This window comes from Strix uralensis, chromosome 4 (assembly GCF_047716275.1).
Source record: "Strix uralensis isolate ZFMK-TIS-50842 chromosome 4, bStrUra1, whole genome shotgun sequence".
Taxonomy (NCBI): Eukaryota; Metazoa; Chordata; class Aves; order Strigiformes; family Strigidae; genus Strix; species Strix uralensis.
In genome coordinates, this window is record NC_133975.1 from 114,075,991 (window position 1) to 114,130,179 (window position 54,189).

General features: G+C 38.1%; 1 protein-coding gene and 1 non-coding gene across 3 annotated transcripts; one reads left to right on the top strand and one right to left on the bottom strand.

The window, feature by feature from the left end:
- Positions 1-1,034: 1,034 nt before the first annotated feature.
- On the top strand, positions 1,035-52,461 carry TDP1 (tyrosyl-DNA phosphodiesterase 1). 2 transcript variants are annotated; one of them, XM_074868578.1, is made up of 16 exons: positions 1,035-1,137; positions 1,904-2,454; positions 3,960-4,003; positions 4,678-4,733; positions 5,771-5,867; positions 8,013-8,047; positions 10,321-10,413; positions 12,061-12,231; positions 13,825-13,903; positions 15,605-15,790; positions 16,587-16,635; positions 19,646-19,712; positions 26,093-26,200; positions 27,671-27,773; positions 40,396-40,510; positions 51,971-52,461. In XM_074868578.1, exons 2-16 carry the CDS (start codon positions 1,908-1,910, stop codon positions 52,042-52,044), a joined length of 1,824 nt encoding a protein of 607 aa, XP_074724679.1. In that variant the 5' UTR covers positions 1,035-1,137; positions 1,904-1,907; the 3' UTR covers positions 52,045-52,461. The 2 variants fall into 2 exon arrangements, with proteins under 2 accessions (XP_074724679.1, XP_074724680.1); XM_074868579.1 differs by lacking the exon at positions 3,960-4,003 and having other exon boundaries at positions 4,694-4,733.
- On the bottom strand, positions 34,625-34,706 carry TRNAL-AAG (transfer RNA leucine (anticodon AAG)). Its single transcript has one exon. It is a non-coding gene; the product is annotated as a tRNA-Leu (tRNA).
- Positions 52,462-54,189: the final 1,728 nt, after the last annotated feature.

The window sequence follows — 54,189 nt, forward strand, 5'->3', positions numbered from 1 at the left end:
TGGAACACAAGCATAGTCAGAAGCCATCAAATTTTCCGAAGTACTTTTAGAAAACACATACTGTTTCCAGAGTCTATACTTAGGCAACAGATTATGCACACAACATACAAAACCATGCAACTTTCCTAAGAGATTTTCCCACAGAAGATCATCAGCAAGGGTTGATAATAAAACATTTAATCGCATAGTACTGAAGAGTGTATCCACAGATTGTTTCAGGAAGAAGCATTACATGCAACTCTGTAGGAAAATACTCATAAAATTACACAAACAAGTTGAAATTTCATTGTTTTTCTAGGTGTAGCTTGCCGATTTTATTGCATGCTGATATATGACACTAACATTTTTTGTTAACTGCAGTCACAAGCCTGTAATAAATTAGAGTAATGAGAACCAAACGCTAAGACAGTTCATTTTGGTCGATAGAGCAAGCTTTGATGTAGTCCATGCTCTTACTTTGATGAATTTTACACCTGTTTCCCTCCCATTCTCTTCTTGAAGTCGTCACGCAGTTATCTCATTAGCGGGGCACTTCAGACACAGTAATTAACACTGAGCTGGATGAACGATTATGCAAATATTGCACCTGCCCTAAACTAATAATAAGGTCAAATAAAGGTTTATTAGATTAATTCAGGTCACTAAGACGTGACTGTTTTGCCGGTTTAGCAGCCCTGAGAGAGATGCCAGAGCCGCTTCAGCGCCTCTCCAAGCCCGTGCGCCCCTGGCAGGCCGGGAAAGCCCTTCGGGCATCACCGGGCACCGATGGGACGGACCCATGACCCCTCCGGTTCCTCACCCGCCCGGCTGCGGAGGGGGAGGCTCCCCTCAGGCGGCGGCCGCGGCTGCCGCGCCCCGCGCCAGGGGACCCCAGGGGCGCGCAGCGCGGCCCCCGGCGGCGGCAGGCCCCGCGCTGCCTAGCAACCCACGCGCCGCCGCCAAACCCCGCGGAGCAGGAGCGGCGCCGGCGCCGATTGGCTCAAATCAGAAGCGCGCCATTGGCTCGGGAGGTGGGGCGGGGCGGGGCCGTGATGCGTGTGGTACCCGCGGGCCTCCGTCTCGGCCTTGGCCTTCTCCTCTTCCTCTCGGGCTCGGGGCGCGCAGCCCGGGTGTGAGCCCCAGAGGCGAGCCCCAGAGGTGAGCCGCTGCCCTGCCGGGCCGGGGGGGGCGGGCGCTGGCGGCCGGGGCGAGCGGCGTCCCGGCACGGGCGGGAGCGGCCACGGGGGCCGTTGGCGCCGTAGCCCGCGCGCTGGTTCGCGCCCCTTGGAGCCGGTGGCGGCCGCGGGCTGGCGGGCTGGCGGCGGCTGCCGCGCGCTGCCGCTGGCCCCGCCCCGCCGCGGTGCCTCTGGCCGGCGGCGGCGGCGCTGCCTTCCTCGCGGGGCGGTGCCCGCATGGCCCTCGGCGGTCGCGGCGACCAGCCTCCCGCCGCCCGCGGCGGAGGGCCTCGCCTGGGACGTGGGGGGCGGCGGATGGGAGCTGCGGGCCTCCAGAGGCGGCCGGAAAGGGTGGCCCTGTTTCGAGTCCCCGCTTCTGTGTCCCCTCAGCAGAGCGCGCTAGACCCCTAAACGTTAGGATCGGGACGAGAAATATCTGTGATGCAAATTATTATTTTGACTCTAGAAAGGATTTTCTCTGCGTGCCCCTATCGTGGCCCCTTTTCCGTGTGCAGATTTCCACCTTAGCGGTTTCCCAGCTGATGGCTGCTCCCGTTGCACGTGTTTCTTTGTTTCCTGGGCACAGAAACAAATAAGCTTTGTGCGCGGGGAAACTTTTCCGAGTCGGGAAGTTGCATGGAGATTCTGCCAGATACGAAAAACAAAGCTCCCTGGTAATAAGCAAATGGAAAGTAGGAAGGGAGGAAGACTTGAGTGTAGCAAAAATGGTGTTGTTTTTTAATCCCTAGGAACATGCTTCAGGAAGGTGCACATGGAAAATGGACAGTATCTAGCAGTGATGAAAGTACAGAGGAGAATTCTGATAGTGAAAAACCCTCTACATCTTCACTATTGGATGCTGCACGTGGCAGAACAAGTGGGCCACAATATCCATGCTCTGAAGCTAGGAAAGCTGCTCACAAGAGAAAAGCTTCTCCTCTGAAGCTCGGTGATAAAAGTTTTTCTACAGAAACACCTCCAGCAGGAAAACAGAGAGCTAGCCAGGAAGGCTTAGGCTGGTGTCTTTCTAGTAGTGATGAAGAGCCTGAAGATCAGGAAAAGCATGCCCACAAAGAAACACAGAAAGAAGAAAAATGTGATGCACCGAAAGAACACGCTCTGAATCTTTCCGGAGATGATGAACTCTCAGAGAATCAGCAAGCAGAGGACTATAATGAAACACTCAGTGAAGCCCAAGATACCTGGGATCTGTTGAATGGCGGGAACCCTTTCAGGTTTTTTCTCACTAAAGTCACAGGCATTGAACAGAGCTATAATTCTGGAGCCCTGCACATAAAAGGTGAACAAGTGGCTTCTACAGAAGTGGGCTTTTGGGAGACCTGTTTGCAAAAGAATGCTTATATTTAGTTTGTGGGTATTTTTAAATGCATATATTCTTTGGGCTAGCTGGGGCTTCATATTCTAAATGTGCAAATTGTAGGAATGGGTTCTGTTATCTTTGCCTTTCTCTTTTAGAAGTGTATAAAGCATTACTTTGCTGATACTGATTCTGTTGTAACTTCTGAGTTATGCTGCACAAATCTAATGTTTATCTAATCATTTAGCCAGGGCAAATCAATACGGTGCTTCTTATTGCTGCTTTCCCTGGGAGTTAATCTGGGGAAAACTGCTTGCCTTCATGGCGCTTAAAGGACTGCTTTTCTGGGGTGCCTGACCATTCTCCCTGAGTTTGCACTTGTCTTAATGCTGCTGAGTGGTTTGGACCTAGTAATTCACTACTGATGCAGTGCAAGATAGTACCGTGGCTTGGATTCGAGGGCCCATTTCAGTTCTATTAGAAATGAGTGCAAGTCAAGATGGAACGACTTTTTTGGTGTACAGTACCAATGCTTCAGGAATGCTGTGTAGTTGTAGTTTGACGTAAGGGGGAACAGCTCTGTGCACCTGTAAACATCCCCTCATGCAGAAATGGAATCTCATACATTACAAGGCAGAATCAGAAACAGATTAATAACAGATTTATGCACAGAAATACAATAAAATGAGGCAGAAAAATATTGTAGTTCTTTGAAGGAGAACGAATGATGGAAGACCTATACAATTAGCTTGTAACTTTTCCTCAACCTCATGTGCTCCCTATGAGCAGTGATTATTGATGGCAGCCTGGTGTCAGAGACCTCAGTTGCTTTACTGCTGTATCTTTATCTGCTTTGTGAATTCATTGTGGCTTTTGGCCTGTCCTCTCTTAGGAGTAGTTGTTCTGCTAGGTGTTAGTTGAGCTGGTGGAGGGTCTGAATTCTTGTTTGTTTAACCTGAAAAAACACATTTCTGTAGAGATAGGGCATGAAATATTTTGTCAATCCTAGAAGATATTTGTAGGATATGTTTTCAAGTTGCTGTCATTCAGTTATTGAGGGTATAAATTCTCAGTCAGCTCAGTTTTCTCTCTTACTGTGAATGAACTGAAGATACATGTACCTGTTACAGATTGAGTCTTTAAGCATTAACTATGTCCTTACTGCTTATACCCTGCCACAGTTCTTCAAGCTCTATCGGGGAGATGTTTCTTTCTCCATATGATCTTGGTCTTTCTCCTAATGAGTTAAAAATTTGTTTTCTACTTTGAGAGGATTAATGTTTTTTATAAACATAAGACCATAAGGGTTTCACAGGAGAAACAGTGACTTGAATATTCAGAACAGTAAACTTGAATGTGAATGTCTGTTACACCAAGTCTGTGAACAATCTGGCATTTGTGCTGTGGTAGTTACCAAACTGTTCAAGATGTGAAATGTTTACTTGAACCTTTTTTTTTACTCAATTATGCTTTAATGTTTTTAATAGATATTTTGTCTCCTCTTTTTGGGACTCTCATGTCTTCTGCCCAGGTGAGTTTTCTGTTTGCCAGATTGATTTCACTTGCTTATTTCCCTTTAACTGTAAACTAGAAATGCATGTTTGTGCCATGTAGCTGATATCAGCAGGGAACTTTGTTAAAATACAGAGGAAATTCTGTAAATGTTTTCAACTGTACAACAATTTGGTGAAATGTAAATATCATCCCATGGTCTGTTTAAATTCAGGCAATTATAAGACTGCTTTGTCTACTGTTTTTGGGGAATGTGCAACTGAAAAATGTGTATTTCTGTGTGTGTAAATTATTTTTTTTGAAAGAAAAAAGCTTTGCAATCTAGGAATGATACTTTTGTTATTCCATAGGGCTTTTGCTATCATTCCTGGTATAAGCACATGGCAGAGATGGTTCTTGAGCCAAAGCTTTTACATTATGTGTATGTGATTCTTTTTTTTTTAATTTCTGCATGCTAAATTTTATGACCACTAATATATGCTTTTGAATAACTTAAATTCATTCCTGAATTAGTAAGAGACACGAAAGAAACCATGTGAAATTCAAAAATACACCTGTCTTTAAAACATGCTTTGAATGATGTAAGTGGTTTTGAGTGCTGACTTTATGTAAGAAACTTTTTTGCTGTTCATCATTCTGACAAACTCTGTTTTTTCTTGTTAATGAGTCAGTTTTCTTTTTCTTATGTACAAGTTTAACTACTGTATAGATGTGGGATGGCTTGTAAGACAGTATCCACAGGAATTCAGGTATGTTTATCTTACAAAGATGAAATGATACAGTTTCCAAATCATTCTGTTCATTGCAAGTTCCTGTTACAAGTGGATGGTAAACACTTGTTTGCGGTTGCAGCTTACTGTTACCAATTGTATGCATAGACTCTTGGTTTTCCTTGTATGCTTATTCCACAGTGGTGGTTCTCTATTGATTTCTTGCCTCTTTTCAAGACTTAAATGGTCAGAGTTCAGTATGGCTGGTTTCTGATTTTTATTAATTAACACTTAGGAGGTCCCAGTGTGGGCTATGATGACAATGCAGTAGATGACCGATAAAGATGGAACAGGAAGCTTTTTGCCATACAGTTTACTGAGCCAAGAGGAAGGAGGGAATGTAGGAAGGGCACAAGAAAACTATGCGAAAACGATCATGATGATATGTCAATGGATATGGTATGGTTGTGGTTGCTGGACATTGTCATGAAAGCAGTTCTTACATTTGCTTGAAATTACTTCTTGATAATTGCAGCCTACTGCAGATGAAGTGAGTGTATGATGTACAGTTTTCTCTCGTTTTTTTGCTTTTTACTAGAAAGGCAGTAGAACAGAGTATTAGGAAGTGAAACTACTGCCAGAATAGACTTAGCCCCCTCCTTTTCCCTCTCATTCTTCCTATCTTCTCTGTAAGGTAACAATGATTAAATTGTCTTAGATCCACAATGTATATATCAATACTTCTGAGAGGTTTTATTTGTCTGTTTCCAGCTATACACACAAGAGTTCCTTACAAGATCTTGTATTATTAGTTTTTGTTTTGGTGTTTGATTTACTCTGCCCTTTCTGTTTCCTTTTTTTTTTTTTTCCATTAAAGTTTTCTAGTGTCTTTCTCTTAGAGGTTCTATTGTAGTTACTGCTTTTTTGAGTTAGGTAGTAAGGCATATAGCCCAGCAGGAAGATGGCACTAAAATCTATCAGATTTAGGGGTCAAAAGTCATAACTACAGGAAGAAATAGTTTAGACTTGATTACTAATTCACTTGATGTTTTAATAGTAATCTCCTTTTATTTAAGGAAGAAGCCATTGTTAATAGTTCATGGCGAAAAGAGAGAATCCAAAGCTGAACTGCTTGCACAAGCACGCCCTTATGAGAACATCAGCTTTTGTCAGGTAATTAACATGTGTATTACCCTCTGGTTGAAATTAAGCCATCTGTTGCACTCCAAATCTTGTTGTGAATGAAAAGAGACACACCTTATATGGGAAGGCAAGAATTTACTATTATGCTTGAAGGAATATACTTACCAGGACCATAGGAACATGGTTCCTGGTCTTTTGTGATTATGGTAGACTGTCACCCACAAAAGGTTTGCATGGAACAGCTGCCCAGAGAAGTGCCATGGAGCTCACAGAAAGAGCTGCACACCTTCTCCACTAACATGTTACACTCAAATTCATGTAATGACTGAAAAGGAAGCACCTTTTGTGTAAAGTGCAGGACTTAGTCCCAGTCACACTGTAATCTTAAGTCTCATCAGAGAATTATTATTCATCCAAGTATGTTTTACACAAAATGCTGTTACACATAGTTGCCATAATATTGTTAAAATTGCTATAAGCACACTTCCTGGCACATGCCATTTTCTCTCTGATGTTATGCTTACATGTTATGCTTGCTGTCCCTGAGTTGTAAAGTTACTGGCTTCAGCACTGAGGGAGTGATGTGGTTATGGCAACTTGCCAGTATTTCAGTATTTTTCTGGGTGGAATATATGATAGATCATGGGGATATCTTACTCTTTGTTAGGAGGAGGATAATCTTGGAATTTTCTTCCTTCTTGGGCAGTCTGGTAAACCTGAGCTTCCTAGAAATCGCTGTATTAATGCCAGACATAGTGAGTGCTTGAGGCCAGGATTTCTGGGCTGCTATGTGCTGTGATAATCAGGAGTTAGCACTAAGTTGTGGAGTAGCAACAATTTTTAGATTAAGATTTCAAGTAAACTAGCAATAGATTCATGGTTTTGTGTATAGTGTTTCCTTTTCACACACAACAAGAATTTGAGTGTAATATGTCCCATATGAGAAACTTGTCAGTGCAGTTAATAGTAAGTAGCAGGGGAAAATGTCATTTGTGATGGTTTTCCTATTTGAGTATACTGCTTCAGATTCTTCTGGTAGTCTACATGCTAGTCTGCTATGTTAGCACCCCAAAATGAAATGTGTTTTCATCTTCTCCTCCATGCCCGTATTAACTAGGCACAATGTTGGAGCCATCACTGGCTAAAAATATTTTCTTAACACCTGTAACTAGCATTTCATTCTCTCCCTAAAAATTGTGCTGTAAATACTCTTTAATAAGAGCAAAGCACTGATAAAAAAGCATTTCTGTTTGGCTTCTGTCCTTTTCTTTCCAATGTTAGCCATTAAGCTGCTTGTAACAGTCATTGTATACTTCAGAATCACAGAATTGTTGAGATTGGAAGGGACCTCTGGAGGTCATCTAGTCCAACTCTCCTGCTCAAGCAGGGTCACTTAGAGCCAGTCGTCCAGGACAATGTCCAGATAGGTTTTGAATGTCTACAAGGATGGAGACTCCATAACCTCGTATGGCAATCCATGCCGGTGCTCAGTCACCCTCACAGTAAAAAAAGTGTGTCCTGATGTTCAGAGGGAACCTCCTGTGTTTTGGTTTGTGGCCATTGCCTCTGGTCCTGCCACTGGGCACCACTGAAAAGAGCCTGGCTCCCCCTTCTTTGTACCTTCCCTTCAGGTATTTATACACCATGATCAGATCCCCTCTGAGCCTTATCTTCTCCAGGCTGAATAGTGCCAGATCTCTTAGCCTTTCTCATAGGTCTCTTAATGATCTTAGTGGCCCTTTGTTGCACTTTGCAGTATGGCCATGTCTCTCCTGTACTGGGCAGCCCAGAACTGGACCCAGTACTGCATGTGTGGCCTCACCAGTGCTGAATAGAGGCGAAGGATCACCTCCTTTGACCTACTGGCAACACTCCTCCTGATGCAGCCCAGGACACTGTTAGTGGTGCAAGGGCACATTGCTGGCTCCTGTTCAACTTGAAATTCTGCTGGAACAGTTCCAGCAAAGAGTTGTATTGCTGTTGCAAGTCTATCTTCTAGAAGAAATTAGAGAGCACATTTAAAGGTGTTGAGGGGAAAAAGAATGTATTTTGTGATCTGTCCACTAGAGAGCAGTGAAATGAAACAAAATTAAGAAGCATCTCTCTTTCTTCAACATTCTTGCATATAGGAATGCACAATAGGAATTTTTAATGATCAACTTTTTAATTTTATAGGCTAAACTGGATATTGCATTTGGAACTCACCATACGTAAGTAACAGCTATGAAACAGAAAGCTCCACTTCTAAAGATGACCACAGTGTTGGTACATGCAGTTAACATGATTGAACTGCTAAGTAGTGTCTAGTATCTTTATAGGATAGGAAAACAGATTATTACTGCTTGTGAAAACATAATTCTGAAGGCCTAATGTGTATTGATGAAAATCTAAAGTAGTATCTTTCATATTCTATGTGTATGTTTCATTTATCTGCAAGTTATTTTAAAGCCATGAAATAATTTCATAGAAAATGCTGAGGCTTAAAGAAAAATTTCCTTAATTATTTTGTATTTATAGATGATAGGATTGTTCCAGTTTAAGGAAATGAATCAACTATTAAGTAGATATCAGGTGTGCAAGTTAGACAATTGACATCAGTGAACTGCAGGTCCTGGCTCTTAACTCATGCCTTAATACCAAAAGTGTAATGCAGACTTGATCAGTCAGTGGCAAGTCAGACACAACACTGATTTACTGCTTGGTTTTTGCAGTTAACTTGGAGGATCTGGATATAATTACTGAATTTTGGGGTCTTTTCAAATAAAATACTTAATTTGATATTATAGAAGTGTCACAAAGGGCATTTTGTCTACTGCAAGATACAAATAACAGATTTATGTCTTGTAGCAAAGATCTTTGGTTTCAGGGCACTGCAGTATTTTTTAATCAATTGTTTCGTATAACTTGTTCTATAAAACATGACATTACATTAAAACGTTGTAAAACAACATTAAAGCATACTGACCTCTTTATTGCCTGTTTGGAGAAGAATATGCAAATAAAAGAAAGAAATCAGCATTTTAAAATTTAGTCTTGCTTTTCCCTCAGGTTTAGTGAGGGACATAAAAGGAATTGAGGTTGTTTTTCAAATTGATCATTTTTAAAGCTTTAGCTTATTTTCACTTAAGCAGTTCAAGCAGAAGCACTCATTCGCTGTATGCTCAACTTCAAATTTTTTTTTTTTCTTCCACCACACTTTGGGATAAATAAGTGATAGTGATGTTAAATGCTGCAGTTCTTTAACCATATATTTTAAAGAGTTGTTCCGAGTAGTGTATTTCTGAATATATCCGCTGCAGATAGAACACAAGTGAGTATCAGACCAGTAAATCAGATCTTAGTGGGTAATGAAACAATTTTGTTCCAAAAGAAACTTAACAGATTTTATCCCATCAAATATAAAGACTTAAATTCATGTTACTCCTGTTGTATGATGTAAAACTTAAATTGCACATCAGTGATTTCTTTTTTTTTTTGAAGTAGTGATGTTTTGGTCAGTTATCACTTCTGTATACCTTAATCTTGCACCTTATTTTGCTGTAAAATACTTATTTTACTGTTGACTCAATTTGTGCCTAGATTGAGGCATAACACAGATGGGGGGACTGTTTAATAGTTAGGGAGTCTTGCATATTGCATAAACTATGCAGTAAGCACAGGAGGGCATGTACAGGTACTTTAACATTAGTTTGCTGAACTCTAGCATTAAAAGCGGAAATTACTGAATAAACCATTGTCTAAATTTGAGCCTGAGATGACTTGCGTAGCATTATCTTGCCATGGGACAGCGATGAAGATAAACATGTTTTTCTTTACAGCTTTCATTCTTGAGCATTGGTTTCTGTGGAAACCATTTCATCCTTCAGGGTCATATGGATATGCTGTCTTTACACAACTACTGAAAACTTGTATATGAAATTCTGAGCACTTATGTTACAAAAAATACAGTCATTTTTAACTCAGTTACTAGTTTTAAAACTCCTTTGTGCTGTATCTTGAGTTTATGGTAGATAAATATGGTTTTTGCCATCTCGATGGTTAGTTACCTACATACTACCTTCTATTTTAAAAATTGTCTGTTAAAAGAACTAGGTTTTAATTAATTCAGCTATAAGCAAAGGCCTTTTAGTGTTCCTTATTTCTTTTTCTTACTATCTGCAAAGGAATAAGTTTGTCTGAAAAACATAGCAAATATAGAAAATGTTCTGCAAGTATTCATTTTTGCATTGGGAAATCAGTTACATGGGATGTTAAACTGTACTCTGGAATATATTGTATGATGCTACTGACAAAATACGTAGGGATAGTCTAATGACTGCCATGTGAGTTTGGCATGCCCATGAATTGAAGTCTAAGTGTACTATGCAGAACAAATCTTTTGAAAAATAATTATCTTGGAGCATTTTAATGAATTGTTAATTTATCTCCTGCTCTCAGTGTACTTGAAATAGATTAAATTATATGTATGGGGTTTTTTTTTAAGGAAAATGATGTTGTTGTTATACGAAGAAGGTCTTCGAGTTGTGATACATACATCCAATCTTATTGCTGAAGATTGGCACCAGAAAACTCAGGGGTAAGCAACAATCTCTAGCAGGTGTGTGTTCACTTTAATACTTTCCATAGGTATCTGCTACTGCTGGAGACAGGATACTAGGTCAGATGATCTGGTGCTACAAGTCTTACCCTCCTAAGATAGAGCTATCCTGCAAATAAAAAAATTAAACCTAGAATGGTGCTAACTGTCTAAGCCTGAACTCTGGTTGCTTTCTGCTGTAAATAAAATTATGTCCTGAGCTGGCTGTTAGCCTAAACTCAGTCTGACTAATTTAAGATCTTTTATTATGCCATGCTGTCTCTGTATGAAAAAACTACCTAGCTATAAAGTACTCTATATAAATCTGAAGCAGCTATTTAAAAATTATCTTAATAGTTCACAAATAGTTCACAAATAGTGAACGTGCAAATGTTCTGCTTCTGCTGTGACTGTATCTAGAATGTAACCTGATAAATTCTAGGCACATTGGTTCCTTAATACAGTAGATGGCCCAGTAGCCACCCAGTATCCTTCCCTTGGAACGAATTTACTTCCTGGTTTTTTTGGTAGAAGTTTTTAAACTTAACAGCTAGCTTGGGACATAGTTTTGTTTAGAGCACAAAAAATAGGACAAAGTGACATGTTAATATACAAGGTCCTTCAACCTCTAGTTGTCTTGGCTATTTTTATGGGAGCATTTTTTAGTTAGGTCTCCACAGTAACTCAGGGTGTAAGACTTCTTCATCAAAATAATTGAAAAAGACTTTTCAGAACTTACTGTCACCTCGACATCCATTTTGCTGCCATTAAATATGGCAAGGTTTTGAGGCTTTTCACTTGTCCAAGACAAGCTCTTATAAGGATTTTTGAGTGGCAGAAATACAACCACTGATTTTTTGTCTTTAAATCTTTTACTTAGGGATGGCTTTAGTATCTTTTGTCAGTTAGCTTTTTCAGAAAGCCAAGAATGCAAGAAAATATCTATTTGGGATGCTTAACAAGTTGCCCTATTTGTCAAACATGAAAAACATTTTCCTTTTTAGCATTGCACACCGCAGTAATATGCGGTATCACCCATATGAGGGTTCATGGTTTTCTCTGTTTCGTAGGCTTCTGAATTACAAAGGATCATATCAACACATAAAGTTGATAATGCAGAACCTTTGGTTTCTATGGCTACAATCATGTGTGACTAGAAAGAAATGCTAGATGTTTTCCCTGTGTAGTGCCCACCCTGTTTTATTCTGATGGAAGTTTTGAAGAGCAAGTTGTTGTGGGCTACTCTTCAAGCTATGCAAAACTTTCAGACACTAATTGGTGTTTTTCTCTACCATTACGCAAACCAGTAGCTTAGCAGAACGTGTGGCAGTGTTCTATTCATACAGAAAATCTTGATGAAAGGACTACTGGTTGGTGAGCCTGGCCTGTTTAACAGTGCTGAAAGCTGTAAACATATGCATGGATAAATGTATTGAGATAGTTGTTTTCATTTGAAAGTATTAGTTTTATGGTATTGAGTATAAGACTTGACGATTCTGTAATTGTAAAGTAAAGGCAAGTCACTTTATAGTTAGTATCACAATAAATCTGTCTAGTATTCATTTAGGAGCTTCGGATGTGCTTTAATCACTTACTAAAACCATGTGTTAATGTGTGGTGTCCCTGTTTTTGTGGCTTTGTTTTTAGAATATGGCTAAGCCCTTTATACCCAAGGCTACCTCAGGGAACAACTGGTTCTGCTGGTGAATCTGAAACAAATTTCAAGTCTGACCTAATAAGTTACCTGATGGCTTACAATTCTCCTACACTCAAGGAATGGATAGACCTGATTCAAGAACACGATTTATCAGAGACAAGGTATGTTATCTTGTGTTTATAGTAACTTGCGTGCTTTTTTCCAAAAAATTAAACATCTCTGTTAGGATCTGTTAGACCATGGGTTTGTTTTGTACACTACCTTATTCCAGACTTCAGTGTTCAAACATAAGTCTAACTTTAGGCAGTTTTAAAATCTATTTTATGGAGATTATGTTGAATTAACCAACTTCGAGTTTTATAAACATACATTTTAAAGGAATGAAAAAGGGTGCATCATCAGTAACTTGACAGAAGGTAGCTGTAAGTAATAGGGATTCAGAGTTTCATTTAAGTCAGTCTGTCTTAAATATTTGCTCCAATAAAATTAGCAGTGGAAAAAACTGCATTGTATTGGGTTTGTCATGTAAGAAGGATCATGTAAGCAAAGGTTGTTGTAGTGGGGACTTTGTTAAGAATAGGCTTCTGAATGTGTAAGGCAAAGTTCAATCCATATACATATGTATAGAATTTTGCCTGTTACAGGCACAGATTGTGTCTGGTAGACATTATGTTAATAATATATTTTGTCTTGAAACAGTTCTCTCTAGTATCACATTGCTGATACTGCTTAAAATAATTCAGGATGCTTAACTTCTATTAGATACATCTTGCATTTCCACTGAAATACAGTATTTACTTCAGAAAGTGTAAATCTCCTTGGCTGCTTAATAGCAGTTTTATAAGCTGGCAAAAATTTGTTGCAAAGAAAAGCTGAAAAAGGTCATAAACTGTGGTGGAAATAGACTGAAACCTTGTCTAGTTTAATACATTAAATAAAAAATGTGTTTTTTCTTTACGTGGAGTCTTACAAGATATGAGGGGGTAAAGAAAAAAAGTATGTACCTTATAGTCAGGTGAGCTAACAGCCTGAGCTGCTGTTCTTACTCACTTGGTTGCCTGTGTGAGCTTGGACAGGTTGGTTGAGCCCTAGCTGATGTGAGTTTATGCACGGGTTAGGGAAGAGTCACTTGTTAGGATAAAGATTGGTTCCTTGCCATATAAAATATGTAGGGGACATTCATTCATGGATAAAACTAGGCTTGAGATGCAGTAAGGAACAGCTGCTTAAAGCATCTGTTTGTTGTGACTCTGCATGGGTATCTTCTCTGCTTTCAGGACAAAGTTGAACAGGTTCTAAACCATTATTAGGAAGACAGTTGAAAAAGCTGTACTTTGCATCTGAACTATTAGGTGCGCAAATGAAATCTCATACCTGAATCTGTTGACTTGGATGTAGCAATAGATTGGCTTTACTCAAAATCACGTGCCCAGTTGTGTGCCAAACAAACTATTTGCATTTATTGCTAACAGCGTCTGTCTTTGCATTTTTGTACGCAGAAGTAAATGCAGTTCTTGTCTATACTGTAGAGCAGCTTGGTGGTGCCTGACAGCCATATAGAATGCTAATAATAAATTATGCACCTGAAAATCCGCTCTTCTTTATATTGTAAATTTTACTGAAAGATTAAATATTTCTGATTGCACTTCTGTGTTCAATCTTGCTGATAAGTTTTGCTTAAATACCTAAATACTTTACAAACCAAAACACTCCAGAGCCGCAAATAACTTGGTGTTGTTTTCTTCTTTATGTAGAGTGTATCTGCTTGGTTCTACCCCTGGACGATATCAAGGTAGTGATAAAGAAAAGTGGGGCCATCTTAGGCTCAGAAAGGTACTAAAACTATTAACTTTTTTGTTAATATCCTTTTAACTGTAAATATAATTTTGGAGAGCATTCTTTAGTTCCTTTGATTTTTTTTTCCAGCTATGATCAGCAATCTTTTAATACATTGTTACAGTTTAAGTTAGCAGTAACATAACCTTGAAACCTATGACAGCATAGACTTTGCACATAATATTCCTGGGCGTTACCATGGTCACCTTGTGGTCTGAATTGTTGTGTGCTTACAGATACCTGAGGAGTCACCATCACTCAAATGACTTCCTGTCTGCTGTTGGTGTTTCTAACAAGTGTGACACTATCAAAATCCAGTCTTCTGTGACTGGGAACCAAGTATAACTTCTTTCAAAAGCACTCACTGAGGAAAAATTTGTTGATACAGACTTCCCTGCAGATAGGGAACAGGCTTATTTTATTTCCTTAAACATTAAAGACTATTACAGTTTCTCTTTCCCTAATGACCTGGCAAAAAAACATCAAATTAAAACCAGTTTGCACATAGCTGATGTCATCAATTCAGTCAGGTTTTTAGTTTTGTTTACTACATTTCTAAGATCTTGATTTTCTTCTTGTTATTTTTTAATCAAATAAATAATTAGGAGCATGGATTTTTTTAATTTAGATTATTTAGATAAACCATAATGGTAAATCGTCATACAAGATTGCATATCTCAAGTTTGTAGGGCCCCTTCTTTTTCAGTATTTATTTAGAATCACGTAAGCTATTTCATGTTACCTGTTAAATGTCTGTCATAATTGGGGAGCTTTTAACCTGTATGTCCTGCTGAAGTGGCATTATTTCAAACTCTGTCATGAATTTTACATGGAATTCTAATGCTGTTCATGGCAAACTTCAGTGACATACAAAATGTCTTATCACATTGCTTTCCAACACAGGGTCACTGTTTTAGACCTCCCCTTGCTTGTAAAGAGGTTGCCCTTTCTGATATATGTTGTTTGCACGTTCTTTTGCCTAGTAAGACACTGAATGAAAAAATAAAACAGAAAAAGCCTGTAAAGGATAAAGATGCCCTTGTGGCAAATGTTTCTGTGATTAAAAAGATTAATTTTTTTTTAGTGACAATGCAGATAGACCTGGTGACACTACACAAGCCGTTTAGTTATGTGTCCTCTCTCGAGGGGGGAGAAGGGTAGCCACTACATACAACTTAATATGTGCCTATATCCATCTGGTTTTAATGTGACTTGAAATTCTATTCACAACTAAAGAATTCCTCTAAAAGGATTATTTTAATTTTCTCTTCAATTGTTCTTTTATACCCTCTTATTGTAGGATTCTATTGTAGCTGGGGCTTTAGAATGAGAGGAATTTTATGGCCAACAACCACCAAATATAAAAAGATTTAGTTGTTTAATTTATTGTGACTTCTGAAGCTAATGTTTCATGTTTTTAGGACGAGCTGCTAGCATTCTTTTTATCCATTTTTTAATGGTTGGCTTTGGTGCTTTTGGATAAAACTTGTGATGTTTGATCTTCTCTTGAAGGAACAGTGGGTTTATTTGGAAAGCCTGATGACTTTTTTTTTATTGCAAAGTTAAGTAGATAGTATGAATGCTAATCTCTTCCACTGTCAGAAGTGAATTACAGAGGTATCAGAAGTGATACTGAACCACTAATTAAGATATTCTTTCCCTGTTGAAGTCTAACAGTGTTTCAATTTCTCTCACTAGCTTTTGAAAGAGCACGCTTCGTCAATACCAGCACAGGAATCCTGGCCTGTTGTTGGACAGTTCTCAAGCATTGGTTCACTGGGAGCTGATGGGTCCAAATGGCTGTGCTCAGAGTTCCAGGAGAGCCTGGTGGCTGCAGGCAGCAGCGTGACGTCTCTCCTGAAATGTGATGTTCCAATTCATTTGGTATGTCTTTTAGATGCTAGTGACCATTATTTAACGTTTATTCCTTTGTTGTTTAAATCTCACTCATTGGTTTGCTTTTAACATTAGGAAGATGTTAATGTAGTTTTCATCCTGAAATCATAAGGATGCCACTTAGTGACACTCTTGTATGGTATACTCTGAAAATGTACTATGATCTCCATCTTCATGACATTAGAGTATATATAATTAATCAAAATTATATTCTCATTCTATAGCTTGTCTTCCATTGAGTTTTGTAGATGCAAAATGTAGATGTAGTACATCTGTACTACTGAGATGTAATTGAACCCTGAGTGATTAATGCCTAAACCAAATTATCTTCTAACCTGGTTATTAGCACAATTAAGGGGAGGAGCAGAAACATGTTTATGGCAGGAGCTTGTTAAATCAAGGAGAAAATGTTGTCAAACTATGCCCTTATTGTATACTAATTACCCCTGCATACTCATATTTGAGATATGAGGCTAAAATCTCATAAATTAATGTTAAGAGCTTACTTTGACCACCATGGAAGTGGTTGAAGCAGGATTGTTTGAGTCTTGCTAGCTGAATTTGGTAAGCTCTGCATGAGTACTAAAAATATTAAAGACTTTGTTACTGGCACACAACTAGTTTTAAGCTGCGGTGTAACTTCATTCTGAAAAATGAAGCTTTTAATGTTTTGGTTTTTTTCCTCAAGTAAGTTTTCTTTAAGGTGATTTTTGCTTGAAAATTGACAGGTTCTGTATTTAGTGTGTTATTAAAGTTACTTTTTTTTTTCCCCTCCTCCATGAAGGTTTATCCTACTGTGAGCAATGTGAGGCAGAGTCTGGAAGGCTATCCTGGTAAGCAGATGAACCCCTGTTTATTAGCTTTTTGTGGTCATAATGTCCTGCAAAATGACTTCAGTGGTTGATGTTGAATGAACCTGAAGTTGTCGTCTTGCTGAGAACTTGGTAGAGTAGGTGGCAGTAGAATCCTTTTATTACTGTTACTGGAGCTCTGACTCTAGCTCTCCTATTGTGACTGAATAGAAAAAGCTTTGTGGGCATTGGTATATAATGTTTAAGTCTGTATAGCCACGTTCATATGTTGCTGTATAGGAAAAAATAGCTCTTGCCCACTGTTCTAACTCTAGTCATACTTTAATTTTGGCAGAAAATTCAGGTTTGAGTGTGCCAAGTTCTTGTTTTCTTTGCAGTGTCATCCTGCACATCAGATACAATGGAGAATAAGATGTTTCACTACTCATCAGTCATTTTTTTAATACTGTAATATACAATTGTTCTGTTCAGTCTTTCCATGTTTGTGTTCGTGAAGTCAATCTTATTTGTATAGAAAACATAACCCCAGCCAACCTGAGAGAGGAAGAGGTACCATAGTATTCTGACGCAGTAAATCCATTCTGTTTCTCAAAAGCAAGCACGCAGTGGGTTACACCCATGCATACTGAGGGAGCTGTCTGATGACTGTGAGGCCCTTTTTGATTAGTCTTCAAAAGGACAAGGCAATTGGAAGAGATTGAGCACTGAAAGAAAGAAATTTTCTTCTGTCTTCAGGAAGGATAAGAAGGAGAATAACTATAGGCCTGTCAGTCTCACCTTGATCCCTGGAAGGGTGATGGAGCAAAGAATTGTGGAAACCAAACATAAGGACAAGAAGGTGATTGGGAGTAGTCAGCATGGATTTATAAAGGAGAAATTATGCTTAATTAACGTGATGTCCTTCTACGATGAGATGACTGGCTTGATGAATGAGAAGAGTGCACTGATGTTGTTTATCTTAACTTCAATAAGGCTTTCAACACTGTCTCCTACAACATCATTACCGACAACCTGATGAAGTGCAGACTGGATGAGTGGACAGTGAGGCGGGTTGGAAACTGGCTGAACTGTCAGGACTCAATGGCCATGATCAGTGGCCCGAAGGCCAGCTGGGGGTCAGCCACCAGTGGTGGTGTGTGCCAAGCATCGATACTGGGGCCATGCATTTAATATCTTCATTCATGACCCGGATGGTGGGACAGAGTACACCGTCAGTGAGTTTGCAAATGATACAAACTCAGGAGGAGTGGTTGATGATTGTGCTGCCATTCAGAGGGACTGTAGAGGCTGGAGAAATGGGCTGACAGGAACCTCATGCAGCTCAACAGAGGGCAATGCAAAGTACTGTGTTGGGACAGAAATAATCCCAGGTACCAGTACACCCTGGGAGTTGACTGCAGGAAAGCAGCTTTGCAGAAAAAGACCTGGGAGTGCTGATGGTCACTAAGCTGAAGATGAGCCAGCAATGCATGCTTGTGGCAAGAAGACCAACAGCATCCTGGGCTGCATTAGGAAGCACGTTGCCAGGAGGTGACCAGTCCCCTCTATTTAGTACTGGCAAGACCACATCTGGAGTGCTGTGTCCAGTTGTGGGCTTCCCAGTACAAGACAGACATAGACATACTGAACCAAGTCCAGCAAAAGGCCACAAAGATGAATAAGGGATTGGAGCATCTGTCATACAAGGAGAGGCTGAGAGAGCTGGACAAGAGAACTTTCCTGGGAGATATTATCAATGTGTATAAGTACCTGATAGGAGGATGCGAAGTGAAGGCAGATTCTTTGCATGGTTACCATTGAAAGAACAAGAGGCTATGGACATAAATTGAGATACAGGAGATTCTAGTGTACCCTTACAGCAAAACTGTTTTCTGATGTTTAAATGGAACAGATTGCTCAGAGTTTGTAGAGTCTCCATTCTGGGAGATACTCAAAACCTGACAGGACATGACTGAGCAACATGCTCTGACTCTGCTTTGGGCAGGAAGTTATTCTAGATGATCTCCAGAGGGTTCTTCCAACTTCGATTCAGTGAGTCTTTGACATCTCTGAATCCATAAACATGCGTTCCTGTTCCAAGCCTGATACCTGTGCTCCTATGTAGTATGAAGTAGAGCAGCTGTTGAACTCTTCTAACAGTTGGTGGAATTTGAACACGGGGCTAGCAGGAATGCTTTCAGCTCTCTATCTTCCCTCTGAATTGAGCAGTGCTTGGACATATGTAGAAACTGCAGCTAGTGAGTTTATAGGTATCTATGATATCCCACAAGTAAGTTAGGGTCTCTTAAAATACATCTGGTTGTCTACAGCATCTGTTCAGCAAAGTTGATACTCTTGACAGCCAGAGATGCAATCTGCGCAATGACTCCTCACTCATTTCTCTCATATAATGAAATGACTTGGTGAATTACATAACTCTATATTTGTGCAAATGAACAGCTCTGTGGACTCCTGCAGTTACTGCATTCCTGAGAGTAGTAAAGCTTTTGTAACAGATCTTCTAGGACAGGTTCAATGCAGTGGGTTTTTCATGTTTTCAATACACTACACTACCATAATTCATGCTGATTCTTCTTTGTTAAATCCATTTCAAGAAATCACAACATGCATTAGCCAAAGACCAAATCAATATAAATACAATTTAATCAGAGAAGTTCTTGCTCTTAAAAATAATTCTGTTTGGTTGTCTTTTTTTCTGAAAGTTGCTTGTTTTATTCCCTCCAGATTGTATGGGTAACGATTTTAATCTGTTAATATCAAGCAGTATCATAACAAAAAATTACCCATAAACATCTATCATCTAAGAGGACTTAATTCTATAGCCTGTATACTATTTCTCTTTTTTCCTAGTGTAAATCTGCAACCTAGTGTTTAGGAATTTCTTAAATTATAAGAATGACAAAAAACCCCTATATACCATTTTCTGAAAATAAGTCATGAGGATAGTACAGATAGCTTATTCCCGAAGATGCTTCCTGCTTTTAGAATGTCTTTCAAAAAACAAATATACATGTTCTATTTTTTCCTTAAGCTGGTGGCTCACTTCCGTACAGTATACAGACAGCACAGAAACAGCTGTGGTTGCATTCCTATTTTCAGTAAGTAGAACTCAGTTGTTTTTTCTTAGACTGTGTTTAAACTTACAATGCTGTAATGTTTGAGTGTTAAAACCAAATTAAGGCGAAGTGGTCAGAAGCATGATAGTCTTAAACTCCTTAAAATAAAAGCCTTTGGTTCCTTATCTGCTGGTGTTATTGCTAAAACATAGTCAAAATGTGCTATTTACCTGTAAAGATGATACGGGATACTGCTACTAATGGAGAACACTACCAGACTTTGGATTTTGTAAACTTCTATTTAAGCTTTCCTTTTCTGAACTGGAATAATGTTACTCCTCTTTTTTTCCCTTATTTTTTTTTATTTACAGTTGTATTTCACTTTCCCACTTGTGGTTCAGTATTAACAGGATTTCAGCTGAGCCACAATAGTGTTAGAAAGGCTGGTTTTGTTTGGTTTTTGAGTGAAGCAGTCCTGCTGCAAAAATTCTTGGTCCCTTATGGTAATAACATCTTCTGTGAAAGGTGACTGATGTTTTCCATTAAGAACTTCTATTTTCACGTGCTACTAATTTTGTCAAATTCTAACAGTCTGACACATTCCATACCAGATGTCTCCCTCAGGCTGAATCTTTAAAAACTTAAGCGTGTTTTGAGAACAATGGGAAAAGTTGTTTTGCACAGATCAAAAAAAAAAAAAAAATTAAATCTCATAACCTCTTACAAGACCACAGCACCCCATTCCTGTCACCAGAAACTTTTAACTCCTGCAGGTGGAAGTTGCTCTGGTAAGGTACTTTAGCCATGTCTAAGTAAGAATGTGTAAAGTTGTGTATATATATTCAGAGGGCTGAGAATGCAATTGCTAGTTGCAGAGAGCATCCTCTGTCCTGGAGTGAATTGCTGCTATGAGCCTTGCTGGTCAGTGTCCAAGGCATGGAACTGGAAAAGAAAGCATGTGAGGAGGCTTTGTCTCTCCTGCCTTTGAAGTGTGCCCTCTGAGCACATTCAGCAAAGGAAGAAGGCTAGAAACACCTTCAAGACTTCAAGATTGTTCAGTCATGATTCAAAAAGTGAGGAGATATAGAACTGGGGGTGTCTGTGCAGCCTTAATTCAGTTTCTATAAGCATATACCTCATGAGAATCTTATTGGAAGAAAAATGTAACCTATTTTTGGTTAGTCTCTTTAGTGCACAGAATGTTACTTGATAATGAGATCATTCATTATTTTATTCCTGTTCAATGGAAAAACACCCACATACAGGTCTTGTTGGGCATACTAGGGTCCTGCTCTGGCAATAAAAGGGCTGTTTTCAATTCATCTGTTGAACTGGTTGCAGATGATGAGTGGCCATGCATAATTGCTCTGTGGTGACTCCCCAGATGCAGATTCTTGCCCTGCAGTAACACAAGACACTAGCCCTTGAAGAGAGCCTGCATGAAGCTGTTACCATAAAGCAGGTGACATACAGCAGCTTCTTATCTGTGGTAACCTGAGAGACACAGAAAATGATAGGTCCTATTTCAGTAGAATTAAATATAAGATGAGCTATTTTAAAGATTTGCCATAATGCAAATCTTTGGGCAGTAGAGAGATTAGAGGAATTTGTCTTTACCTCACTGGAAGATAATACAGAACTAGCAAGAAACTAGGGATCCTATCAGAGTTGAAAGATAAATACTTTTATACTTAGAGTAAAAGAGATGGAATAGCTCCTTTTTACAAGTAAGAGATTAATGGGTTTGGAGAATGCTGTCCTATAGTCTCACCCAAAGAGGTAAAACCTCTACCCCACACATACAATTTTTATAATGTCTGTGGGCTGCTTTTCTATCTCTTCTGCCAGTTGAGTGTATTTAACCTATAATGTAGCTCTGAATTTTAATTTCTCAAAGTAATTTTCTCAAGGTGACTATTGATTTCACTTTTCTGATCATAGAGAATGATTACTAGACTGCTTTGTTAGATTAGCTACTGTGCAAATGATGCAATTTGCTGTTTTCTCTCTGGTAGGGTTGCTGGTATTTTCCTTTCAGTATTCAGGATTAATTGATAAGGAGAGATTTGCAATGCTTAATGATTTCTGTTAATTACAACTTTTGAAACAGTTGGTTAGCTTTAACAGTACATAAAACATTGTATTTTAATGCTCATTTTAATTGATTTTTATTACCACATGCCTTGTGTTTGTGCAGTTACATTGTCAGACTTTTATTTTCCAAGAATGAAGAAGTTGGTTTGACAGAGTTTGACTTCTTGTTGACAAGTCGATAATCGTAGCTGTAGTAGAGCTTTGTGTTCTTTAGGCCTGTAGAATTTTGAAGAACATCTTTCTTTTCAGTTCAAAGAATTAAAGTGTTGTTCCCCTAACATCATAAAAGATGGGAGCTATAGAGCATTTGCACAAAGGACCTACTGTTCTCTTAAGGTTGAGACAAATGGTGTGAGTTGTTTTAACTATGTTCAGGCCTTGTTGCCAGTATCTTGAGATGGAAAGCCTGTTCACTATTTGAACTAAGAACTAAATGATGAAAGAGGTGGTATTGTAGAAAATTAGTTATTCCTGGCTCTGTTTATGGGTTGAGTGTGTCTGCACAGATTAATTTTCAGGATGTTAGGATTATTTGGCTTCCCTGTCTCAGTAGTTCCACTTGTAAAGGGGCCTGTGTCAGCTCCTTTACCTTGTTTGTGCCAGAAATATCAGATATCGATGGCAATTGATACTTGGTGTATGTGTTCCAGCTAAATGCGCTGCGATTGCCGTGTAGTCTCCTTTTCAAACTCAAAAATATATTGTGGAATAAAGCAAATATTTATCAAATGTTTAAAAATTTACTTCTGAAGTTCTGCAACTGGTTAAGGACATATAAAAGCAACAGCTTGTAAGCATTCATTTTTGTAGTACAGTGCAAGTGAGTGCAAAGTATTTTCATTGCAAAGTATTTTTAATGCAAAAGATACCTTATTCATGGTAGAGAACATTTTTCCCCTCCTCCTTTCCCAAAAAAGCAAATTATGTGAAACTCAAAAATAGCTATTGGAAAAATAGAGGGATGGGATGGGTAAAAGCTGTTGCAGTTTGAGTTGGAAAGCAGATTACATCTTTAATTCAGTGCACCTAATCATGACATTGGGGGCTGTGTAATTAAAAAGAAAAAAGAAAAGCTGTTGACTGAAATGCCACAAAAGACTGTGAGGGAGGAAGTTGAAGCAAGTTACTGATAAAAATGTCAGGATTAGTGGTCTAAAGTCAGAGGTAAGCTGTATTAGTGATAAGGAGTTCTAGTCCTAGGAGTGTAAAAGAATAAAAACTAGCAAAAAGGCTTTAATGTTTAACTGTTCAAATTCTGATAGTACCTACTCTAAGCTAAAAACTCAAGTGTGGGGTGAGGTAAAGGTATTAGTTTACATGGTACCATGGACTCTTAACTGTCAAAAAAAATTCTGCTTCAGCTGTGGCTTTGTTCCATAAAATTCCTCAAAGCTAGTTTCATTTAACTTACCATATTTATCTCTGAGATTGAATATGCCTGAAGTTTGTGGCAACATGAGATCGGTCCTCTGTACATCCTCTGCCAGCTGCATTCTAATGAGAAGTTTATAGCTTAAAATGTGCTAAGCCAATTTGACTAGAAGTAGCCTGAAATTGTTATATTGACATATGCTGTCATGCTTACTGAGCAAAGTAACTGGTCTTGTATTTTACTTTGGGCTTTTTGTAATCTATTTTGGCTTTTTTTCTGAAATATGCTGGGAAAGTTCCATGGTGAAGTTGAAATTTAGCTGTATTGAGGAGATTAAATGATACATTATACCTGTCTAAAACCCCTTCCAGTTCTTTGAATTTATCATTCCATTATGCAGTCAGGAGATAAATTGAGTTTTAGGCTGAAGAGAAAACACTTCTTAAATACTTCTTTTACTAAAAGCATCTGAGTTTTTCAATGAGGCAATTACTTTAAAAAAAAAACCAACACCACACAACAAAAGCAAACACCCCCCACCCCCCAAAAGAAAAAAACACCCCACCAACCCAAAACCAAACCACAAACAACCAAACCTGACTGGAGAACATAATCACTTTCTTTCCTCTTTTTGTCCTTACATGTTTGTGCTGTCCTACTAAAGAAAATATGGCCAAAATGTATGCTCCCCTTTCTGACTTCAACTTTCTGGAATACCAGTTTCGATCACTTGTAATTGAAGCTAACTACGATTAGATTATTGTAGTTAGTAGATGAAAGAGAAGCGGTAGTACTCTTGCTAAAACACAGTACTTAATTGCATCTGTCAAAGATAAGGAGGCAAAAAGGCAGTAGACTGAGGTAGTATCTCAAATTATTGCAGTTAATAGTGGAGACGTTTGTCCTTGAGTGAGGCAGCAGGATAGATCTAAAGAAAATCTGTGTTCAATTCTCAATTCTGCTATTTTTCCTGGTTTTCATTTCTATAATGTTACTGGAGTTACCAAATTATTGTTGTGCCTTAGACTTAAAGATAATGTTTGCCTAAACATTGAGCCAGCAGTGTGCCCAGGTGGCCAAGAAGGCCAATGGCATCCTGGCTTATATCAGAAATAGCGTGGCCAGCAGGGACAGGGAAGTGATCTTACCCCTGTACTTGGCACTGGTGAGGCCGCACCTTGAACACTGTGTTGACTTTTGGACCCCTCACTACAAGACACATTAGGGTGCTGGAGCGTATCCAAAGAAGAACAGTGAAGCTGGTGCAGGGTCTGGAGCACATGTCGTACGAGGAGCGGCTGAGGGAACTGGGGGTGTTTAGTCTGGAGAAGAGGAGGCTGAGGGGAGACCTCATCGCCCTCTACAACTACCTGAAAGGAGGTTGCAGAGAGCTGGGGATGAGTCTCTTTAACCAAGTAACAAGCGATAGGACAAGAGGGAATGGCCTCAAGTTGCGCCAGGCAAGGTTTAGACTGGATATTAGGAAGCATTTCTTTACAGAACGGGTTGTTAGGCGTTGGAATGGGCTGCCCAGGGAGGTGGTGGAGTCCCCATCCCTGGAGGTGTTTAAGAGTCGGGTCGACATAGTGCTGAGGGATATGGTGTAGTTGGGAGCTGTCAGTGTTAGATTAATGATTGGACTGGATGATCTTCAAGGTCTTTTCCAACTTAGATGATTCTGTGATTCTGTAAACTGTCAGTAGTGAGATAAAAGCGACTAAGAGGATTGTTGAGTTATGGTATAGCCTTACAATCAGTACGTATGGAAAATGTAGAGTTCTGTAGGGGAACACAAGTTTAGTTAGCTGTTTCTGTATTTTATATATATTAGTCTGTTCTTCAGAAACAGACTGCAGTGTGACTTGCATCAAAATATAAAGAGGTCTAGTTTGCTCCAAACACTCATACAGTGCTTCAGCTCTTGCCCTTTAGGAATGCAGGACTGTTCTCAGAAACAGTTTTCTTTCCTTCATTGGAGGATAGGGTTGTTAACTCATGTGAAAGTTAGTTGTGAAAGTCAACTTAGGTAAATTAATTCCAGCCCTTCCACTTCAGTCTTCTTAGGCTTTTAAATGAACACAGTTCACCTAAGCAGTTTTTCAGAGCTGATCGATTCTTTTTGATTTGCCATTTAGAAGAGAATGCTAAATTAGGGAAACAAGACTGTGACAATCAAAACCAGAGCCTATTATATTCCAGACTGAGGAAAGAAAAGTCTCTGGGTGGAAGAAGGTGTATTTGGAGGTCTTCCTGATTTTGATTGAGGACTAACAGCTGTGAGTGGAAAGTGCTTCTAAATACCATGATTACATACCTTCAGTTATGTACATATATTTACTGCTTGCTTACAGTTTAGTTCTGTAACATTCATACTAAATTACCCTAGCAATAGCTTGTTGTTTTAAACTAGTTTTTTTAGATACACACAGATATGACCCCTCTCTTAAGCCCTCAAATTTCTCAGTGGCTTAGGAGAACAGAAGAGGGAAGAGGAAGAGTAGTGTCAACAATTAATCAGTTGCTCCCTGCCTCTACTTCATGCATAATAAATTGTAATAAGCTTGGGGAATTTTGCAAGGTTTAATTTGGTGCCAAGCTCCTTTGCTTAAAGGCATAATCATTGACAGTCTTCAAAAAAAAATGCTGGCTGGAAGTTTGGACTTAGTTTCTTGAGTGCTAGCTAGAGTGGAGGAATGAAAAAACTTGTTAGGAGACCCTCGTACACTGAGGAAAATATGTCTGGTTTGTAAAGGAAAAAATCCTGCCCTTCTAACTTCTACTAAGATTGGATTTCAGGATTAAAAAAATCAGTTAAAGTATTTTCAGCCTTTCTATAGGGGAAATGAGTATTAAATGTGACAAGTATAGGGTAGTAGTATTGAGAACATGGCACTGCAGTATGGTATTTTTTAGACCCCAAAATAAAACTGTATATGAAAATAATTTCTTTTTCTAGCAAATGGTCAGCAGAAGTCTCAGGTCGAAGTCACGCTATACCTCACATTAAGACATACATGAGACCCTCTTCTGACTTCCAGAAGATTGCATGGTTCTTAGTTACAAGGTAAGCAACCATACACATCTTAAAGTCATGTATAAAGTTCTTGTCAGTTGCAGGCCCAGTTGAGTTAATGCCATAATCCTCGTAATACTATAAGTACTGATATGAATTTTTGTCCACATTTAATGTTTCTTCATTGTGTTGCCCCTTTTGGGGCTGCAGATTGAAATTACTTTGTCAGGAACTGTTGGCAGTTGCACCAAAATCTTGTCTGAGCTGTAACTGCCAACTTCAGGGTTCAGCATCAATTGAAGTGATAAGTATTTTTAAACCTTGGGTTAAGTTTTTTTAACGCATGCCGTACATGAATGTGCTAGTTTGTACAAAATAGATATGGGTTAAGCTGAAGTTTATCCTTGTGCTGCTTTATAATAAAACATGCAGATATCTAATATTTGGAATCTGACCTTTTGTCAGATTAAGTTGTTCAGCAGTCTAGCTTGAAGTCTAGCTTTGTATTTCTATTGTTTGTTTTTTAAAGAAGCCAAAAGGGGGAGCAGGAAATTTCTTGACGTAAGGGCAGAATGTCTTATTGTGAATGAAAACTAGATATGTTTGTTTTGCCAAAAATGATTTTCATGCAACCCTATATACTGTAGATTATGATCTTTAATCTTTTTTCCTCTTTCTATTTTGTTTCTTTAAATTTCATCATTTATCAATACTGATGCCTTCAATAGTAGTAAGGATTAAGGTGCTTTTTAAAGGATTCAAGTTGTTCAAATGTGGTGCTGAGTCTACCTAATGCAGAAATTTATAGTTGCTTTTATTTTTTCTCATGTTTCTTCTATTCTACCTTTTGCTACTATCAAAAAGCATCCAGTACGTCTGTCAGTTAAAACATAATGTTTAAGCTTTGTATTTTGCTGTAGTAGTAAGTTTTGACAACAGAATTGCATTTATTCTTTGACTCCTAACTTGATCTACTTCATAGCAGATACTGATGAAGGATTAACTACAACATGGTGCTGAATAGCACATGAAAACAAAAATATCTCTTTGATAAATACTTGTTTTCATAAATATATGTAAGAACAAAATGCCAGGAGCAAAAGATACTGTTTAACACTTGCAAAAGTGCTCAGTACTAAATGTATTATAATGTCACTTGTCATAACTGAGCTAGCCTTTAATCTTCTTAAGCATCACATTGAAGCTCTTTACCAAGTTTCTTTCTGAAATGGGCAGAGAAGATTCAAAAGGCTGAAATTTGTCTTGTAGATCTGTGTGACACAAGTAAGCTTGTATAATTATCTACATGTGTTGTATTGAACGCCCTTCTATATATTGTCTCTGTTTCTCCCACTGTGCTGTAAAAATAGCAGTGAGGAATAACACTCAAATCACTTTTCATAAAAAGACTGTTCTGATTGAAGTTCTCCTGCTAGAAGTGCATTGTTAACAGCTGTGGTACATAAGCATTTTCTGCTGTGAAGATTATGCCTCACTGAAATGCTTTGTTTCTCTTTGCAGTGCCAATCTATCTAAAGCAGCTTGGGGAGCTCTGGAGAAAAATGGCACCCAACTGATGATCCGTTCATATGAACTGGGGGTCCTTTTCATGCCTTCAGCATTTGTAAGTTCATAGTTCAAGTACAAATCCTGGGATATGCAAATATTGATGAATACAAATGTGACTGAATAATCTACTTACTAGGTTCTGTGTTTCCAGGTTAGAAAGCTAATAGCAAGAGGAGTTTATTACAAGGTATTCTTTAAAATAGAAACAGTCTGTTTTCCTATGCAGCAAGTGTGGATTTGGTATTGATGTGACTTTTGTTGTCTTACTGAAAGGCAATAGTATTTTAAAATTGTAACATATACTAAATGTTGCTGGAAAGGATGATCAAATCTCCTCTTTAGTATTTCTTAAAACTAGGCTGTAAGTGCATATTCACATTGAAGTGATGTGTTTATAACTTGAAAATCAGTTCCTAATGTTGCACTGACTGCTGTTCTTGCTCTTTCCCTGAAATGCATTTTCAAATGCAAAATGCATTTGTCTCATCTCAAACTTTCTCCTTTGAGAACAAGTTCTCAAATGCATCTGCTAAAATCTCAGAGCATCTTCATAAAAGACTGTCTAAAAGCTGAAGGATTGTATCTTCCAAACTGATGTGACAGCAGTCTCTGTATGTAGAAGACAAGTTTGACCCAAAATAACTTACTGTTCTGATGTGTGGTGTGGAGGATTGGGAGACACGAAATGTTTTCGTGATAACTAAGGTCTATCTACCTTGTAGCCTTGTCTTTGTGCAGTTGTAGGAGATGCCATGGGGATTAGCACAATAAAGAGTGTGTATGTGATATCTCTTTAGTGTATGTTCCTTATGATTTATTTTAAAGGCTTTCCAGGATGAGAATTGTATCCAGACCATGATGGTTGGTTAGTAGTCACAAATCAGCTTATTCTCTTATCATTCCTAGGTAATGTTTATGGATGTTCACATAATGTTTCATCACTTCTGTTGATTAATAATGTACTCCCAAATGAATATTTACTAATATTATGACATTGTAAAAATGTTTACTGTAACTGTATAATTGTAGTCTTCTAAGATTGCAATATGAAGATTGATAGCTTCTGGCTGTGCCTGACATATATTAAGGAGTTTATGCAGTAGTGTGGTCTCTGATACTGTGAACCGTAGAGACAATCTCAGATGTCATTCTCCAACATGGCTTATGTGGAAGAAAACTTTTAGAGCAAGTGCATTGATCAGACTGAAACAAGAAAAATCATACAACTTCCTATAGTAGGAAGCACTGGGTTTGAGATCACTTCAGTCTTAGAAAAAGCAAACATCACATGCATAAGCAACTATTAATAACAGAATAATGAAGTGTTGGGCAAAAAAATTGTGTAAAAAGATTTGACTTCTAACAGCAACTGACCACAAGGAATAACATAGTATTCTAAGAAATTGGCTACTGTTATCTCCAGATGCTGCCAAGCAAAGAATTTGTCTGATATAATTGTACTTAGTGAATGAAGTTTTTTTTATATGAACGTAACTGTCCACCAGATTGTGCAGTCACTTTAGATAATTTGAATATTCCTGTTCTGCCTCTTTTTCATGCATTGCTAGTTTTGGAAAGCATACTTCAAATGTGTAGGAAATCGGGAATAATTGAGTTAGTCTTTTTGCCAAGAGTGACTATACCTGTTTCAGATCTGAGCAATCTGCAAAATTTTCACTTAAAAACCCAACAAACAAATGAAAAGCAAAACATATTCCCCCCCCTCCCCCAAACCCCTGTGAGAACGTTTGGCTTGCATTTCATCCTGAATCTTGCATTCTACACAGGTTTTCTTGCATGTGGAGTAGGGGAGGGGGGGATCACCAGAACATTTTTCAGATGGCCAAAACTTAAATAAAAATCTTGAATTTTCTTAACCATGCCTAAAATTGTAAGTCTTAATGCCTCTGAACTCATTCTTGTGAGTTGTTCCATAATTTAGTTTCATCCTAAAATAAGACTTCATTTTGATGAACAGAATTATTTGTTCAGGAGCATTTAATTTATCAGAAATATAAAAGATTCTGAAGCACTCCAACCTTAGCAATCTGAAGTTAAAACTTTACCTTCTTTGCAAACTAGTTAGACCTTTCTGCTATTAATGATGTTTTCATCATTCTGGGTGTTTTAGATCAAAATTATTAATGTTTTTGTTTTTGCTTGGAGTCTAGTCTTAGCAGTTGGAGTAAAATCCACTTAGCCATTTAAGAGATTGAATATTATTAAAAATGAAGTGTGTTTTTATTCTTCTGTTGGATCAGAATAACTGGAATTTAAATGCAGTGTCTAAGTTAAGTTTACTGATGATTAATAACACATTGGATAGTTATTAAGCATCTGCTTCATTTAGCAGAAGCCTGCAGGCCTGTTTACACAAGAAAATTTAGAGAGATAGGTTCTGCTCTAAGTCCAATATGAGTACTAGTAATGACAACTGTAAAGAATGGTTTTGGTAAATGCTCTTGGGTAAACAGTTCCTAATGAAGCTCAAGCCTTGTGGTCAAGAGAGGCAAAAAAGACGTTGGCTGGGTCTGCTCTCATGAGAGGAGAGGTTTCACTGAAACTGCAAAAATGTGACCTCTCTTCTCCCTTCTTTGCCGTACTTCTGTTTAGGAAGTAGAGATAATTCTGCTTGGTGTGGGAGGGGTGCAGCATCGGTTTGAATCTTAGAGGCTTTTTAGCAATTTTTGCTGCATTCTACATTCATAGGCACACTCTAAATTTGTTTATGAAATGAACCCCAGAAAACAGTTGATTTTTAAATGTGTAAGAATCCTTGACTTCTGGCATTCTGTTTTTTCTTTTGATCAGCCTTTTGGAAAAGGCAGTCAGGGTGTTCCTGTTCTAATCCCTACTATGTTCAGGAAAAGATCAAATTCACCTATTACTATATAGCTCCATGTTATTTTGTCATTAGTTGAAGCAGAAGCAGTGTGAAAACTTCCTGCAGTTCAGAGGAGTCAATGCTGAAAGCTTGACCATTAAGTAAGAGGCAGAGAAATATTTATTTTGGTTTTAATATATGTGGTAGCAAAACACTTCATACACTGGGAGCAGGAACTGTAATTTTGTACAGTATGCCTGTAATGTAATATCAGGTTAATTAATGAAGTAGGACTTGTCTGCTGCCAGTCTACTCCACTTCTTGCTACTGTCTGATTGTTGTAACTGTCCCCTAGAAAAAGATTTCAGACTTTAAGACTGTAATAGTGTTCTTTTGCTGTCTTATATAACACCTGTGTAACTGTCAACCTTACAGCAGTAATGGAGTTCCAGTTTTCATCTTGGGAGTGTCCACCTAATCTCTTAATAAGGAAAAATTGTAATGGAAAATACAGTTTCTGTGCTGCTTTGTGATTTCTTTTTAAAGTTGAAAATAAACACAACTTACATTTAATATATAGTCAGTGTCAAATGCAAAAGCTAGGGGCCAGTATTTTCAAAACTGAACTTTAATTTGTACCGCTAACATGGTTTTAGAAGTGTAAGCAATCTGCTTGAGGCGGGGGGTAGAGTGGGATTGTTTGGGAACCAAGTGGCTTTTCAGAGAGCGCAGAAGCATACATATTGGGAAGATGAGTCACTACCAACAAGTGAATAAGTACTGCTGGAAACAAATTTAACTGTAGGCATCAAGGATTTAAATGGCTGATGTTTTTTATTGCAGCATAAATTTATCCTTATGATGCATGCATAACGCAATCTTGTATCTGAAAACCAAAAATAGTTTAATGCATGCAAGATGTTTCTTTCTTAAGAATTGCCAGTTGATGGTTATAGTGGTAGAGTTCAGTACAAACTGGCAAAAAGGTCCAAGAACTGGAGCTAATACAGACCATGGTAAGTATCATGTTATAATTGCTGTGCTAGCAGTGTTCACATTGGTTTAAGGCTTCTTCAGGCATATCTGTACAAACTGCTGTCATTAGTTACATGCCTTTCATTAATTAAATACATTTGTAATGTTTTAGTAGACTCTAAAGCTTTTGGCAAAGTTTTTCCTTTATGCAGCTTTAGGAGTCAACACTCAAGAAGATGGTTGCAAATAACTTCAAATGAGATTTAGTTTATCGTCCATAACTTGAAATAACTTGCTGTAAGGCTGTGTTTCAGTCTAATGATACTCTGCAGTAGATTTTCTAGTGGTAGGATCTGACCCCTGGAATTTCAATCTGTCAGAAATAATTTACTTCAAAGGTGTCATTAAACTTTATAGAGATGAGAATTTTGTCTGTTGGGCCATCCTTTGTGATCAAAGTCTATGGAAAGTTTGTAACTATGTTCAGTAAAAAAGCCTTCAGGAGGAATTGAAGTAGTTACTTGTTAGAGTGAATTAATGCAATTTCTATACGTACAGTGGATCAAACCAGTGAAAGTTACTTATGCAAACTTGGTCAAGATATTGATCTCACTAAGTAGTTGTAGGGCAAGTTCAGATTTGCAGAAAGGATGCTGACAGTCTTGGGATTGGGGAAATCATTTTTGTTTGTTCAAGGCCTCTCTTCCTTAAACCTACAACTGCTGCGGACTTACACTCTCGGCCTAGGAAACATAACATATAGTGAAGCTTTGCTGCAACTCAGGATCGTGTTCTGGTGACAAGTAGGTTGCTGTACCTGTCTGACTCAGCAGATCAGCCCGTTAGACCACCTGATAAGATAGGTTGGAATCTGGCTTCTCAAACATGTCAAAGCAATAGATTAGCTTAACATGTGGAACTACATCAGTTGGCCCTACCATGACAGTAGCCTGTCCATGGCTGTCTTCACTCCCTTAGTTGTACTAGCACCGGTGCTTAGTGGATTCCTTGTGCTTTAAACCAGCTCATACTGGCCAAAACCAAATTGCAGAGTTTTTCAGTGTTGTTCCATGAACCAGCTTAACATGATCAGGTGAGTGCTAGTAGAAGGAAGAAGTAGGAAGGGCAAGTTCAAGGGGTCAGAGAGCAGGGATGTGAGCGTAGGATCACATTGAGATAACCTTCTTTTGGCCAGGTTTTGGAACCAGAGCCTGTGGAGAAGGCTGATCAGTGAAGTTTTGGATGAAAATAGGTGTAAATGGCTAGGACCTGACTGAGGAAAATCTATTGTGCACTATAAATAGACAAACCTCAAGATCTTTCCCTTTTTGTCACACTGGTTACTTTAGTCACTGTTGGAGGAGTAGAAGGCTTTACTTTGTCATATCAAAGGAACATCTCAAAACTCTGTGGCCAAAAGCACATGCTTATGGAAAAGTATAATAGTCAGGCATGTATGTAGTAGTTTATCCCTGAAGACTTCTTGACTCAGAGGCTATAGGCTCTTCTGTGAGCATCTTGTCTTTTCTTAAATGCCTATAAGCTTCTAGCATTCACAACCTGCTCTGGCTGAGTTCCACAACTTAACAATGCCACATGAAGCCCAGTGTTATGAAAATGAGTTTCATTTTATGATTTTCCCATCTTGCACTGAAAGATGCAATAACCATGTGATCCCTATTCACCTTTTCCATGCCACTCTTTCTGTAGGCCTTTATCTTTTTCTAGGCTGAAGAGTCAGCCTGCTCAGTTGCTTCTAGGGTGGAGATTGATCATTCTTACTACTTTTCTCTATTTTTTTTTTTCCTTTCATATCATTTGGGTTGGGAGGGACATTGGGGAGTGGAGGGACAAAGGTGCACAAGAGATGCAAGTATAAATCTGGAGAAACAGATTCAGATATAAATTTGTGATACAATGATGTTCTCAAGGTTCTCCCCACTCACCGAGTCTGTTTGACCTGCTGTATTATTTACAAAGTGCTGTATAATATGTTAGCCTCTGATTGTTTTTCAACAAGTGAATGAGGAAGTGTTTATCTGGAATTGACAGAAATGTGTACATATGAGAAACATGATTCTAATATGTCACACTTCATGATAAAGTTTAGTTTGATTTTTGTTGAATAGCATAATTAAAATGTATGCAATATAAAGACACTTAGTGTAAGTACAGTGCTTTCTCTGCAGCCCTCACAACTCTTATTTGTCTTATGTAAATTATAGAGGCATGCAAATATGTGCTCTTACACAGGTGGCTGTACTAAAATCTGCCAGTGTGCATGAGATAGTCTTATGTTTGAGTTTCAGATCTCTCGGAACACAACTTAATTGAAGCTCATCTAAAACTTATAAGACTGTCACACTTAATATGTATTTTGGAAGAGAATACTTGGTTCTCTTCCTCCCAGTTTCCTAAATGTTGATATTTAATTGTGAAGACTGGCAACCAGAAAAAAACAAGTCACCTGTCAGTAGTCACATGATATGGTGTATATGGGAGCAAAGTGGGGAGAGGGACTGCAGCTGTCGTTCCTTCCTTCACTGGGAAGTGCCTGCAAAGACACCTGATAACACAGAGGTAGTCAGAGACAAATATTAATACTTGCCTTATGTACCTGTAGTCATTTGATTTTCAAGTTTCAGTGCTTAGCTTGTGAATCGCTTATGTGTATGCCCTGCAGTTAACTCTGCATAAGAAGTGGTTCTTCAATAACTTAGTCTAGTTGTCAAGACTTCTGTTGTTTCGGTGTGGTTTTAACATACTATGTTCCAGAGTAGTCTTAGGAGGAGATAATGGAGAACTAGGAATAGACTAAATTTTTAGAAAATTGCTTTTCTAAATTTGTTTGCAACTAAAAATATACAGAATACAAACTAGATGAAATGCTTTGAAATACAACTGAGCTTTTTTAGGCCTCAAAAGACTCAGTACACTATAGCTGTTGGAATGCCAATTTCTGATAGCTCTGTTTCTTCAGGTAGTTTCATCTAGTTTGATCACAAAGTTAATGACACTTACTCTGGTAGAAGTTAAGATTGAGAATCATAGAACCATTTAGGTTGGAAAAGACCTTTAATATCAGAGTCCAACTACTAAAACATTCCTGGCAGCGGTGGGATTCGAACCCACGCCCCCGAAGAGACTGGAGCCTTAATCCAGCGCCTTAGACCGCTCGGCCACACTACCCTGGTGGACTTGTGTGGCACATGCTTAGTATTCCTAATCTTAAAAACTCCACTAGCTTGGTGGTTTGTGCCTTCTGTTTTCTGCTGAATCCAAATTTGGAAGTGGATCGTTCCTCACTTGCCATCTGTTGACTGCCAGTTTTTGTCTGGTTTTTAAAATGCTTCCAGAACTTATGCTTCGAGTTTGGGTCTTGGCCTGGTGTGCTAATGCAGACTCTCAGAAATATGTTGAATGGTTGTTCTCAACATTGCAGTGGCTGTCATCATTTACAATTTTAGGGTTTAGGGAAAAATCAGCTGATGCTGACATTAGATCATAAGCTTCTCTTGATTAAAAAAATGTTTATTAAAAAGATCATGTCCTGTGTTTGAACTGCATTTCATTTTCTCTCTCCATTTTTGTTTCTCACCTCCTACATCTTCACTCTCACTTGTGTTCAGCTTGCTCTTTCAGCTGCTGGGGATTCCTTTCCAGAGGCTGAAATAAATTGCATCTTCAACATGTAAAACATGATCAGAGAATCCTATCACCTAACAGTATGGAGTTCTGGGAAGCATGTTGCAGTAATTACTTAGTTTGAAAAATCCTGGAAGTGTGTGATGGAAAGCTTTTCATATAAATAGTTCCTCCTCACCACTTCTGTGTCTGATAAGGTTGTTAAGATAAACTGAGCTTGACCTGTAAAATGGTATAAAAGTTTGTAGAATACTTAAATCTTCTAAAAGGTCTGTTGAAGAATATGGTACTAGGCAGCTAGTTTTCGGAAATACAGACTCAGAAATGTAGTTGCCATTGCCTACCTAGTGCTATCAGATGCTACATTTATATTTAGATAATCAGTCACAGACAACTAACTACAGTATTACAGATTCTGAAATGCTGTATTTGATGGTGAATACTCTCTGGTAATGAGCAAAATACTTTTATAGTTGCCTCTCTGGATGGGTTTGAGCTGAATCTGGATTAGAGAGCAGATAGCCGTTACATCTGTGTGATCATTAGATACGAACTGCTTAAAGTTTCCGCGAGTTCAGACAACTGAAGCAAGCACCTTCAGTCATAGCTCAACTTAGACCAGAACCAAAATAAAGTAGGTTACGCTCTCTGAGTGTAACATTAACTTCCAAAGTAACATAGTACCACTTTGTTCTCTAATTTCCTCTAGTTTCAAATTAAGTCTTCTATCCTGTATGAAATACAGTGGGGGTGGGGAAATAAATACAATGTAGGTAAATTAAGATTTTATATGTGGACTTCAGAATCTTAAACTGTCCTTTTAGTGTTCACAGAACTGCTACAAGGTTTTCAAACTCCGGTGGTAAAGACACCCAGAGACATGTTTTCCAAGCCAAGGAACTTTGGGTTTAGACACCTGAATCTGTTACTGGCTGTTTACCAAAAAAAAAAGTATTCTGATACAGTTGAGTAAAGCTCTGTTTTGAATAAATGCGCCTCAGTATTGAGGAAGGATTTCATTGTGTATTCTTCTGGTCAGAGGATCGTGGTCACTGTAAAGTTTGTGTAGATCCTTAATTCTTTACTGCCCAAACTAGTGAGGTTTTCAAAGTTTTGCCAAAACCCAGGCTTTTTTTCTGTTTATTGGCATGGGAAAGGATAGTCCTGTATTCTAGTGGAATAATCAGCTGTCTCCTGTAGGAGTTACTTCAGTAGTATCAAAATACTGTAGTGATATCAATGTTAATTCCCACTCAAGTAGGGGTAGCAATTCTTACCTCCGTCTTGTGTAATGTTCTTTTGTAGTCTGCAATCTGCCTTGTGTTTGGGGCAAAAAGGGGTGGAAAGTGGAATTTTAAAAGCTGTTCTACTTCCTTTTCCCATTCTTCCTCCCCATGCCTACTTTTACAACATGTGATGCTAAGGCACTAATACCACCCACAATGGCATCTAAAGTTTGATAAGTATAAAAAAAGTATGCTTTCCCACCTGAGAAATGTATTTCTTAACATTTCAAAATGTATTGCTGTGAGCAGCAGTCAACCAAAATATAGCTGCAGAGGGAAAAATTCTGAAAGAATAGAATATGGCTGAAGAAAATTTGCAAGGCAGGCAGAATTTTTTCAGGCAAGATCCTGCTGGTTTGTTTTTTGGAAACAGTGATGAGAACTGTCAACATCCAGGAAATGTTTGAAACAGACAAAATGTGTGGCTTACTTCAATTTCTGTGTGAAGATAGAGACATGAGAGTTAGTATTTCTAAAACCACGTGAATCTCTTCAGAGAGCCTTGTTAAAGAATGTATTCCATAACCTAGACTCTTACTCCAGGATGTTTTGAGGAAAACCAAATATCTTTTCTTAGATTAGCATTTCCTGAATGGAAATGCTACAGGTTAAATTCTGACAAATAAAACAATTTGGGGAGTCTAGCAGGGTTGGAGGTCAGCATCAGAGAAGAAATAAGACTGTCAGAGGAGAGGAAAATATAACTGGTGACTACTGAGAAAGAACAAGGAAGAGGAAAGCAAAGGTGTAGAACAAGTGAAAGAAGCAAAATGCTGGAAAAGAAATACACTGAAGTAATAATGGAGCAAGAAGGCAGAAGAAATGAAGCAGAAACAAAACCAGTACTAGGTTGAGAAAAAGATGGATAACAGGGAAGAAAATGAAATTAAAAATGTCCTACAAGTGGTGCTTTTTTCTTTCATGTTGTGTGAAAAGCATCTACTGCTATGAACTTCAGAGTGAAATACATGTGTTCTTGATGCTTGAGTTAAACTGAGATTACTATGTAGAGGCCTAAGTAGGTGGTGTTCTACACTATGTGCTTTGATGGTAATGGTCATACAAATTTCTAACTCGGATGGTGCCAGGCAACAGCTGTGTAGCTTTGGTGCTCTTGATCAGGCATGCATATGAAGTTCATTGTAGAATAAGAACCAACTCACGATACAGCAGAGAAGCCTTCTCTGCCATTCCACATTTCTCTCATAGCTGCATCTAGAGGATGAGAAAAGCTCCCAGGCACTTGGGCCAATCAAACCTCGTACAAGCCATTTTAGTTTGCAATTTAAATGTCACCTTGTGAGTAGTATCTAGGACTGTACACTACCCAGACCCTCCACCGACTGAAACCTGACCACTGAGTTGTGAAAAACCTCTTACCACCACCACCACCACCATTTACACAGTTCCTGTTCTTTGTAAGATATAGCATCCCTGGCATATTTCATGTTTTTTCCACTACAAACATAAGTATGGTTATTTGCATTTTTGTAAATTTCTATCAATCCCTGAGTGATTCAAGTTCATTAGAAAAGTAAAGGTGTACAACTTGATTGTTGCACTTTTTTCTAAGTAATTATGAATTTTGTATTTTTCTATTCAGTTTCAAACCTTTAGATATTTATGAGCTTTTAAAAATAATCTTACATCTTTACATTGGTTCATTTTGAACATACTGTTTGTTACTTAAAAGCTAAACTCCACTAAATGCTGTAGTCTGATTTTAATGAAGTTTTATCAGAATTCCACTGACTTAAATGGTATAAGAAAAGGAAGTTTAAAATGCACTTTCATTCATGCAGTCCTTTGAAATGTACCTTGCTTGTTTCCGGTGTTATTTCATATAAAAGGCAGTGGCTTTTACCTAGTCCTTGAAATAATACACAGTGTTTCTTATATTGTAACTAGTTACTCTGGGTTACGACACAAAGGAGGCATCTATATTCGAAAGGAGTTTCTTGAACTGGCTTGCTAGAACTGCTATAATACAGCTTGGCATTGTCTTTGACAGTTCTCCATTTTCTCTGTTACTATGCTTCTTCAATAACAAAGGGTGTAAAGCTGCTTTGTATCCCATGCTTTATGTGGTTATATGAATGTTGCTTCTTCCAATGCTAACATTTGATGAAGTAAAACTTCAGTAAAGAACAACTTACAGTATTGTAAAAATACTGTATATAGATGGGACTATGTTTGAATAAAATGGGATTATTTAGTAGTAATTAAGAAGCTTGCTTGTACTATCACAAAACAGTAATCCAGTAGAACTTGGACTGATGGATCCTACAACTTGGATAAAGTATAAGTTAATATTCAGATATGAGCTAGTAGTGTGTGCTCATAGCCCAGAAAGCCAACTGTATCCTGGGCTGCATCAAGAGAAGTGTGGCCAGCAGGTCGAGAGAGATGATTCTCCCCCTCTACTCTGCTCTCGTGAGACCCCTGCAGTGCTGTGTCCAACCTTGGGGCCCCCAACATAAGAAGGACGTGGACCTGTTGGAGCGGGTCCAGAGGAGGCCACAAAGATGATCAGGGGGCTGGAGCACCTCCTTTATGAGGACAGGCTGAGAGAGTTGGGGTTGTTCAGCCTAGAGAAGAGAAGGCTCCAGGGAGGCCTTATAGTGGCTTTCCAGTACTTAAAGGGGGCTTATATGAAAGATGGGGACAGACCTTTTAGTAGGGCCTATAGCGTTAGGACAAAGGGTAATGGCTTTAAACTAAAAGAGAGTAGATTCAGACTAGATGTAAGGAAGAAATTTTTTACAGTGAGGGTGGTGAAACTGGAACAGGTTGCCCAGAGAAGTTGTGGCTGTCCCCTCCCTGGCAGTGTTCCAGGCCAGGTTGGACGGGGCTTTGAGCAACCTGGTCTAGTGGGAGGTGTCCCTGCCTATGGCAGGGGGGTTATGCTAGATGACCTTTAAAGGCCTTTTCCAAACTATTCTATGATTTTAGAAATAAAACTGCAGTTGTTCAGTAATGTCTTAAAAATAAATACTAAAAGCTTAATAGTCTTTAAACTTTTAGTCTATTTTAATCAAATTGTACTTGATTGACAATAGGCTATTGGAAATCTACATATTAGAGATTTGCGTTTGTGTAACTCATTACAATTGATGAATGGGATCCAATTTCTTTGGAGAAGTGGCTAAGCAATATAACCTGCCAAAGTTACTTGAATTGCTTTGAATCTATCTGCCCTTGTATTGCATTATAGTTGTGGGGGTTTTTTGTAGTCCTTATCGTTCTTTGAAATCTATTGTCATTCTAATGAGTGTAGTCTTTGAAACTGTTATGCAAGCAGTTTCAAATTGTCATTACTTTTTTTTTTAGCGTACATGGATGGTGTTACCCAAGATATCTGAAAAAGCATAAGTTTGAAGACTTGTTTCTGTATCACAAGTTGAATTTTAATTAGGTTTGTGAAACACACTGAACACATAACTAATACGGTTAGGATGAAACTAAACAGCAAAGAGAATTTATTTAAAGCTTTTGCTGTTTAATATTTAACTAAAAGGAAGGGTGTTAATATTTTTTTTATAATAAAAGTGTGATTCCGATGTCCATAAGCGTTTATGCAAAAGAAGCAACATCTTGTTGTACTGAGATATGCTGCCTATATGGTACTAGCAAAGACCTTAAACAGTTTGGATAGAATTGCTCACACAAGCAAGGCCACAAGTGTGTTTACCTAGTGAACATAGAAACAGATTGGTATGTGTGTAAGGGACTGAGAAGGTAGAGTGTATCTAATGTGGACCCACCTGTGGGGCCAAGCCAATGAATGTAAAAGAAAGAGAAGAGCCTGAAATAGTACTAATAAGAGAAGCTGAGTTCTTGAGACAGGGAAGTGCTTTAGGAAGTATCTAATCTCAGTAACAGAGGGAAAATGTTTTCTTTTTCCCAAAAAACTAATAAGTTGTCTGTATGTTTCCTTTCCTTCATAGGGATTGGACAAAGGTTACTTTCATGTGAGAGGGAAAATGCTTTCAGAAGGTAATGATTCAGCAACATACTTTCCTGTACCTTATGACCTGCCACCAGAACAGTATGGAAGCAAAGGTAAGGTGTGACTTCAGAAGAAAAGTGGGTGTATTATATATTGAGCAAAGTAATTTGAGTGGCTGAGTCATTCGAATGCTGCTATGTTCCAAAGCTTTATTTTCACATTTTTGTGGCATGACTGCATTTGAGATGATCAGTCCCACATTCTGCTTGCAACTTCAAAGAAAGCACCTATAGAGTCTTTTGATTCTAATTTTTTCTTTATTGTTGTTTAAGTTTTAGATCAACAACCTAAATATTATTTTTTCATTTCCATTCCTCTTCTGCGATTATTGCATGCATTAGGAAAAATAGATATTCTTTATAAAAATGTTTTTCTGCAGAACTAATGGGTGAAGGACTGTTGAAAGAGGAATGTTTGGAAGAGAGCAGGTGTGAGGAAAAAAGAGTCCTCTGGAAGTGGGGTGTGAAGGAAATACCATAGAGCAAATGTGAAGGAATTGCTGTAAATCAGAAGAGAAAAGAGTTGCTTTTGGTCCATTCTGTATTTCATAGTTTCAGACTTCATTTTCTTAAAGATCTGTGCTGGAATCCTCTTTGGAGGGGTGGAAGGGATATATTTCCTAACACTTGGTTGCAATTTTGTAAATCTCTTCTTCTCAGCTTCTGAGACTATCTCTAGAACATGCAGATCAGGAAGGTGATAAGTAAGTACTGCTATGGGGTGATGATGGCTCAAAAACCTAAAAATACATTGAGAATAATGATGTGTATCTGCAATATTTGGGAAGAGTAAGTTTTAAAATTTTTGTTCTTAAAACTAATGCAAAGAAGATTGTAACTAACTTCTTTTTTTGAGAAACCATGATCTACAAAAGGCATTATCTACAGTAAAGCTTGAAATAATAGAGAGTAGCAAAGAGTTCAGGAAAAATAGTAGTGTTTAGAGCAACTCAAATCACTCTGTAGATCTTTTGAACTAACAAACGATGTGGGGAGAAAGAATGTTTAAAAGTTCAGTAAATAGACTTATAGAGTCTTATATAGTAAATAAAAGTAAAGACACATTATTTTGGGGTGAATGAAGTCCCCCAGCAGGATCAGAGCCTGTGAGCATGATGCTTCCTGTAGTTGAAGTAAGAATGCTTTGGCAACATCCTCTTGATCAAGCGGCCTGTAGTAAACACCAACCCTAAGGTTTCCTTTGTTGGCGTGACCTCTGATTTTTGACCCATAAGCTCTCAACCTGTTCATCGCTGTTTTTTAAACACAGCTCTGTGCAGTCAATCCACTTTTTTCTACATAGAGGGCAAACTCCCCCCCCCCCCCCCCCCCCCCCGCTTCTTCCTTGCCTGTGCCTTCTGAACAGTTTATAGCTATCGATCACAATGCTCCAGTCATGTGATTCATCCCACCAAATTTCAGTGATACAGATTAGATAACAGCTTTCTAGCTGTACAGTGGCTTCAAATTCCTGTTTGTTATCCATGCTGTGTGCATTGGTATAGAAGCATTTCAGCTTGGCTGTTGACCGTGTCACCTTTTTAGAGAAATAAGCCCTAATTCCTTTGCAGCACTTCACAAGTGTTTCCTTTTGGTTCCTAATGCATCAACAGCCCCTGGCTCTTCTGTGTTATTCAAAACTCCATCCCATTCTACCAATGAGTCTAGATTAAAGCCCTACTTACAAGTCCAGCCAGCTTGTTTGCAAAGAGCTCCCAACAAAACTGGCTTCTCACAGGTAGATCCATGATCAAAGAAGGCAAAACTTTTGCGTGTGGCATCAGCTACACAGCCAGGCATTCACCTGTTCAATATGATGCATGTTACTTTTATAACTTGCAAAGATGATTTTTCTGCTTTAAGAGCTCACTGCTTACCTAAAAAAATTCTTAAACAGTATTTCAGTTTTCAATGTAGAAATGATAATACAATCTATTACACTGTTTTATTTAGTATAAAACACGCTGTCCTTTTAAGTACTGTTAATGTTGTTTTGGGGAGCAGTGGCAGGGGGTTGTGCCTGAGGTACTAGCCAACTAAAGGGGAAGAATATGCTACCACTGACTGTTGTGCTCTGGGAGAGGTATGCACTGTCTGCTTGTTAACTAACGCTCAAACTGATTTTTTGTTTTTGGAAGGTTTTTCTAAAAAGTCACACTTAAATTTTTGGAAACTTGAAAATGGAGATTAAAAATTAGAATCCATGTGTATTCTCAAACATGTTATATATGCTGTCTTCCTTGTGCAAAAATGTAGTTGCATAATTAATATTGTTCTTGTTTTAATTCCTGCGTTTATCCTACTGTGTCAGTGAGTTTTATGCATATTTCAACTAAATGTAAAGGTTTTTTTCCAAATAACTTTTTTTCACTTTTTGCATGGAAAGCTTATTTCTGTAGAAAACTCATTTGTCAGTAGTCTAGCTTTTGGGTCTAAGCTTTCTCCCGTGACATGAACAGATGTCAGAATTCAAGTTATCTAGGCTTTGGCAATGGAAGCAAAGTCAGCTGCCTGTGCCTTTTCACATCTCTTTCCTGAATATTATGTTTCAGTTCCTCAACCTCCTGGTGGAAAAAATGTTTAAAGAATTCCCATGTTATGGCATGAACTCATAAAATAATCTGTCCTTAACAATACATTTATCAACTCCCAAAGTCTCTGGAGAGTGATATAAATAGATTTATTTTAATAAAGTCTTGAGAAGCACAAATGCAAGTAATTATCCTTTCCCTAAAGAAACCATATTAACTGATCCCTATAATTGAAGGAGAAAAGGCTCTGGGGGATTTTCCACGAACTCAGATTCTCTAACCATGGGAAAACAAAGCACGTATCATATTCATATAATCAGAAAAATCCTATCAGGAGCAGGAAGGAGGAGAAGCAGGCGAAATACTGAACAGATGGTCAGAAGTGGGGCCATACATTTGCCATGTAAAGTTCTAAGTAGAAGATAGGTATACCAAAATACATTGTTTTTTCCTGTACTTATCAGAAATACTTAATGTTACAGAATAGTATTATTATATAATGTAGCAAGGTGAAACAAAAAACATTTCCTTAGTTTGTGGAAATAATTTAATTGCAGAGATTCTTTATTATTCTGTCACAATGGCTGTCATATTAATTGAGGTTTATCAGATGGGACTGGACTTCCAGCGTGAAAACTGTTACAGTGAAGTAAATGCATTTTGAAAAGCAATAAAATACACCTCAGGACATACAATGATAAACTCATCAGTAAATGATGTAAATAATCTGTCTGGTTTCAGCCATAATAATTCATGAGGTTGATCTGCAGTCTTTTGAAGTCCATTAAGTTCAATAGTAATGAAATAATTTGGTCCCTGTGCTACTTTTCTCTAACCCCATATAACAGAGGGGAAAAAAATAAGGAAGACTTGTCCCCCTTTGTGTGGTTTGCCTCATTAGTCGATGGGTTTCATTCTAAAACTGAAGCTTGGGCAAAACAGAAAAATAGGATCTCTTGGAGAAACTTATCATGAAGATTTTCTTCCTCCTCCTCTTCCAAAGATTTCTAAAGAGTATAAATTGAGATCATTGCGAGGCAGATAACTTCTTGGGTTTGCACTGCTTTTTTTTCTCCCAGAGAGATGGATTATCCTTCACTGAAACATAATCATAGGCTGAGCTGTAGTCACTGAAGGACATATTGATGTGCTTTAAGATCTCACTGGTAGGGTAGTTATGATACATCACCTCTATGACACATAACATATTAAAAACTTTCCCTTTGCTTTCATGTAGTTTTCAGCTGTATTTCAAACTTCCACAGAGCCACACTTCACAATACATGAACAGGTAAACTCTAGCTGCTTGTGCCTACCAAAGTAATTTGATCTTCCTGAAGGGAACAAATAATAAAATTTAACTGGGTGTCAAACCATACTGGTAGCAGCATAGACACTTCAAGAGGAGATGAGGAGTTTGTAAGATTTCTTCTATGAGAGAAATAATACCAAAAATATTTTCATGTGAAGTAGCTCATTTTAACCAAAAAACCAACCAAATAAACAAAATAAAAGCCACCAACAAACCACGCTATAATGCTTGGAAAAATTATTTTTCGACCTAAAAATTGTCAGAAGTAATGATTACATGATCAATTAGATGAATCAGTGAATCTATGGTTTACATGTATTGTAAACCATATTGTTGTTGTATTACAGAAAAAAAGCAGATGAAGATTACGTGTCCTTAACTTTCTAGTTACATTTAAGTGTGGTTAGATTTCTGCTTAATTGGCTGTTTTCTGCTTTTTTAGGAGACCTCAGCAGGTGAAACATTTCTGAAACATTTCTCTGCATTATTCTGCCAGATTTCAGATTTATTAATCTCATGCACTTGTTACAGAACTATCTTACAGCTCTACTGAAAAAGGGATGAGCTAAAAATATATTTGTAAGCAGTTCTTTGAGTTGTGACTTGGTTACAAGGCAGGAATTCATATAAGCTTTTTCTGAGCTCTTAGTTCAAAATGCTCTGGAACTACTTAAACCATCTGGAAGAGAACCCCCTAAAGTAAGGGGGTAAGTAATTTCCAATAAACAAGTTACTCCTCATTCAGTTTTTAATTCAGTGTATGTATTTAAATCAAGGAAAGAAACTGGCTGTTATAGTATACAGAAAATATATCTATATACAAGAAAATAAGACAGGTTCCAGCTCAGTTCAGATTAATCTAAAGTTTGAGTGAAACTACGTATTACTCCCTCTATATGTGAATTATACGAATTATATTAGTCTTTGGTTATTATGCTCTTTGTTGAAGATTTCTTTCCTGAGCCATTCTAACACTTTGTAAAAATGTATTAAAATGTATTTCATTATTTTCCAGCAGGAAAATATATTTTTACCCTTGGTAACTGGGGGCTAAAGCTGTCAAATCTCATGCTATGAGAGGCTGGAAGAATGGTGGGCAAATGAGATGGAAATTTGCTTTAATGTAGATTGAAGCATTGTGGAGAAATGAACAGTCCACTTAACAATCCATTAGCTCTCTAGCTGAAGTTTTCAGTGTCTGACAGCTGTGATTTCTTTTTCTCAAGGATGCACAAAAGGAACTGTAACATGTCTCTCAGGAACAGCGCTCTCCCTTGTGAAGGGCCCTGCTTACTGTTCAATATTCCATTGCCACACTTATGTGGAAGAGCTAATTGACTTTTTCCTTGTAACTGCAGATATTCAGTGCTTGATATTTTGTCTAGTTTTCAATGAGTGGGAATTGGGAGTACAGTGAAATTACATTTGGTAAATATTTGTAGTGATTTCAGGAAACTAGTAACACTCCTTCTTGTTTATTACACATAAACTGCTGTTGGGTTGCATAAAAACAAGAAAAACTTCATGGCATATTTGCCTCCAGCTCTGGTAGGTTTAGATACTTGTGTTTATCCTATTATTTAAAGAGTGGGGATAATTTTAATTTAACCTGCCATGTACTAGTGACAGAGTGCCTAAAATAAGAGATCAGTGTTTTGTCCAGCTAAGCTAGAGGAATCCTTTATTACTCTGAGCTCCCTTACAGGACCTGCTGTATCCTCAGGTCAGATAAGTTCCGGGAAGATGTCACTGTTCATGGTCTCTACCTTTCTCCCACCTTTTGGGGTTTTTTTTATCCAGAGTCCTAGAATTCTCCGCTTTCTCTGTCAAGTAATTAGAATATTTTTGAAGAAATTAAGAAAGAAAACTTCTGGGGAAATCATTCACATTTTTCTGTACCTCCTTTTTTTCTAATTACTGTTGCATAGCTACATGGAACCTGTGTACTTTCTAGAGTTGGGAAGAACTCGATTGGCAGCACCCTTTATGAATTTTTAGAGAGTTTCCAAGTCCTCTCAGTATGCTTAATATTGTACAAACTCTAAGAGAACACCCATTCTTCTGAGAGGATGACAACTAAAAGCTAGTCCTGTTTCTAGTGATACTAATACATTGAAGAGAAAATATTTCACTTATTTAACACTTGGAGCAAGGGTAGATGTAAATATACATTGTCATAGTAGTTCATATACTGGGGTGGGTGGCGGGGAGCAGGGGTTGGAACCAGTCTCAGTCTGTGTTGGCATCTATTTCTATCCTAGGTGGAACCAAAAGCATTATTATTGACCAGTAAACCTGCAATTTGAGATTGAGGCTCTCTTAAGCTTGACATCAGACTCTTAGACGGCCTCCCAGAATCCAAGTGTAACATTTGAATACATGGCAAAACCTGTTTTCTTCAAGCTTTCTATAATGACCGTGAATTAACACGTTGTATGAGAGGAAACTTGAGTTAGAGTTACCATTTAGTTTGCCCACTTCTGTGTATTGTTTTAATAGGGTTACAGACTTGAAGACCAGGAGAAGGCACTAGATTGTCTGATTTGATTTGCCACATGTTACTAGCCAATTTCTTTGCGCTCAAATTTTGTGTTTGGCTAAGAGGGATCTTCCCAAATACGCTTCAGAACATTAGTTGAGAGCATCATCGTGAGATGGCAGATTCATCAGATGGTCAATATTTTGCTTCAATAGTTGATCAACCCAAGAATTTAAAAAAGCACTTTATTTGGGTTATTCTTTTTCAGGATAGATGTATGATGCCTAGTCTGGTTGTTGAGCTTATATGTGATTTGATCCATCCTGTGCAGAGTGCAAGATTTGTAGTTGAAGTCTGAGGAAATGTAACAATATGTCATCCTAACAGATCAGAGTTAAGGTTGCACAAAGAACTTTTACTTGGGCATTTTTCCTTTAGGCTGTTTCTTCCCAGTTTCTGTAAATTACCAGCTCAAACCAGTTTTACTATGTATGAGATACATAGCTTGCATCTTTCTCTTGCTGCAGGGAATAACATGCACGTTTTACATCTGACAATTTTAAAATAAAGATTAAGATTATTCCTACTCTAAAGTGACAAAGGACCTCATTAATTGTTAGCAGATAATATTTGTTGTGCGTAGCATGTACGTTATTAACTCTTTGCAAATTGTTGATTTGAGCAATTGCAGTTGTTCACCTCCAATAGTCAGCTGAACAGCAGAAGGCCATTTATGGGCAGCAGATGCATCTTCAGGGCAAAACATTTAAAGAATTTTAAAAAAATAAAATTATCTGGTAGCTGATAGTACTACTTAATATCTTGACAGGTGAACTATACAGATACAACAATCTCCTGAACTCCTCTGTTAACCAACAGATTCAGACTGTAATAACAAAAAAGGCTATGACAGAGCCAAATTTCTTTGTGCCTTTGATAATATTAAGATTTTTATTTCCCTCTAGAATCTTTCAGATGAGTACTGCTATTTTGTTGTATAAAATTATCCTCTCTTTGATCTCCATTGCCACATCTCAGTTGCAATATTGCTATTATCTCTCTTACCAATACTAGTTGACCTGATCCTCTCATAAATGCACAGCATTTCAGTTAGAGTTCTTGAGGACTGATTCCCCTATCACTTTTGTTCACCTTATTGAGAAGTTTCTTACAACAGACATACTACACAAAGGGATACAGGCCCAGGGTTTTTTGTACCTTTGCGTGGGAAAAGGTACAAGCTGCTTGTTGTAGCCAAGGAATATCACTTAATTTGTGATTTAGATATTACATAGACTGAGGAAATCATCTGCTGTATGGGAGGTACTTGAAACTAATACATAAGTACATCAAGGGGTTTTTTAGAATAACTTGGGAAAGGCCTCAAAAGTGCAAAGGACTTTTTTTTCCTCATCACATCAACACTTTGAGAAACAAAGCAAATCCTACTTTTAAACTGCAGTACTGGGTTTTGTTTTCTTTTTCTTTTTTCCCCAACAAGTGGTCATTGTCCTGGCCTTCAGGAATTATTACCTTGTTTGTGAATATTTTTACAGATCCCACATCTGTCTGCCTTTGCCCCTGAGATCTTTCAGGTATGATTTTTGCATTGAGAGGAACAAGATGGGTTCCTTTTTAAATATCATGCTCATCCAAAGGAAGGGGAGAAAAGAGACTGAAGTATAGTGAGCACCTTCTACAAATGCTGAAAGGGAGAACTTTCCAGCCTTATGCATCAGGGAGTAAGTTTGCTGCATTAGAATGTATATGGAGAATGACTTGAAGAACTCTGGTTATTTGTGAGTAACCTCTCTCTATATATATGAACACTTATTACTTCAAAGCTACATTTTTCAGTTGGAGGACTCATGAAATATCATGAAAGATGATGTAAGAATCCAGTCTTTGCGTTTAGAAATCACCCAGGAATAGCTCTTATCCAGATCTCCATTCACAGTACAAAAGACGCTTCTATTTTAAACTGTAGGAAGAGGATCACAAAGATGTTTTGATGATAAAATTTAAATTTAATTTTATATTTTATTATTCAGTTGCATGTTCCTGTAATTCATAGACTTTTTGGTTTTGGCTATACATACTGTACTGCCATCCATCATACTTACCAGAACATGAAGTTTTGAGATGACTTGCTGGCATGTTTTTGACCTACACCATATACTGTATTTGTGAAATACTATTTTTAAAATTTGCAACACAACTTTGTTGTACCATTGTCAGCTCATGAGATCATATTCTGTAACATGATCTCAAAATGTGGGGGATTCTTTGAGTGATTAACCAGGTGTACTTGAAAAAACTTGTCTTGTTCTCCAGGGGCTATCTTTAAATGAAATGTGATAGTCTATCCAGTTGTGAGAGAATCTTCAAAAGCCTTCCAGAGTATAACTGAAATAGCACCTTGTCTGAGATGTCAGATAATCTTAAAGTAGCAGTGGGGTAAGAATGGCCACGTTCATTTTACTGTGTGTTAATGCTAGCACTAGAGTTCTGCTGCTTGTAAGTGAGGCAAGAAGGGATCAGTGGTACTGGGTCACTAGATAACACTAATTCCAATAAGGTGCAGTTGAGACAAAACTAAGGTATTAGAAATGAAGAACTGAACTTGAAACGTGTGGAAGGTAGGTACTTTGAGCACACTTTAAAAAATATATATAGTGGGGCTGTAAATAGGGAACAGTTAACCTTTTTGTTTTTTCTAGAAGATCAAAGGATTTAGCTTTCAAAAGTTTGGCAATCATTTTAGTGTGCAACAGTAAGCAGCTACAGTCATACAGTATTTGTAGATAGTCATTGTCTTTCTCTTGCTGCTATAGCTCCTATTAAAAGTGATAAATAATTTTAAAGTGGATCTGACATCTTAAAAATAACTGAATTGTAATTTGTCTCAGCAATAGTTTTGCACATGGCTTACTAAAATAGTATCAGGTGTTTTACAAAACCAGCAGCATCCCATTAATAGAACAAAGTTCCAAGTACATTTAATATAGCTACCTTAAAATTTTATTGATAGCCACAATAAAAAGGAACTAAATTAGGTATCGAAACCTCTCAGAGCACTTTAAGGGGTAACTGAAGTTACTTCTGTACATCTAAGTCTTCCTCTGCCTGTATGTTTTGCTGACTTAAACAGAGTAACTGCAGATGGTAGCAAAGATGAATAGGTCCAAGCTGTGTAATGTACTCCAGGTGACAGATTCCAGTGCTTGAGTGGTACTGGATTTGTTCTCATGTCTTAGATAGAGGTCAGTGATCAAATCTGAATGTATGCTTGAAATCCTCAATGCTTTTTCCAACATTTGCTTTATTCTGTATCCGTTCTTATAACTGTTAATGTTTACTATGTGGTAAGGTATTCACCTAAAATGCAAAAGATACACATGGCTCTCAGGCAGGAGACTGATGAAAGAAGCTTAGGGAAATAATGGTGCTATTTCTTTTTAAGAGATCACTCAAAGCCTAGATTATCCTGCAGCTGACTCAGAAACCTGGAGACATTTTTTGGCAGTGCACTGTGAGTTAAGTGGTAGAGTTTCTTCCAGTTTCTGATGCCTTTTATTTTTTTGTGCTTGGAAATCACCTGTCTATTGTAACCAAAAGCTGGCTAACTACTTCTTCCACCTAGAAGCTATATCATGATTTAAAATTAGGGGAAGACATGGGTGTTTGCTTTTATTGCCCTCTTATAATAATGTGAAGGATGGTATTTGTTGCACAGTCTGTTCTTTCTCTGGTGATAGCATTCTTGTGACTTGTAACATCCCTGTCAGTCTTCATAAATTCTAAACGTAAAGTCTTTTTTCAAGTCAAGCAGATTCAATTTTGTTGTAATTTAAAGCATTTTCTTATTATCCTCTTACTACTATAAACAGACACTTTTGTAAAACATTTGCATAGCAGGGATATGTTTCACTGCAACATACGGAACTACAGTACTAGAATTAAATGCACTCCGGTAGCAAGTAGTAATGAGTACGTGGTAGGAATGCTCTCCCTGCCCCACGTTTAATTGGCGTGGTACTTGTCACAACGTGCTGTTGTGTAATTTATACATCCCTTTGTTACTGCTTCTGTCACTTTCTTACTCTCCTCTTCTTGCTACAGTTACTCTCACTTCATATATTGTGAGAGCTGGCATTGTATGCTGTAAACTTAAAATTGGACAATGGTAATCGTAATCAATAGCTTATCAAAAATTTCAATTGATAAGCATGTAGCAAATCTTCTTTAGCAAGTATATAGAGTATATCATGTAGGTGAGTAGCTTGGTTTTGATAAATGAACTACTCCTGTCATCCTCAGTACAGTTCAGTTTAATCTGTGCATTGTACAGATTAATGTCACTGTCTTCCTTCAGGGCTCATTTTGTAGATAGAGAAAAGAATTAGGCTAGATTTATATAAAACTTCTTATTTGAGAAAAATCACTGGAAGGATTGAAGGAGTTTTCTCTTTATTTCGGTAGGAGTAGCCTGAGAGAAGTACGATAATAGCTTGGCTTCATAGACCAGCTCCTTTTCTGCATGTATATGGTAGGAGGAAGAGCCTAGAGCAGGCTGCAGAGCCAGCAGTTGGCTCCTGCTGCATTGCCTTTTCTCCTTCCCAAGAGTGAGAACAGCTTCTGTATTCTGAGAAGTGGAGGGAGGGAACTGTCTGCTGCAAACCTGTTGCCTATCTACAGATGTAATGTTTGAAGGAGTGAGGTGTGAACTTGAACATTTCAGAGTTTAGGCAGCATCATTCTTAGATACAGAATGCTTACTGCCCGTGTGAAAAATACTAATATGTTACAGCACTTACTTATAATTCCATTGAGTTAAGAGATGCACAGCACAAAACTTGCTGCCTGTGGGCCAAACCAAATTTGTCTCTGTTACTGTTCTTGTATACTGTCTGAAATACAATTCTTTTACAGCTGGTGGGGAGTATGTTGGGATATGATAATTACATCTAAAATAATACTTGGGGGGAAAGCAAAACCTTTTGAAAACTCCAAGTCTTACTGTTTTAAAAAACAGCTGAATAAAAATTTCCAGTAAACTGAAATTGCACATGGGGATATATGAAAATCGCTGTGAATTTTGACCTTCCTCTAAAGGGAGGGGAGGAAGAGGATCAAAATTTTACATTTAATAACTGAATTTGTCACGAGCATGTCTTTGTTTTGGTTTACAGATCAACCATGGATTTGGAATATTCCTTACACTAATGCTCCTGATACACATGGAAACATGTGGGTTCCATCGTGAATGTTTCCAGTATTCTGTGATGTTTCACTTACTGACACTGAGCCTGCCACGCTACTTGCAAGACTACTTATTTCTGGTTTTTAAGCTATAATGTCTGCTATAACGGCTAATCTGTAGTTGAAAGAAACATTAAAATGTTGATAATGGGGAGATTCTTGGAGATTCTATAACTGTATTATTATAAATGAAGCTGCATTTTTCAATACCTTTTTATATGCTTTTTTCTTCCTGTGGTTCCTAATATGTTTTTCAAGATTGAAACAAGTGTAGACTGTTCTCAGAGATTCTCTCTGCATTTTTAGCTGTAAAGAATTTCAAATTTACTGTTCTGCGAGACTGTCAGTTGGCCCCCGTAGCTGGAATAAAAGTTACTGTGTGTAAGATTTAAATAAAAATAAAGTCAATCTTGTTTATATATCCTTTGTTCCATTTGGATTCCAATTGGATTGAAACTTTGCTTTGCAATTATCACTTCTAATGCAAGCTCTAACATTTGCTGGTTTGTCTTCTTGCAGTATTTGTCTTCTTATCAGTTATTTCCTAACCCTCTCTTCCCCCCCCCGCCCATTGCAGACATGCAAGTACTGTCCAAAACACTAAATTGAAGTGGATGGGCTTGAGTGCTGAAGAGTATAAATAGTTAAATAGTGCTGTGGGATGTATGAACAACTGGTCCTGCAGCCTTGGAAATCTTGTGGTATAGTGTGGTTCTTCATTTCAAATTCCCTCTGGATCCCAAATAATCTGACTGGGTGGCTGTTCCAGTGCTACCTCATTCATTTTGCAAAGTTATTTCCCAAGATAGTTTGGAGTATGCTGGGAGTGCACTATGTCCTAATGTTTATCTAATGTCTATTGCTGTTTCATTCAAAAATTACCATAGAAAATGTGTGTGTTTAGGAAATTGTCCTGGCATCTGCCTAACAAGGAGAAATTTTCTTTTGTTTTCCTATACTGTTACAGACCAATCTATAGAGCAATTCTGTGAAGTACTGCTTTTCCATCTTTCATATCCTTTCCCTGTTGTTCTACCCTCTCTAGTTAGATTCATGTCTTCTGATGCAGTTACCAGATGGTATTTCAAATGAAAAAGGTTATGGCTTTGAGTTATTGTTGGGCAAATTATTATACAGTCACTTATTCAAAGGGTGAATGGAGCTAGATAATGGAATAGCCTTGCCTATAACACAGAGGAATTTTACACTCACTCTTCACAGCAAATACCAGGAACTTGGGTATGTAGGTTGCTTATTTCTTAGCTTGTGTTGGCAATTTAGAGGCCCAGTGATAATTATTACTGCTTTATCTGGTTTTGAGAACTTTGCAAATAAAGTGAGCTGAGTATGGGTCAGAGTGCTGTTGGGATGTCCACGGAACAGATAGGAAGATTGCTTTCTGTTTTCACCTTCCCTTGATTCTGTGTGCAGAATCTTTACTGTTTATGCTATATGCAGAAACGGCTTGATTCTGTCCCTGATGAGCCTGAAAAGACAGGGATCAGGGAAGGTAACATGAAAATGAAGCAGTGTGCTCTAAAAACTGAGATAACTTCATAGCCATTGTTATGCTTGTTAACAGAGTATTCTCATTTTAATTATTTTCATTCTGTGATAATTGGAGAAGTTGTAAGTAGGAAGGTGTCTTCATATGAGGAAAGCTTTAAGAGTTCTAGAAGGTCAGCTAACAATTAATGGACATTTAGCCTTAATTTGTGAAGAATGTGATTTATTAATGTTGCATATGTGAGTATTTCTATTTTTGTCAGAGTGGTTTGACCAGCTCTGAGGCATTCCTGGTTAAATTCCAGCTGGAATTTTTCAGTTTCCAGGAACTTGGCATGATTTAACTTCAGCTCTCCAGGGCTGACATTAATGCAGTGTCAGAAGATCCTGCCAAAGTCTGTCGGTGGGAACAAATAAACCAAGTGATCACTTCTGCTAGGAAAACAGCAAATCTTTCTAACGCAGAGCTGTGACCCAGAGCAACTTGGACTGTGGTATAAGCGTGGCAGTGAGGCACTGCTGGGTGGCAGAAGTGGAGGAAAGGGTAAAGGCTGGGGGCTTGGTTTGCCGGACAGTGTGTGGGGTGAGGCAGACTAATGGCCCAAATAAAGACTGACTTTGGTTGAAACAGATACGCATATAG

Coding starts and splice junctions, on each gene's coding strand:
- TDP1 (XM_074868578.1), top strand. CDS start 1,908: ATGCTTCAGGAAGGTGCACATGGAAAATGGACAGTATCTAGCAGTGAT. Junction 4,004..4,677: donor CTCTCATGTCTTCTGCCCAG/GTGAGTTTTCTG, acceptor CTTATGTACAAG/TTTAACTACTGTATAGATGT. Junction 40,511..51,970: donor AGAACAGTATGGAAGCAAAG/GTAAGGTGTGAC, acceptor TTTGGTTTACAG/ATCAACCATGGATTTGGAAT.